This window comes from Parambassis ranga, chromosome 6 (genome assembly GCF_900634625.1).
Source record: "Parambassis ranga chromosome 6, fParRan2.1, whole genome shotgun sequence".
Lineage (NCBI taxonomy): Eukaryota > Metazoa > Chordata > Actinopteri > Ambassidae > Parambassis > Parambassis ranga.
In genome coordinates, this window is record NC_041027.1 from 7666399 (window position 1) to 7738487 (window position 72089).

At 39.8% G+C, this 72089-nt stretch overlaps 1 protein-coding gene across 1 annotated transcript; it reads right to left on the minus strand.

Moving 5' to 3' along the window:
- Positions 1–42587: 42587 nt before the first annotated feature.
- LOC114437491 (leucine-rich repeat-containing protein 4C-like) lies at positions 42588–57074 on the minus strand. Its single transcript, XM_028408234.1, has 2 exons — positions 57057–57074; positions 42588–44585 (listed from the first exon to the last, which is right to left on the minus strand). The coding sequence occupies exon 2, from the start codon at positions 44532–44534 to the stop codon at positions 42588–42590; it is 1947 nt and encodes a 648-aa protein (XP_028264035.1). The 5' UTR covers positions 44535–44585; positions 57057–57074.
- Between the last annotated feature and the right edge of the window lie 15015 nt (positions 57075–72089).

Below are 72089 nucleotides of genomic sequence, written 5' to 3' on the forward strand. Positions count from 1 at the left end.
TAGCCTGTCTGGTTCAACTGCTGACCCCTCACTTCAGTAAAAAGAGATACTGAAATTCAGTCTAGTGATTGCTTTTATTATTGTGTTAATGTTGGCTAAGTTAAGGCTACTGCTGCAAGGTTTTAACATGTGAATATGGAACAGTTGAGAGCATTCATTCAAAATTAAGAAAAGTAATTAAAATGTAATCAACTGTAATTAGTTACATTACTTGAAATTGTTACACTACTATTACACTTTAACAGGGTTACTTGTAATTGTAACCAATTACATTTCTAAAGTAATCTTCCCAACACTGCTAACCACCATGCAGCCGCTGTCGTAAGATTTTTTTTTTTTTTTTTTTTTTTTTTTTTTTTTTTTTTTTTTTTTTTTTTTTGCTGGAACTTTGGCAATGAGCAGACTATTGTTTTGTTTATTAAGTCAAAATGCCTCTGCTTGCCTCTTTAAAGCCCAGAGGAGCAGGAACATTTAAAGTGTTGCAATCTGTAATTAATGCACTCATGTAACAATGTTCACATGATTTGAAGATGCTCTTGGTAACCAGTCCCACCCACAGAGGTTTGTATTTGTTGATGTAGGAGGGTCTCCTCTCCTCTCTTCTCTCTCTCTCTCTCTCTATCTCTCTGCAACTTAATTACTCATTTATTGTGAACTATTGTCTTGCTCCTTAGTCTCCCTAAAAAAGGCAAGCATAGTAATTACAGGTAAATCAATAGACCTAATCACTGTGGTGTACAATATTATGAGATTGTGTCTGCATTCATAAGGCTTATTTTCAAAAAGGTATATACAATCTCAGTATTTATTGATTTGAATATTAAGTAGGCAAGACATTACTGTGTACATGGAAAATTGGTGGAAACAAACAAGAGTTTGAAATGTGTGACTCTGGCAGAATGATCTTTGCAAGCATCTAAACACAGTCTGTACTGATCAGGATATAGAGGTAACGTCTCAGGGTAGGACAGAGTATTTAGAATAATAGCTACTGTGTTGGTGAATAAAAGGAATATGCAGATAAAAATGAAGATAAATAAATAAATAAATATAAATGTAACTGAGAAGTTTGAAGTGCACCTGTGACGATACTTAGTGCAAGTATAGAGTCTGATGGCGGACGGCAGGAATTACTTCCTGTACCGTTCCTTAAAGCAGCAGGGCAGCAGGAGTCTGTTGCTGAAGCTGCTTCTCAGTCTGTCCACAGTGTTGTGGAGAGGGTGGGAGGGATTGTCCATGATTGTTTGCAGTTTAGCCAGCACTCTTTTCCTCGCCACCTCCTCCAGGTTGGAAAGCTTAAAGCCAACAACAGACCCCGCCTTTTTAATGAGTTTGTCCAGTCTGTTGGCGTCCTTTGCTTTAATGCCAGCTCCCCAGCAAACCACAGTAAAGAAGATGGTGCTCGCCATGACAGACTGGTAGAACATGTGGAGCATTCTGCTGCAAACATAGGACCTGAGTCTCCTCAGGGAGTACAGTCTACTCATGTCCTACTTGTACACAGCCTCAGTGTTTGTTGACCACTCCAGTTTATTGTCCAGTTGGACACCCAGGAACTTGTAAGATGAGACTATGTCCATATCCTTCCCACTGATACAGACAGGGGCTTATCCCTGCTGTAGTCCCCCACTATCTCCTTCGTCTTGGTCACGTAAAATCATTCCAGAGCCTCCAAATAGTCAGTGTATCAAAATGCCATTTCTTGCATAGGCATAGGAAACAATTCAGATTTCTGTTCAACATTAAGGCCAAGAGGCAGATTCTCCATTTAAAAATGATCACTCTTTTTTCAATTTTTTTTGATATATTTTTTAATGTCTAGACATTGTTGACAGTATGTGTTCCCAGGCTCATAGGTGACTGAACTGACCAGTTCTACTGCTCCTATGGGTGCTCACTTTTGTTTGGCGCCATCATACTTCACCAAGAAGCTGCACTCTCTTTTCAAACCTGATGAGCAGTGGCGAGTCCACAGATCAAGAAGCATATAGGGACACGCACAGGGACTGGTGAAAATGACCTGAGCTATACCAACATTTTTGCAAAGTTAATGAGCTGAGAGATTAAATCACAAAGCATTAAAGGACATGCAGAGTATTGGCAGGAAGATTTGCCTGAGTAGTCATGATGGATTTTAATTGTGGGTATCATTTTGTCGCTCAGGTATTAAGATGGATATCATGAGCCTAGAGACTGTATTTTATCCTAATCTTCCTTGGAATTGTACCTTTTTTTTTCTATACCAAGTCAGACAGCATTTTTTTTCTTAAAATGTACCTACTCTGCAAGGCCGCTTGATTGTTGCTGAGATTTGTGAGATCAGGTGAAAATCCATCATGTCAGGCTTCAAGCTATGCACTTGTGGGATAACCACAGTGGCTCAGACCACAGATGCTGCCATAGCATCAGTTCTATCAGAACAAGAGATTATTCATTCACCTTCAGAAAAGAGCAAAGAACAGCTATGAAAACTTTTTATGTTGGAAAAGATGTATTCCTTACTTGTCTGATTGACTTGGACTTTTTTCCCTCTCATACTAGGCATGTAGACATGCCAACACTGCTGTTTTTTTGGGGGGAATTCACTTGTACTTTAGGGCAATGCAGTATTGTTGTTACTCCCTACAAAAGTCTTTTTTGTAATGTACTTGATAATAAAAAAAATAAGTGTGCATGATTGACATTACCCCACTAACAGGGCACAACAGGGAAAAAAATAAACCAACTGCTATAAGCCCTGAACAGAACAATATGGCTACTTGACTGTGTCATCTAGAATAGGTTTTGAAAATGTCAACCTGATTTCCAAACGACTCACAGGGTGTGAAGCAACTTAGCGCATCAGTTTAAAAATGCATAGTTGTATAGGCATATGATTAAACTAAACACTGCAATTTGTAGTCTATATAATAACAACATACCTATGAATATATTTCAAATGAAAAATTGCCCAAAGAATCAGCACAAACTGAACAACAAACTATCAAATAAAGCACGAAGAAGCTCAACAATACAATAACAAAGTGTTCAATAATCTCCTCCTGAAAGTAAACCCACAGGCACAACTATGCTGCAGGGATGATATATTTCATTCACAGGCCAGATTGCCAGCATGGGAATGCCAGGGGATCACCCAGGAAGACCTGGATGGAGATGTCTAGGGAGAGGGACACTAGAATAATTTGCTCAGCCTCTAAGCCTGTCCCCAGTTAAAATATGGGATTTCATTTTTGAATTTATTAAAAAACATTTAAACGCTTCTGTAGTAGTGCAACAGTCTCTTTATTATTATCATGTAGCACTAGCACCACAACTTGGCCTAATATGCTGATATTAGGCAGAGGTGGCAGAAGTTTAAAACCATATAAAATACACAACATCTTATACATATGCAGTGCAGTCAACATATCACTGAATATGTTATATTTTGTGGTCTAATATAAACAGCAGCTATTGCTAGAAATCGAGCAGAATGTGTTGGTTTTGATAGGGAAAAAAACAAACACACATTGCTTTAATAAAGAAGTCAGTCAATGATTTTCCCATTATGCCATGAGCAACCTTGATCTGTTTTCATACTGTGCACAGTGTAGATCATTTTCCACACAACAGCAGGGCACAGTAAAGTTGGTTACCGTGCTGAGGTGTGCAGCTTGTTGCCTGCAGCTTTCATCTAACAGTTCAGCAGTGGCTTCTCTCTCTAGTTCCATTACACACTGCTGTATTTAAAACTGATCCACTGTCAAAAGAACCTGAACATGTTTCTTTGTAGATGCTTTCCTCACACCACTGGTCTCTGTGACAAATCATTCCCCTGACTTCCTGGTTGCTTTAGATTAAAAATGTCTGTTTTATTTTTTGTTATAGTTAAATGTTTTTAATAGAAATGGTTTGTTTAGTTTGTTTGGTGAGTGTAATAATAATACATACAGCTTTGATATATAAATAACATTGCAATCAAGAGAGGCAAATACAGACTAACCAAGTTCAATAGAATAGTACAGACATCACATCAACAGGCTTTGCCTTTGAACTTGTAAGGATACAGCTGAGTAAATTTAACATGTGTGTGTTCTGTGTTCTGTTTGGCAACTGTAACACACTTTACAGGTGAAACTGCAAAATCACAAAAGATTACCGTATTTTTTGGACTATAAGACTATTTTTTCATCCTTTGGCTGGGTATGCGACTTGTACTCAGGTGCGACTTATATATTAAAATATACAATTAGTCCTGACGTCCCTTTACAAATATAATAGTAGCTGTTCTGTCCCTCTCCTGACAGTTCTCTTCCACCTCCAGTTTGTCTAAACTTTGTATTCCGAGCATAGGTGACGCACACGGTCATGGAACGTGTTTGCAGCTTAGCCTCAGATCTAACCTGGTAACAAGGAATTCTATTTTCTGATTGGTCGATAGGTCGCTAATCCCAGACAGCTAGATGAGCACACAGTAGTCTGCCTTTTACTCATTTACAGGATATTTATAGGAATTTCTGTACGGTGAAGCTAGTAATTTCTTTGTGTAAGAACTTGTTGAAATGCGTGTCTCACTCTCAATGCCCTGCAGCCATACCACTTAAGTTATAAGGAATTCAAGAGGCAACGTTATGCTAAAAACATAGTGATTTACGCTGGCCCGCTGGTGCGACTTATATACATGTTTTTCTTCTTCATTGTGCATTTTTTGGTTGGTTCGACTTATAGTCCGGAAAATACAGTACTTAGAATGCAGTCATACTGTTATACTATTATAAATCATTACATCAAAATGTAAAATTATGACATGTAAGCAATATATATTGTAGAACTGGACTTATTTTACTCTCTGCACATGAAGATGTGACTGCACTAAATAAAACGATTTCATCAGAGAGTGGTTGTCATCATGAAGCACATATGTGTTGTATACTTGATTTGTTTGACTACAGATCTTGATGTGTATTGCTCATAATCACAACACATCACTAACCATTCTCATTTTGATAAATATCTGCCCTGAACTATAAATCTCCAAATGAGAGCAGTCTAGCAGTACAGTGAAAGTAAAACAAAGACAATCTGTGCAGTGTTTCTATAAGACAGAGAGCTTATCTATAATACAGGGCTCTTCTTTGTGCATTAATGTAAGCAGAAGACAGGTTGACACATCTGATTGTAGACAATGTGTAGATGCTACAACATTTATAACTTGCAGAATGCATAAATCATCTGCTTAGGTTGTAATTTTGTGCAGTGTAAGTGTAGAAGTGTAGCTCCGCTGCCACATTTTTCTCTCTAATTAAACCTACTATACTTACTATATGAATCCCTCTCTCTTCACTAATGGAGGGTATGAGTAAATCAATAATGTAAGTATTTAAGATAATCCAATTCTAGGCACTACTTTGAGCCAGCATCTTCTTTGAGAGGCAGCAAAGCCTGCAACAAAGGCATGAGGGTATTTTCTTTTTATATCACCACTTGGCAGAGTCTTACTGAATGGAGTATGGAGAAGCCAGGAATCTTAAAAGTGACTTAAAGCTTTTATAAAATAAAGTGTTTAATTAGTATGAAATCAACATTTCTTTGCTGCCCATTTATCTGTGTCGATGTCTCGGCAAGTAAGCTGCCCCCCTTGTGTAGAAAAAAATGAAACCTCTATTGATAACATAATGATAACATATGATAACATATGATTCTGTTGTGTGTAATTCGAACAATCTGTCTCTGTTCTCAGCAGCCCACTTTCTAGATGGTCTCTGCTGGCTGGATCCTGCTGCAAAGCATAATTAGCTTCAGCCCAGGCAACTTTCTACTGTTGGTTCCTGTTGGTGTCCCTGTGTTGTGTATTACATGCATTATTAATTCAAGCAAGTGTGTTATTGATGCACACATCTTTCTTTCTTTGCATTCATAAATATTAGAGGCGAGGCCTTGGGGTCAGTGCCTGGTGTCATACACAGCTTTTTAGCAGCTGGGGCATGTGAACCAGAGAACAAAAAAAAAAATGGTGAAAGGTCATGGTTGCCTGTAGATGAGTTTACACAGCACTACCCCCTGTGGCAAGCAGTCAGATCCAAGTCTGTTTGACAGGTCTCCCAAGCCAAAACATTAGATCTCCTCATTTACCATCTCAAAAGAGCTTAGCAGTGAATGCCCAAAGGTTTTCTACTTTAAAACGACTATTATCATATGCAGAGAACCCCTATGAATTGCTGCCTAATTTATATAAAAAAGACAAATCCTGTATGTGGGTCTGGATGTAAATGTGTTCAGGGAGCTGCTCTGAGCACTGATTTTTCCGAGTGCAGGTCGGCTCATTAAAAGCCAGTTCACGACCAGCATAAAAACACGACAACCATGAAATCTCAGCACCATGCCTCCTTATGCATTCTGTGTTGAAGCTTTGTTTGGGTTAGATTACCTTAAAAGGTCACACATATATGAGCACCTGCATCAGCCAGCATGAGTGCACCTCTACAGGAGTGTGTAGACTGGGTTAGTGTTGAAGAAAAAAAAAGAACTCGTGTACAAAATGACAGCTACAAAATTGCAAGGCAGGCATTGCTCTGACCTTCCTGAACCTAAACCCTGTTAATTAGTCCAGTGGCTGAGCACAATAGTGAGCTGATATTTCATTTTGTGATGAAGAAACATGACATGCACAATTACAGAATGCACTGTGATTATGAGGTCTACTAACAGTCTGAAAACAGACACGTAACTCTCCGGCCGCATCTCTATGTGTTCATGCTGCAGAAAATGGCAACTGAACACCAGGCACAGTGTTCTTTGCAAAATATGTTTAATGTTATGAATTTGTGTAATCTTAACCTCACCCCTTATCCTTTTTATAATGCTTAACCTCAACCTCAGTCCTTTTTTGCCATATCAAACCTCAGGGGACTTAAACGTAGGACTGTGTAATTCCACCAAGTTGGATACTCACCCTTTTCCTAAGGAAACGTTGTGGAAATGTGTTTTTTTCTGCATGCATGCTTTCTATGAGTGCCCAAATGAACAAGAGTTTGTGTGTGTTTGTGTATGTGGTCACATATGGCTGTGCTAAGGAATGTATGGGTGAGTCAGCTTGAGAGACCAGTCAGGCATGATTAGATGATGTGAAGCTTGGGTCAAGGTTAACATCTTCTATCAGGCATGGTTTAAATTGCAGTGAAATCCTCCGCCAGTCTCTGCCAACACGGAGAAGACAGTGAGCTCCCTCCCCTAACATGACCTTGGTTTCATCCATTTTTTATGAGACAGAATGGCAGGAGGAGTAGGGTATGCCATTTTTGCAATAATTAGTCAGCAAAATCGAGGTAATTTTTCCCCTTCCTCATATACAGTTCTTCTATTCCTGTCTGAGTCCAGAGTGAATCCTGTAGAGCTACAAGGGGAGGTATGTTTTTTTAATACTGAAGAAGGTCTGTTACAAAATAAGAGAAAATCTGCATAAAAAATTTCAATATATGAGTAATATACTGAATACTTGACACTTATTTTTAACCTTCCAGATTTTTAGCTCTGTGTAAAATTAACAGCAATTTGTGAGGAAAGAGTGGGATGATTTTGAGAGACAGTGAGGAGAGAGAGTGAAAGAGCCGCGTACAAGGTCTTTGCAAAGCAGAAGCTGTCAACCAGGGATTAGCAGAATGAGGAGAAAACCAACAATAGGCAGCAGCTTATATACTTTAGAAGACAGGATTTCAATTTTAATCCACTATAAATGAGGAAAAAAAGAGCATAAAATACAATTGTCACTAGTGGGCCTAAATATCCACACTCGGGAAGCCTATATTATAAGTACACGCGGCCCGAGGACGGGACGGTTCATGTTTTCACTGCAATATCTCCGTCTGGGCGCAGCCATTTTGTGCTCTTTGTTGACAACCTACACCTCGTTGGAAAGCCACTTCCCTACTCTATTGATTGACAGCTCGTTTGACCATACAAAAGGATCGAGGGCCTGTCCCTAGCCAAAAGAATCCAATGAGCGACTATATCGAGCGAAGCACCTCCCCCCACTCTTACGCTTGTATTTTCAGCCCATTATATTTGACGCTGAATCTGATGCAATGGACGTATAGCCAATAAGATTTCCGTCACGGGGATGTCCCACATGAAGGGGTTGTGGAAGGAGGGTGGGCTACAGGCCTAAGCGTAAACATGAACAATGGATGCCGGCTGTCCATGCGTAAATGCGTAATAGTGAGAGTGAGCGTATATCTCCATTCCAGTGGTATTTCCAGTGACCAGAGAGATGGCGAAACGCATGGAAAAGAAGAATTACACTGTTGAAGAAGTTATTGAAGAGTGTACGAGACGGGAAAGCGACTTTTCTGACGAGGATGTGTCGGATGCGCAAAGTTATGTGTCGTCTGTTGACTCGGTGGAGGAGGACATGTTCATTGAAGGAGAAGATATTGTCCATGACAAGTAAGTAACTTTTATACATGTTGCAGTTTTATAAATAGAATGTAGACGTTTCAAAGAATTAGTGAATACAGTGTTGTGTCCTTTGTTTTGTTTACCTGTGTGGGGGAGGTGTGCGCTTTTACTATTCCTCCAAAAGTAGTTGTGGAGGACTGATTTGTGAGGTGAACAATGAATACAGCTACAGTTGTTCTGTGAATGAATATCTGATATATACATACAACCATACATACATCTATAGTTATTTTGTTTTATATATATTTTGTGCATTTTTAGGCAAACACTGTGTTCTATTTCATTTACCTGTGTGGGTCCTTTGTTCTGTTTACCTGTGTGGGGGAGGTGTGTGCTTTTACTATTCCTCCAAAAGTAGTTGTGGAGGACTGATTTGTGAGGTGAACAATGAATACAGCTACAGTTGTTCTGTGAATGAATATCTGATATATACATACAACCATACATACATCTATAGTTATTTTGTTTTATATATATTTTTTGCATTTTAGGCAAACACTGTTCTATTTTGTTTACCTGTGTGGTGTGCACTTTTACTATTGATTTGTGAGGTGAACAATGAATGCAGATACAGTTGTTCTGTGAATGAAAACCTTATTTTTTGCATTTTAGGCAAACTGATTCAGATACAGAGTGGGAGCCAAGCACCAGAGCCAGAGCAGCCTCCTACTCCCAGTGTACAACATCACAAGCCAGTCTGCATCTCTGGTGACAGTAAGACACCCATCAAGCTTTCTAGCTGTGCTTTGTAGCAGCCCGTGACTGTAACAGTGGCATACTGAGAACAACATGTGGCTGTGAAACCTGTGGAATTGTAAACATGTAAACAGTTTGCTGTAAGTAGTTTGGGTATTTGTTTAGATAAAGGTGTTGTTTTTGACCATATCTCTTGTTCTGAGTCTTTTCTTGTGATGCACAATTTCAGTTTCAGTAGAATAATGAGCATTCAATGTGTTTTTGCTTCACTAACATTATTTCAATCATACTAATAGTGAATCTGAATATGGAATGAGGTTCCTCTAAGTGGCACCTTTCATTAGAGCTCTCATTGATGTCTGTATGTTGAAGCATTCCAGAGTTATGCACTTTGGTGCCAAAGTGTCCATTTGGAGACTCCAAATGGCACTTTTTGGAGAGCGCCTGGGAATACCTACAGAAAAACCTGTCCCAAATGGTCATTTCTTGTCCAATTACTATCTACTTTTAACTGGGAATAGGTAAGACTTCAGCCTGTGTCACTATATTGTCATCTAATCAACATCACCATGCTCCAGTTGTCAAGCAGCCTTTTTTTACAAAAAAAATTTAGGCGAGCTACAAAATCTTTTTATTTCTCTGTGTTTAGACTTCTCTCACTGTTAACCATTTGCAATTGCAGTAAATCACACAGCTAAAATAAAAATTTCAGAGTGTTACCTTCACAATGAGACCAAGCTTTTGCACATACTCCTAAGGGGTCACAAACAGCTTGTAGTTTAATTTGGGTATGCCTTTGACAGGCGTTTCATCAACTATTGAGGGTGGTGTTAAAGGGTTAAGATCTACCAAATAGTTGAGAGAAGAAGAAAAAAGAAACAGGAGGTCCAGGAAAGTGATAAAAAAAGAAAAAGAAACAAAAACTTAAGTTAACACTAATGGGTAATTAATTTTGCTAAAATGATGATAATCATTCCAACATGTTCTCAATGCCACCAAATGCCATATTTGGTGGATAATACGTCCTCCAGATACAACTCAGTTATGTTTACACTAACAGAACATGTGATTTTATGGCCAGATGTCATCCAGTCATGGGACCAATACAGCTGCAGGTAGGGTTAGGTGGTAGGGTAGTTTGGATGGAATGACAGTGAGGCGGACCCCCCACTCAGGAGTCTGTGGTTTGATTCCCACTGATACCACGAATCATGGTTGCCATTTTTAGTTCCCATCACATCGTCTCCCCTCCCCCCATAAACATGCACACATTCCATTTTCAAGGACTGAAATATTGAACTCATGTTATGTTCTCCCTGTGAGGACGGCCTGAATCATTCACAACCTATTCTTACATAGATTAGATCTTATAATGTAGCTGACATTTACCTGGATACTTTGATCAGGTCCTGGATATTGACAACCACATGCACAGATGTGTTTGTTTTTCACTTTTTTTCTAGTTAGGTCTATCTCTTTTAGTAGTTTAGTAGCATCAAGATGGCGGCGCAGACACGTGCGGCGGCTTCTCTCTCTCCCGATTCTTCATTGTTTTCGTGTTCTATGTTACACGTGCCGCAGACTTATAGCAAGTCATCGCCGTGTTTGTATGTCAGGAAGCGCACATACAGCCGTGAGCTACTTTTTAACATCAGCAGAACTGTAAATGTTGAGTTAGACCCTGCAATCGCTGAAGAGCTACGGGACTGTGGACTACTCCGCCTGCCGGCACCTCTACCGGCCCCTGCAACACCATCTCGCCCGCAGTGGAAGCGCCACAGGCGGTGTGAAAGGAAGCAGAAGAGGGGCAAGCGCGGAGGGATACGGACCAGGCTAGCGGCTAACCCACATAAGCCGGCCATCCCTAGCATCGTACTGGCCAACGTACGCTCTTTGGACAACAAAATGGACTATATCCGGCTACTTCGCGCCACACAGAGGACTATAAGGGAGTGTTGTGTGTTTGTGTTTACGGAAACATGGCTGAACGACAGCATCCCGGACTCCGCCATTCAGCTCGACCGCCTAGCGTGTTTCAGAGCGGACAGAGCCTTGGTTGAAGGAGGTAAGACCCGCGGCGGCGGGCTCTGTGTTTACATCAATGACTCTTGGTGTCGGGACGCTGCTGTGGTCTCAAAACACTGCTCGCCACTTGCGGAGCTTATTATTATTAAGTGCCGGCCGTTTTACCTGCCACGGGAGTTTACAGCTATACTGCTTGTAGCTGCGTACATCCCGCCGAGCTCCAGCAACAACAACAGGAGCGACGCACTGAATGAGCTCTACCTGCAGGTCAGTGAGCAGCAGACAGCCCACCCGGATGCTTTTCTCATCCTGGCGGGTGATTTCAACCATGCAGACCCCAAGACTGTGTTTCCAAAACTTCAGAAACACATAGACTTTCCAACTCGTGGCAACAACACACTGGACAATGTTTACACCACCCAGAGAGGCGCGTACAAAGCCCTCCCCCTCCCCCACCTCGGAGCTTCTGATCACATCACTGTTATGCTAATGCCAGCTTACAGACCACTGGTAAAAGTTGCCAAACCGGTCCAAAAAGAAGTGAGAGTGTGGCCGGAGGGAGCCACAGGAGCTTTACAGGACTGTTTCAGCACAACAGACTGGGATGTGTTTAAGCAGGCTGCAACCCACAACAACTGCACTGACCTCCAGGAGTACTCAGAGACTGTCACTGCTTACATCACCAAATGCATTGATGATGTAACTGAAACCAGGACTGTCAGCATTCGAGCCAGTCAGAAACCATGGCTGACAGGGGAGGTCTACAGGCTGCTGAGGGCCAGGAACGCTGCCTTCAGAAGAGGCGACGACACCAGCCTAAAGTTAGCCAGAGCCGACCTGTCCCGTGGCATCAGGAAGGCGAAGAGACAGTACTCCAGGAGGGTTGCCCACCACTTCAGCGACAGCAGGGACACCCGGAGCCTGTGGCGGGGGATACAGACCATCACAGACTACAAGCCCCCACCACAGACCTGTGACAGCGACACCTCTCTGCTGAACCAGCTGAATGACTTCTTCGGACGCTTTGAAGCACTCAACAGCACTCCTGCACAAAAGATCACATCCTCTCCCACTGACCAGGTATTTTCCCTGTCCCGAGCCAGCGTGAAGACATCTCTCAGCCAGATCAACGCACGCAAAGCTCCCGGTCCTGACAACATACCTGGCCGTGTGCTCAGAGACTGTGCTGAGGAGCTCGCTGAGGTGTTTACAGACATCTTCAACATCTCACTGAGCCAGGCTGTTGTCCCCACCTGCTTCAAAGCCACCACGATCATCCCTGTGCCGAAGAAGTCCACCCCCGCCTGCTTCAATGACTACCGTCCAGTAGCACTCACACCCATCATCATGAAGTGCTTTGAACGGTTAGTCATGAAACACATCAAGACGGCCCTTCCTCCCTCTCTGGACCCCTTCCAGTTTGCATATCGGCCCAACCGGTCAACCAGTGATGCTGTTTCCACAGCACTCCACACAGCTCTCACCCACCTGGAAAATAAAGACTCATACGTTCGAATGCTGTTCATAGACTTCAGCTCAGCATTCAACACCATCATCCCACAGCAGCTCATCAACAAACTGGACCAGCTGGGGCTGAACTCCTTGCTGTGCAACTGGCTGCTGGACTTCCTCACCGGGAGACCTCAGACAGTGCGGGTCGGCAGAAACACATCCAGCACCATCACAATGAACACCGGGGCTCCCCAAGGATGTGTGCTGAGCCCCCTCCTCTTCACTCTGCTGACCCATGACTGCACGCCAACACACAACACCAACATCTTTGTGAAGTTTGCGGACGACACAACTGTGGTGGGTCTCATCTCCGGTGGAGATGAAACATACTACAGGAATGAGGTGCACCTTCTGGCCGGGTGGTGCAGAGACCACAGCCTCTCCCTGAATGTGGAGAAGACAAAGGAGATGGTTGTGGACTACAGGAGAGCACAGAGTCAGCACACCCCTCTGACCATCGACGGTGCTGCTGTGGAGCAGGTGAGCAGCACCAAGTTCCTGGGTGTGCACATCACTGAGGACCTCTCCTGGACTAACAACACTGCATCCCTGACCAAGAAGGCACAGCAGCGCCTCTACTTCCTCCGCAAGCTCAAAAGAGCCAGAGCCCCTCCCTCCATCCTGTGCACCTTCTACAGAGGGGCTGTTGAGAGCATCCTGTCCAGCTGTATCACTGTGTGGTACGGAGCCTGCACCGCCACCTGCAGGAAGACGCTTCATCGCATAGTGAGAGCAGCTGAGAGGATCACCGGCGTCCCTCTCCCCTCCCTCCAAGACCTCTACGACAGCCGTCTCACCCGAAAGGCCCTCCGCATCACAGGAGACCCCACCCACCCTTCACACCGCTTCTTCAGTCTGCTGCCATCAGGAAAGAGACTGCGCAGCCTCCGGGCCAGGACCAGCAGACTGAGGGACAGCTTCATCCACCAGGCTGTCAGGAAGCTGAACTCTCTCCCTGCTGTGCCCCACTTTCTCCCCCTTCCCTGACACCACCCCCCACCCCCTACCCCTACCACCATCCCCTCACCCCTACCACCACCCAAGATAGGAACTCTTTGTACCAGCCACTTTACCAAAGAAACTCTGTGCACCAGTCACTTTTTACCCTGTCATGTCACACCAGTCTCATATAAGCTGCTATAACTTAAACTATTCCTGGACTGTTACATTATTCCAACTGCACTGACTTGCACCATTGCATCTTTTGCACTCTCATACCAGTCTCAATAAGCTGTTATAAGTTAACCATTCCTGTTTATATTATGCCAACTGCACTGACTTGCACTATACATCTTTTGCACTCTTACTGCATTGTGCCTTCATTATGTGCCTTGTATTTTGTGTGTGCCTCATTGTAGGTACATTTTTTACACTTTATATTTATCTTTAGTTTTTAGTTACATGTTATATGTTGCGGAGTGAAGAGTAACGCAATTTCGATTCTCTGTATGTTCAGCACATATAGCAGAGTTGACAATAAAGCTGACTTGACTTGACTTGACTTGACTTTATTTTTTTTGATAAAGTCTCCAGCAAATCCATTAAAAATATCTCACCCTAATGGCAAAATAAACACCAATATAATTCTTCTGTTGCTTTTGGCTTAGCCTACACATTTTACTCATGTTAGCAATAACATGCAGTGTTTTACATTCACATCATATTTAGGGCAAATTCATCTATACCAAACAAAATAACCTTCAGAAACTCAAGGTCACCTTCATTTATTTATGTTGCCACAGATTGTTCTGAGAGCATTTTACATTCATTTTCTCCACTTATAAATAGCTCTTTGGCTACATGAAGTAAAACATGACCTCAAGTTGCTTCTGTTATGACAGGTTGCAGTGTTGACATGGAAAACCCTGCTTTCAGCACGGACAACCTGGTTTTCTGAGCAGTGCCAGCAGTATCAGGTTCCATTAACGTCACTCTGATTGCTAAACCACTTACTCCTTCTTGTCTATTTGCTGTGGACTTAAAACTAAAAACACTCCAGCTCTGCTTTTAGAATCTCAGTGTGAGAGCATCTCCATCAGAAGCATCTGTCTGTGTGTAGACAGATTGAGTTTGATGGTGATTTTTCTCTCCTCAAATAACATAGTGCTCGGTAGTCTTCAGGATCTGTTAACAAACACTAAACATTCAAGTAAAAATATGGTCCTAACAATTAAATGTCACTTTATTTTTAGACTAGAGGTTATGAATATGTGGCTTTCTTCAAATAACTGTAAATTTCCTTTAAACTTGTTATCATCAGAGGACATTCTACTCTCCCTATATACAGCCAACCAAGTCTACAATATATTTACATACAAAACAAGATGCTTAATACATTTGTAAATAATAAATCTTAAACTTGTAAAAAATATTAGCTACCTTAAAGATATACAGTTATTTTATTCACACCTATACAATCAGTTTCAATACCTAAACCAATTAGCCTAACCAACAGCTCTTTCAGTCTGTGGGAGGCAGCCACCCAGGAAAGAAAACAGAGGTGACAAATATTTAACATCTCTGAGCATTTCACACCTTCTTAATGCAGAACACAAATAATACTTGTATTTTTAGCACAACTGAACAGGTACAGTAAATAGAATCTGCAGCAAATTACATCAGACCAAGAAGTAACTGAAACTAAATAAATGACACTTTAGCCCTTCACTGAATGACTTTAAGTCCTGAACATCACTGAGGGAAAAGAGAGCAAGAAAGAGCACAACATTATTATTAAGTGCTGAGACAGAAGAAGGAGCAGGAAGGTTAATTCCCGTTCAACCCGGCCTGAAGACAGCACACATTACAATGTGCACTTTAAGCACACAGGAGACAAATTGGATTCAAACTCCCATCTTTCAAGAAGTCACCTGGCTGGGCTTTTCACTTGCTAGATAAATCACTCGAGAACACTGGAGGAGAGAAGGCTGAGCAGACACTTATTGTCTGCCTTCAGGTACAAGCAATTGTGGTGTACAAAATAAGTGTACCTAAACCTGCATTCAGAATCTCTGAGAGTGCTGTTGTGTGCAAAGAGTCTCATGAATCTGCCCTTTGACTTTCTCAGTCACTCACAAACTTGTATTGGTTTGTTGTGAGTAGATTTCTTCTGTACCGTATCACTGAACTTTTTGTTCTTTAGGCTCTTTTCTCCTGCTTGGTTTGGCCCATTTTCTGAGGCTAAATCTATAAGGATCATTTAAGAAGCACTGTCTTGCTGTAGTCTGCTCAAACAACAGAGTTTGTTTAGGTTTATGGTTTTTGATTGTTTATCTGAAAAAAAGAAATGCCCACACAGTAGAATAGGTGTAAAGGCACCCTGGGGTGTGCGATAGGAATTGTGAGAGAGTGTGAAAGAAAAGATTTTACTGGATGTTAAGGGCACATTTTGCTGCGAACTACACTTCAAAGTTGCATCTTACAGTTTGATAAGTGGAGTATATCGATCTCTACATTAATCATAGGAAGATGTACATTTGTGTTTAAATGCTGAGTTTTGAAATTAAATGTGTGTATGCATAGATTACCAAAAGTGCCACAAGTGGTGATGAATCCACAAAGAGTTATCACCCCCCAGTATGAGACAGATGACCAGACATACATACAAAATGACAGTTATATGTAAACACTTATAACCGTCAGGGTTCTTATTGGCCGGTCCCTTTAAATCTCATATTCCTAATCAGTGTTACAGTCCACTGTCACTGCATCCTGGCCTTTAGTCTGATCACTGCCATTCTTGAGCAGCAGAACTACTCCATTCAGGAAATATGTCCACAGTGATACAGAAAGCAGTTGATGGTTTCATTAGTCACCGTAGTGCAACCTTTGTTGCAAAGCACACATTCCTCTCATCAAGACTTCTATTAGACATTGACAGCTTAAGTACATTTGCTTTCTCAGCAGCATACAGTATGTCGATATGTCCCATTTTCTTCAGCTGAAATGTGATTCAGCTGGGCTGATTGCTGATAGCCCATGCCCTAAAGCTATGGCTGATGGTCTATTACAAAGAGACAGGCTCCCTGAGGAATCTGCACAACAGCACCAAACACAACCTCACAAGTGCCCAAGGTCTGTCCTCCTGAGAGCGAGAGAGAGGGGGAGTGAGGGGAAGGAAATGCAATGCCAGGCCTTTCTTTTTCTGCCTACAACAGATCTGTTTGCTTCTTCACCATATGTGTCAACAGGAAAAGACATGTCAATAGTACCTGGCACTGCTGGAGGCATTTTATTTCCATTTATTGATTTTCTTTCGATTATAAAGTAAAATAACCTAAGAAAAAACCCAAGTAAACAATAATCCAAAACTTACAAAATACAAGGAACACGGAAGGTGACAAGACGATCTGGCACAGACAAAGCGAAACACAGGATTTAAATAGACAAAGGAACCAGACACAGGTGAAACACATTAGGGCGGTGCAAACCACAAATAACCAAATCATGCCAAAACATGACAAATGTTTAAAGATCTCCAAAAAATATTCTCCAATGCATGCTGCTCCATCTGACCGAAGCTTGAGGCACTGTGGGAAACAAATTGGGAAGTCTCCTGTATTGTGCTGTATACAGCCATGAGTCAAAAGCTGATTATAATATCTACATTTTTAAAAAAGAAGAAAATAAGACATTCTAGCAAGAGCCGTAAAAACATACCCTGACATTTAAAAATGTATCTAGAGATTTGATAATACATACGTAAATATGTAAAGAGATTCAGGGTAAATGTAGCCTAACACTTGAGTCCAGGTGGAGTGCAGGATTACTCAGTTTGACAGGCAGCCTCTGTTTGGTGACTGATCTGTGAAAAGCTACGACTAGTGCAGAAATGCACATACCTCTAAAAAGAGCAGCGCTATAGTCCAAATCCACTGGGGTGTTTATGCATTGCTTACAAGAGGTAATACTCTCTCCTGCTGTTATTCTTTTGTAATTTGTGAAATTCCTCTTGTCATTCTACACTGGTATTCTCACATAAGCACTGTGCATCCATCAACTCACCACCCACTTGTGCTAGGCAGAGCTAAAAACAAACAAACCCTCCTCTGCACTTGAGGCTGGCAAAAGCATTGACTGGTGCATATACTGTGGAGCAGACGGACAGTTTGACAGCACGGATCTCTAGCAATATTTAAAATAATCTGCAATTAATATAACACAGTATGTCATGTAATGAAGGATACTTGTGTTATGTTATAACTTCAGTATGAAGATCCTAAATACATAGAAATGTTGGGAATTAGAGCATTTTTCTGTGGTTCAGTACAACTGCTTCTTTAGTTTTTTCCATTCGTTTTGATGCCAGGTTGACAACTTTAGCTAATCACATTAGCTTACTTCTGCTCTATGCAACATATTGCCACGCTTTACTCCACTCTCACCCCAACAGCTTCCTCACTCACTCACTCACTCACTCACATTTACACTGTTGTTTTCCCTCAACAGTCTACCTCCCACAAGACTTCAGAGTGAGACATCACCTTGAGCGAAACGTTGTTGCAGTACATGTTCAACACACTCCTCTTTCAGAAGGGCTCTGTTGTTGGACTCTGCACAAATACCCACTGTGATTCCGCAACCAGTTTGTGGTTCTATCTTTAAAAAAGATCAATCTGGGCCCAGATTTTAAAATACCATCATTTTGAATTTTTGAACTTGAAACCCTGGAAACAAATCCACAACAAACATTTTTCACCCGGCTACGAGCTTCACTTCACTTCACTAAACTCCAAAAATTTGGTTAATCAGGTTAAGGCATAAACAATACAACCAGTAAACTGTTAATGACTAATGGGACTCAACAGGTTTGATTGCAAGAAAGAAAAAAGTTGCTAGAAAAAAGTCCAGATTGCATTTTGGAAAGACTGCAACAAGTACAGAAAAGGGTTAAAAAACAGCTATACAAAACACACTAAACAGCTTTGTTCTGCTGAATTTCCTTTACAGTGTCAATACATAACTGCAGGGATACTGTAGCATGGATAGATGTAGCATGAGTGCACACAACTTTATATCACTATCTTTATCAATCATTATATATTAGCATGTCTTTCTGCGTAAGTGTATACATCATATATGACATAATGAGTTGATCAGCCAACCAGTTAAGAGCCGGCTCTTGTTTACCTAGACCAACATCTTTTTAGGGTGTTTAGTAGAGCAGACGCTGCATGTCCATGATATTTCTCCTCTGCAGATACAGCTACCACCTCATTACAGCTGGGGCTCCAGCCAGTGTGAAATTCCCCCGAGGAGGGAAGCACTGAAGCAAAGGCTAGACGAGCCCAAGATATTATTGGGTGAATAAAGACCCTGTAGCTCTGGGATCATCACGTAACAACATATTTTATACCCTTGTTACAAAAGAGAGGAAAAAAAAGGAAATCAATCACTAGTTGTTTCTTTGGGTTTATTTAGTTGTTCTGCTATCACTTACAGTATCACTACTCATCAGCTTTGTGTTTTTCTTTTTCATTTTAATAGGGACATTTTCATTCTATATTCTGCAACGCAGTCCGTATAAGCATTTACATACATACATAAGCATTAATTAGGCACCGAATGCTGTGTGGAAACAGACATTCTAAAAACAGATCACTGTTTCACTCAGACCTATAATTTCTTTCAGCCCTTCCTCTCCATGAAAACACAATCTGGTGTTAATACGTGCATGTAAACTCTCCTTGTCATGGGAGCATTTGATATCACAGTAGCTCTGAAAATGGTGGAAAAGCTTGTTGTTGATAAGGCTTGATTTTTATCATGTAAACCTAATAAGGAAAATGTCTTAATGAATGTGACACACCAGTAGTACTGTTGTAGGGCTGTGTCTCACCTCATCCTAATGATAATAGATGTTGTTTTGTAAATCTTTGGCATTTTAACCTTGTAGCTTCTTTATGTATGTGCTTCATTTAATTTCACCTGCTGTAAACATCTCAAACAACTTCCAGTTTAGAGCAGTGTTTACTGTGTAAAGTACTCCTACCATGCTGCTGCTTACATCAGTAAAGACAAAGAAGTTTGACCCCCCCAGGCGGCTGTGTCCTATTTAACAGGCGTAGTGACAGGGCATAAACGGTGACAATTGCTATTTGTTTCTCAGCAGGAGTCTTTAAAGGAACGGTGTTACATCATCACGTTGATCACTATAAAAAAGAACTTGTTTTTAAAAAGGACGATGTCCTTAGAGGATTCCGATCCAGTGTTTTAACTAAAATAACATCATAGATGCTTTCTAAAAATACTCTGGCAGTGCAAAGAAAGGCCAAATTACATATCAGTTTTAGGTGTTTGTGTCTTCTATTTATGCATAAATCTCTAACCAAGGACAAAATAAATACTTACAAGCTAAGTGACTGCTGATATCCATCTTATTTCTGGAGTGTTTGCCCAGCTGAGGATGTCGAGGGCTTTACAAGTCTGTAAAAGTATGGTCGAAGTCTGAGGCTAAGGTGTGTAATAATAATTTATAAGTCTTATAATAACTCTCTATGACTTCACTCATAGAACACCTACATGTTTACAGCAAGTTGTAACAGATTTAATTTGGTGTCCTTGATGGTAAATTGTGAATTTCAAATACAGACAGGCTTTAAGGAGGACTGAAACTCAAAATTCTTTGCTTTGCTCAAGAGCCAAGTGCTTGTAGAACCAACTGGACAGCGCAGCTAGACAAAATGTGCCCCGAGGCTGACCTTAGGCTGGCTGGAAATGATCTGCCGAGGGGAACCAGAGACCTAAATGTCACAGACAGTCATGGGTCATGGGTGCTGTCAAAGCGAGACACAAGGGGTTGCCTCCTTTTCATCTCAGCAACCTTCCCCCTAGGTGTCACTTGGGTGAGACTGTGGGTCCTGCCACGTTTTTTTTTTTTTTTTCCTGTCCCCCTGCAAAGGGATTACAGGGATTAAAAAAAACAACTAAACACAACACAAACTGTTTGACAAACACAAACTGAAAAGTGAAACTGCAGAGGGCACAAATAGTATACCTACATGCTAAATGCTATCTGCTAGCTTTTAAAAGATCTTCAGCAGGCCTGATGCTGTTGCTCTTTGGTGATTCATTGATGTTTCCATCATTGTGTTGATTTAAGTTACCCTGGGATCAGCAGTGACTGCTGCTCCTCCAAACACCTCTATCAGTCTCTGCAACAAATCATCTGGCACATCCTGATACCTCCACTATGATACTCTTAACCGTGCCAGAAACAGAATCAATAATCTGGTGCAATGTGCCAAAAGCTCAAGAGTGTGCTACAGTTAGATCCTGATACTTTGGGCACTTTTCTGCATACATGAAATACAAAAAAATATTTTTATGACATCATATAGACCTTGGATCATTAGTCAATAACAGCATTATGTATGTCTCTCCCTTAAACTTTATTGAACATAAAGAATGGGGCAGTGATGATGTCCCCATTTGTCTTATTACTACATATTTATTTCATGCTGGTTGAATTGCTGTCAAGTCAAAGTCAATATGAAGTGATAATCACTTCATATTTCTAAATTATCTCTAAACCAATGATGACTGATAATGACAATAAAACATTCATCAATGCAAAACATAATTGAGCAGTAAATAGTTCCAACTGGAGGAAGACAAAGTAAAGCCTTGGAGAGAGTCCAGTGAGTTACCTCTCTCACTGTGGCATATTCATCTTCATCAGGTGTTTTAGAGGACTGATGGCATTCAGAAGATCATATTCCATTTCTTTACCCAGATAATTTATAAAATTCACTTTATCTTAATTCTTATTTGTGTGCCGTGAGTTCCATTGGTAGCTGTGATGGTAGCAAGAGTTTTACCAGCTTGCACATTATTTTTCTTTTGTGTAAATAGCAAATACTTTGCGATTTAGAAAATACACTAGACAACAAACCAAATAAGTGGACTCTCAGGTTGTAGCCCACTCCATAATGCTACACTTTTTATTGCCAGGTACACTTACCCGGAGAAACAAAAGGTGGCCAATTGAGATTCTGGATGTTGACGCTTGCTGCCCTGTAGAGACTAAAGTGGAAACTCAAGGTGAGTCAACTTTGTAAGCTAACTTAAGGTAAGTTGTGTATTTGCTAACCCACACAAGACATGTAATGTATGATGCACAAGAGACATGGTTGCAAGTGCCCCTGATTCATGGAATATTTATAAAATAACTGGCACAGACTGGATATAAAAACTTTTGAAAACTACAAACTTGTACATCTATTGACTGCTAACACCAGCGAACCTAAGTTCACACAACAATGCTTAACTTATAAAGCAACTCAATACTCACACCACCTTTGAATATTAATCATGGGGTAATTAGTAATATCTTGTCTACTGTTGTGTGTTGCTGTGTTTTGTCACAGCGGTGCACTAATACCACTTATTAGTAGGATGAGTATACATTATCCAACTGATCAATCAGGAAAGTTGATGTTAGACCTATCAGCCCAAAGGGCAGTCAATACACAGGAAACTGTCAGCTGAGACAAGTATACTAATATCCCTTATCATGCTGTGGGATATTTTAGGGATTTCCTGCCAACTGTGACCCCCCTTGTACTAAAATAAATAAATATTGATAAAATATAGAAGGTTCAGCGCGAACATAAATAAGCTTTATGCAGAGGTCATTGACCTGTAGCTTTACTGCATCGCTACATGTCCACTCATACGTTAACAGGTAATTGTAGAAGTCTGTAAGCATTCAGTACTAATCATCTAATCAACTAATAATCTTCCTTGGATACAAATAGTAATTCAGATGGCATTTCAGTGATATCTATAAGGAAGAAGAATTTTTTTTATGTTGTTATGCAACCACCTGATAGAACACAGGCACCATGTGTGCTCCACAATTACCGGTATCCTAAACAGTCCTCAGGCATGGCATTTGTGAATTTAGTCCATCTTGGCCACTTGGCGTGCCTACTATTGAAATCTCTAGCAGTTCAGTAAAACCCCATGGATGAGCGTCACTGAAGTGTCATAGCAGTGACACTGACTGACCTGTTGTGGTCTCTACTTGACCTCTTGCATACGAAATACTTTATGAACTTACACTTAAATAACAAGCAAACAAATATAATGTTAAAAACAAGATACGCAATATGTTATGTAGTTATTTTGTTTATAATGATAAGTAGCTATCATCATTTTGACATCTTGCTGATAAAAAATAATTTAAGGGTGATAGCCATTTTAAAAGTGGATCCACAAGCAGACTCAAAGGTGAAGAAAGATTTATTATAGGAACCGTTCAGAGAAGTAAACACAGGAAAAATATCTAAAAGCGTTCAGAGTCCAACAAGGTAAAGAGCATGCCAGGGAAGCAGCAGCCACAGAGAGGGAGTCCAGAGTGGAAGTCTGGGAGGGAAAGACAGTAAGTACAAAGATATTTCTACAAAGAATAGAAGTGCTGGTTGTCAATACTAGCACGGGAGGTTTGTAAAAGAACTGTGGAGAGCAGCTCCTTATCGAAATGCATTAAGGTAATCAAAGGTTTAGAAACAGCTGATGCAGGTGGAATCACTCAGCTTGTAGTTGCTCCGCCCCATGGCTGCCACTGAGTCCCCAGCCCGCCTGAAAGAAAAGAAAACCAAACCACAGGCCCAGCGGGCAGAATCCCAACAATTACACTCATAGCTACAACAGAAGTTCCTGAAGTCTTGATCTCAATGTTGTGTTTTAAAGATTAAAGTCATATAATAGTTGCTGTACTTGGTCGCTGCAAAGATATTGTACAACGCCAAGATGTTCTGCTTTGTCCTGACAGCTTGTGTCATTCCCCTCGTGTTTGGTGTTTGTGTGGGTGGATGATGGGAGAAGTGTGTGTTCTGTCACTAATACAATATCTTTGATCAATGCTGAGGATTTACTGCAGTAAAGTGAGCTGTCATCTGAAAAAGCTCTGTCAAGTCAGCGTACTTGATAATTTTAGATGCTTGTCTGTACAACGTGTTACGGTATGCTAAGGGCAGCCAAAAAAGGTCCAGATTTTAGTAAATATTTATTAGCTATGATAAAACATGCTACAATGTACCAAAGGTTGTGTTGTTATAATATAAACATATAAATGTAATCTTAAAAATATCAGATGTTTGTGCTCATATTCAATATTTTGTCATAGCAAGCTCACCTTTTATTTTTTATTTTTTTTCATTTGTAAAATCCTGGCCACAGCCACAGTTCCATTTTGTACTTATAAGTCCCACTTCAGGAAATGGCCCAAAACTTAACTTTTTTTGTTTAAATGTGAAAACCTGCTTACAATGTTTATAGACATTAACACTTGACATTCTTCTTCTTGACATGTTGAGGTTTTCTATCAGAACCTGTTAAAGTACCTAGCATAGCAATGTTGCCATTATGGATCCTCTCTATGAAGAAACTTGACATGGGACAGCACTATTAAAGGGATAAGTCCAAGGTAGGCCTTCAAGATGAGAGGTTGCAGCTGTGACAGAACAAAATCGATGAACATCGAGGGAATAAATAGGCCAATCACTCAGATGGTCAGCCATATTGAGCGAGTGGCAACAGCCCACATGCTCATAACATTTAAGAGATACATGAAAGACTGCTGATAAAATGAAATACGAGACCGTGCCTGCCGCTGTACATTACAGGTGTGGAGCCTGTGCTGCACGCAACATGGCATGCTGTCTATACATGCAGAATAATGGAGGTCACTGTGGAAATGTAGGTGTTGTATTGGATCCAAATTAGTCACTGTCACTTCCTGTCTACCCTAAATACCAGCATGGCTGGATAGGATAAGCACAAGATATTGTAAGCAAAGGGCCACATCTGCACCACTATCCACCTCAGCAGGAATTCACTGATTCCCTCTCTGGGGAGGACGGCATCAATAGCTCTGGGGCTGCATCCTCTGAAGTCCACATTTCTTGTCTGAATATGTCATAAGGGGCTGACAAGGGCTGTCATATTTCAAAGGCTTTTTCAAATGCAGCTGAGAAATACAGCCATCTTACACCACAGAGAGGGGGACACTGTCACAGTAGTGTTGCCACTGTTTATTGCTGAATTCTGAGAATATCCCCCCAAGCATTTTCAACATCTCTATACATTTAGATCTATTGTCAGGAACTTTATTATATAAACTCATCTATATAGTGCTGTACATAATGACCATAGCCAATGTATTTTCACTAATCACTGAAGCAGAATCCAGCTAGGCTGAAAAGTCACTGAGCCGAAAGCACCATGTCCCCAGATATCTAAAGAAGCTACAGCTCAATGGCTAATGTAACTGTACTGCCTCAGTCAGTAAAAAAAAACACCAGTGTACCAAACAAACCCCCTCAGGTTGTTCAGATTGGAGAAAACTACCAGCAAACAAAACACCATCTGACGGGGTTTTTTACTGTATAATGGAAGAGGACAGAGTGTGGTGATGGAACACACGTTCTCCCTGCCAACCAGCACTGTTGGTTCATGCTGCATAAAATCCACTTCCAAGCAAATAATCTGTTTAAGGTCCTAATAAACAAACATTAACAAATTAATAAGAGTGTTTTACACAAAATTTATTGCAGCTGTGTACTATGTTGAATTTCTCTCGGGATTAATAAAATATCTATCTATGTATCTATTTTGCACATGTAGTCAAGCAAACATCAGACTTAGCAGGTTTTAATCTGAATTTAAAAAGTTTTTTAATTTATTTAAAATGTTTTTAAAGGACACTTAACTGATAAATGCAAGATGCTTTGCAGTTATCAGAAAAATTCTGGCAAATTGTCATTGACGAGACCCTGTAATAAGCATGCAGGGCATTCACCAAAAATAAAGGGACAGGGAAGCGATGAGACAGGAAGACAGCAATGGCAGGTAGCAATTAAATAGATCCTCAACCTCACATTAATGATTAAAAGGTCTGGCATATGTTAAAAAAAATGACATGATTTACAAACTGGGCCCACACACTTTAAAGACGTTTGGCATGAAGACTTAAAACTCCCTCTAACCACCACACATCACATTCTAACCCATCAACAGCTGTCGCTGTGGGAGGGAGGCCTTGTTTCTTCTTTTGACCACACCAAGCATCTCATCATTATTAATAAACAGAAGCATGCACACTGAGATGGACACTGATGATCATTTAGAAATGAATGCATTTTTAAGGAATATTGAAAAAGTTACAGGATTGAAACTATTATTTCATGCACATCTTAATAATCATACTTTCCCCCCCTTGTTTCTTTGTTTTTGGAATTTTCACTTTTTTTGTGTACACATACACAATTTTCCCTGGTATCATGGTTGGGACAACTAGTTAGAAACTTGATTTGTTTGTAAGGATTTTATAGATATCAGACATATTATTTAATAATAAAAATATTTATGTCATTATGACATATTGATAATGTTGGAGAGAACTCCCCAACAAAGTGCACAAAGAAACACAGATCCTTTTTACTTGAGCAGCTCAAGCATAGAAAGTACCTGTTAAGCTCATTATGACGGATGGCAGCAGGACAAAATCTGGTGTGTGTGGAGTCTCCCAAAGCTCTCATGATGCATCCATCTGGGATCCACCTGTTTAGTCGATGGCGGTGCCATGATTTTGTCAGTCGGAAGCACTCCTACAGATCCATCACTCAGCTGTATAGATGGGAAAGACAGGGCAGGATCTTCTTGGCAGCACAGTCAGTAGTAGTTAGTGTGGGCCACGCTGCAGCAGGGTTTTTGCGATTCGATTCATACACAGGCAGCACTGGCCATATGGCTGAGGTGCTTTGAGTTGGTTGCTAGGCAATAGCAGAAGGTCAGGTTCACTGCAATCACAAAGTGTTGTGCTGTAACAGAAGGGAAGGAACTAGAGAGCTTCACTACACCACTATTACAGATGTTTCCTTTTTTGAATCATATGAAATATGTCAATTATATATATATATATATATATATATATATATATATATATATATATATATATATATATATATATATATATATATATATATATATATATATATATATATACATATATATATATATATATATATATATATATATATATTTATATATATGATGGTCCTACTTCTGCTGCTGTGATTACATCAATTTCAACAGCATGCAATCTGTTGTGACAATGACAAAAAGCCAAAATACTGCTTCAAGATCCAAACAAAAAGGGCAAGTTAAGATGATCACAATTTAAGGTAACACCACTGCAAACACACACACAGCACACAGCACAAAAAGCACATAAAAACAGCATAATAACAATGTCCTATTTTATAAAATAAATAAGTCCTGTCTAGTCCATTTAGTGACTGTTTTCGTGCTATTAAGATAGTTAAGTGAGGCATGTCATTTGTGATAACCTGGTTACGGCTTATCATGAATTGGTCCAGTAATGCTGCTTAGCTGGAATACTTAATAAGAGGAGGACTCTGTTTCAGTGTTATGGTAGAATTATTTTTTTGCTCCAGATGTTAACACCTAATGAGGCGACAGCACCGTTTCCTGTGTCTTGCTGCTATGCTGCTTTATAACATATCCAGTAAAAGGCTTCAAAATTCTCTGGACCCCTTGACCGAATGTCAGAGTGACTTGACTGGTGGCTGGTTTCAGCTAAAAACTCTCTTACACTCCCTCTTTACGCTTTTCTTTGCTGTAAAATCTCTCCTTCCAGCTTACTCCTTCTGGGCAATGTTGTCTCAAGTTTCTGTTCCACTTCATCTCTTTTCCTAGCATTCCCCTCTACCAGTAATAATTGCCCTAGACAAAATCCCTTTAAATGCATAGATCTGTGAAAAGTGTAGAGATAAAGGCTGGTGGTTCTGGTGCAGTCAAACCCTGCATGTCAAGATGCCTGGAAAAGCCTTTTTTACAGCATTCCTGCAAAAGCTGTGATAACATATCATGCTCAAGCCTATCACCGTGGAGTTTATTTTAAATCTTGCAGTACTACATAGAATTTCGTTTTAAATAAACACATTTCTCCAGTATTGTGGTGCAACCAAGTGCTATGGGGTGACAAAAACAGCAACCAATATTTCACAATACAAAAGAATGGTAAGAAAACAATAACAGATTTAGTAACACTGAGAAAGTTTCAAGCTGTTGTTTGTTTATATTTCACAGATGTTAACAGTTGTGTTAAGAAATACTACACTATGTGTGTTGCATTGTGTACTTAAGTAGTGATCTTTCTTCTGATTCTAGGTAGCTGTCTCTGAACTCACTCTGTCTCTTTGTTCTAAAAACAACCTTCCATGCATGCGGAGACAGTTCTTTATTGTCTCAGTTTAGTAGTGTGGTAGTTTGGGCTGCGGCCATCCTGGCTGTACCCACGTCAAGCTCACTCTAAAAATAGGTGTGCAGTTCAGGTGGTTAGTGATGTAACAACAGTAACTGCCCTAGTTATGCATAACTTTAAGCCATACATGTAACGTTATGTTGGCCTTTATGATGTGGCAGTTGTTGGAGATTAGCTTGCTGTTGGAGTCTGCTAGTATTAGTATACACATTACAGAAACATCCCATGCACAATATTGCACTACACTATGTATCTGCCAAGACAGTCTCATGCCTTGACTGCACTTAGGAGGGTAGCTGATTTTTTTTAACTCTACTTAATGTCTGTACTGCTAAAGGAAGGTATGTTAAATGTGTGTTTTTGGTCACTGTGTGCTTGGGTCTCTGTTTGTCCAAAGCCTTCTGCATACATTACAGATATTCACAGGGGTACATAAATTCATATCAGACAGACTGAAGGGAGCACTGTGACTGATAGCTCTTGTGTAACACAGAATCTCATTCCATTAGCAAAGAAAACAGTACATGTATTGCCATGGCAAAGTACAGTTATTAGGATGGCATACCTTTAAATATATTCTTTATTATATTATTATTCTCTTATTCTTTAAGATGCTTTGGAAACAGTTGCATGCGTCCATACATTTTTGCAAATGAAGAAGCAAAGATTCTTGTGTGTGCATGCAGTGAATGTAGCATATTTCATTCCTTCTGATGCCCGCCCTGGTTTCAGAGTTGGTCTGCTTATTTTCTTTGGAGCATTTAGGTGCTGATGCTGTAACACATGATCAAGACTGGATTACAGTACTAATGAAACAAAGCACGTTTGAGAAGAGGAGCTTTCAAATTAATGATAGCTAAGGCGTTGCTTTCCAATTTCAGAATATACTGCCTGATGCCATAGTTATACTACACAATCTGGTTTCCTTTAAGGCTCATATATACCATCTGTCCTGTTTTTCACCAAGAGGTCTGCATGCCTAAAGAGGAGAGGAGCGGTTCTGCCAGAAAGCATCTATCTCACTTCTTTGATGACATCTGTTGAATGTTTTTGATCCTCCTTACATTAGTCGGCTGCAATTCCTGTAGGGAAGGTGGAAGAGGAACAGAATTAACTCAACATCCTCACGTTGGATGCCATTTATTGAGGCAATTTCAGCCCTTCATCAACCTACTATTCTACTGGGCAATTTAGGTCTATTCATATATGTTCTGAGTGGCTATAATTTTCTGTTCAAGGTTTCTATAAATTGAGAGTATTGTTACAGAGAAGAGTGAATGTAGATTAATGGTTGCCTTAGAATAGAGCTTTAAAACTTTGCCTCCTGGTCGAGGGCTCTCATAGCACACTCTTGGCCCAAATAATAGTTCAAAACATTGTTTAACATGGATATTGGTCTTGGAAAGGCAACGTCTCAGCCCTTCTGTTGGAATGAACCACTGTGACTTGTGATCTCCCACTTAGATGCCGTGGACTTTTCCTATGGTTGCTAAGTGTTCGATTGCCTTGTGTGTTCTCTGGATCATTTGAAGTGTCTTGTTAAAATTACCTTTGCATGCTCACAGGAACAGGGGGGAGGTAAAGCATAGCCCATCCATCTTATTACAAATCTATAGCTTTCAACATTAATAGGCTTAACACTGTATAATCCAGATTTTTCATCTCTGCCTCCTGAAACATGCAAATCCTGTTTTTGAATGAGGAAACATCAGCCAGAATGAAGTGAGCACCAAGACGGATAAACAAGGATTTTTATTTGTATTTTATTTGTATAGCAGTGTGCAGTTGTCACTTTCAATGGCTTTGAGACAGCTGTCACAAGTCGAAGAGATTTTTTTGTTTGTTTTTGATGTTACTTGTGACACCCTCCCATAACATTCACACAGCCATTGTTTTAACGTTTCTCCTTGAGCCCATTGTGCTCGAGTTGCTGGTTCACCGATAATGAGTTGTGAAGAAATAAAATAATAAGTGAATGAAAAGAGTGTATTGTGAGCCAAAGGCTCCTGGGACTTTAATTTACATGAGTAGTGTATTTTGTTTGTCCCCCTGAGTGTGATTGATGGTTCCCCAGACCCTGATGAAATGGAATGCATCAGTTAATTAGTTTTCCTTGGACAATGCCATTGGCTCCACTGTAAGCTATCAGCACAAAGATTCCATCTTTCACACACAATGAGAGAACATCCATACCCAGCACCTGCACACACTGCACAGCCTGATGAATGCATTACCAAAGGTATTTTCATGTCATCTTACCATGTACAGTGTAGTTCTGCATTTTATCAGTCCTTCAGCCAGCCGGCACAGGAGCATCTGGTCTGAATCATGGTTGCCAACTCAGTGTTGTTGGCAGGATCCCAAGCCATTTTTGTTTTGATTTTCTGCATACAATCTACTATACAAACCTGAACACTACAAGTAAACCCTGATCTGTAAATGCACACTGACCCTTAAAGAAAGACTAAGGTGTTTATATGTTATTGGCCTCCGGTACACAAATGTAGGGTTAAATATGTAGATTATTATACAAATATTGACATCCATACATCCATCATCTGAACCTGCTTTGTCCTGCAGTGCAGGGTCACAGGTGGCTGGAGCAGCTATCCCAGCTATCTATGGGTAAGAGGCAGGGTACACCCTGGACACGTCACCAGTCCATCACAGGGCAACATATTGACATGAGACCATGAATTGATTATTTAGCTTGCACTCACTAAACAGTGGCCACACACCACACAAATGGTCATAACCACAGTTTACAAATAGTAGGTCTGTTTTGACAAGCTGTGAGAACAATGCAATATGAGTTCCTGCAGTACTTATAGAACGCTTTGTAAAGAAAATGGCTAACGGTTGCAAAAATGTTGTTTTGTTTTTAATCATCATCATCAATGCCTTTTATGATCTATTCAGTTTGTAAACGCAGAAGCACACTTAACTCACTTCATTACTATTAATGGCTCTTAAGCTGCAAATACATTACAATAATGCATGGTTATTTCCAGTTTATGTGGGAAGCTCATTGTGTTAATGAGTTTGGACAGAAAGTAATGTTTTCTTCATCTTTACTGTGAAAGCTACACTATTATTTTCCAAGCTTACCTTTACTGCAGATCAGGACTTTCCATGTTGGAAGTAACAGTGGTGTGTGATGTCAGCCAAGAAAGGACAATTTCTTGTAATGATACAAAAAGGGGAAGGTAATTGTAGAATGCATTTACCTAATAGTGTTTTGCATTTTAACTGATTAGAGGCAATTCATAACCTGAACCATAACTAATACATTTACTGAAATGCTATACTATTAAAGTCTCAGAAAGCAAAGAGCTAATGGAGAGATGGAGTCTATGATTATACGGTTCCCATGGTATAAAAACTAATACAAAACTAAGTACTCTCTCTTAAGCTGGGCATAGTAACCATGTGTGTGCTCACACTGTACATATATAAAACCTGCAGTCGGCCCCATTTTGTTAGTTGACTTCTGTCAGTAAAGTTTCACAGCTCTGAGCAGCCCAACAGCGGTTTGCAATCATTGCTAACACCAAGTGTCCAATGGCCATTTGCGAGCAATTACTACATAAGTCCTTGCTCCTCCCTGTACATTGCATGGCAAAAGATGCACAATAAGACTCTAAAATCAGAACAGAAACAGCCTCAAATTAAACAAGTCTCTGTTCAGAGTAAACAGTAAACACTTACTCAGACATAAACAGTTTAATAGTTCCTGAGGAGATTGTCAACATTAAAAGTAGTGTATATATAATATATTTGGGAGTTATGATGACATAAATTGTCTCTAAGCTTGTACTGAACATGTCCAAAAAAAGAAAAACTGAAAACATATTCATGTTGGTCATGACTCTGAAAGTCAAAACATACTGTATGATTCACATTGTTGCCACACTCATCCATCTGTAGGACTGACTCAGAGTTACACTGTAACCCATAGATAGTATGTGTGTACTTAACACCACAGAACTTTGATTTGGAAACAACTCTGTAGCCTAAAAGAGAAGAGGTGGAAGATGTGGGCATGGGGAACATCATGTTTAGAGCTGCTTCATTCACTGTGTTGCAGTGATGACCATGGCTATATATTAACTTGAAAACTTTGTAAAGCCTTTATTTTGTAGTTTCCTTCCTGGAATAACAGTTTGACTTATTGATTGATTTTTAAAAAAGTTTTAAGGGTTTTTTTTTATTTAAAAGTTTGTGTTCTCTGTGCTCTCTTTTTTTTCTTGTGTATAACGTTACGCTCTAATGTAGCACCATCCCCTCAGGAGTAATTTCAGTACTCTTTGGCTTATTGTGTCCTTAAGAAAATGGCGTACCAAAAGCATTCTTTAAAGAGATGGAAAAAATAACCTGTTCCAATAGCATACATTAAATCCATAAAAAGAGCTCAAGCTTTACTTTGGTTTAATTTCATGCCTTTGGGGGTGCAAAAGCCTTTGATCTGGACATTCATCATCTAAATACATTTTGTTCCTGCATTGAGCTTTAGATTAATGAATTGGCACAGTTAGGAGGATTTTTCCCTCTTAAGACCTGACCTTCACAGGCACACTTGCCAGTTTCAGCAAGCTCCCTTTATGCAACATTACCTACACTATCCTATACAAGAGTCTTGTTTTAGAGCTAAACGGATGAAAATAGTTTGTTATTGATAGCTTAGCATCCAAATTTTTATTTTATTTGGTATCACTATCACTATATCTATTTTAACCATTCTTCATCAGAGTCACAGTAGCAGGACGGCCCCTCTGAAGTCCTCTACCTTCTCCCTGTGAATTCCCAGTGTCTTTAATGCACATTTACATTTGCAAGTAACAATAAAGAGTAAATGAGTATGGGACTCCCACGCTGAAGACTACCACTCCAGCCCTAGGCACACACAGTATAATGTATTACACACTTAATGAGAAAATGAGAGCATTAAATGTATGGTATGTGAACCTTACAGTGTGGCATGTTATAGAATTATTTTAAAGCTATTTGTAGTGCACATTTAATTCTAAAGGCATTAATCTACTTATTAAATTCCCTAGTTTTGTTTTTAAATGGGTTACATTATTTTGCTAAGAACAATTCACTGTTAGAAATGTAAAACATGTTATATATTTAAGGTGGTGAAGCAGCCAGAAATTTAAAGGAATAGCAATCGGATTTAGCTTCACTTCAATATGTTTAATATCCACCTGACAGAAACAGATGGTTTCTATTTCACGTTATTGATCAGTGCTTCTGGCAATGACCCATTTACTCTACATGAATATCAAGGTTTCCCTCCTTTTCTACACTTCTCAACGGACTGTACAAACCACTGCTTTGATCACTTCTAAACATTTTCTGTCCAAAATATAACTACTTGTTATAAAGAACAAACCCACAGTCAAATTTAAATATTATATATCTATTCATATTTCAATTCTGTAAAGGAGGGCATCTTTATTGTTGTAATGTATCCAGCCTGAGTTGGTCTGAGTGACTGTCTGGTCATGTGTGTTAACAGGTACAGATGGGCTGATTGGATAATAATCTGTCACAAACAATAGACAAGAATGAAACTAAGTCCTTTGGAGGCAGAAATAAGCCCCTGGGCTCACTGTGGGGGCCGCAATTACTTTTACAATACACCCTCGAAACAGAATCGATATTTTACAGGGTGTACTGGCCCTTTAACTGCATTTCTATTGATAAAGTGAAATTTTACAGTTATTACACTACAGCATATATGTAAAATTGAGGAAAGTAAAGCCAACCACAATACATTTTCCCTCACTTTAGTCATAACCACACAAGCAGCTCGTATCATTAACAGCCTCCTTTGCTGCAAATATAAACATGTTATTAGACACAGCAGCCTCAGAAATCCTACAAACTGCAGCCTACGAGCAGGACAAACTGCAGCCTTTCCTGGACACTTGTGACCATTTCCATTTCACAAACTTTATCATGTCACAAAGTCATTCGTCTGCTATAACCGTATAAATGGAGTTACGAGTATGTGTGCACTGCAACAGTATAGATGAGACCAAACAGCCATACAAGCTACAGACACTCGGCGATGCAGCCTTAAGGCTCCGTGCATGCTCCTGCGATAGAAACCAGCTTTTGGCAAAACACTGGCTCATGCCAATGTCGAGTTTGGGCCTGTCAGATGGGAAAAATAATTGTGACACTTATCTCACTTATCTAGTCTTCTTCTTGCATTCATTCTCCATTTATCTGACAGCACAGAGCCCTACATTGCAGTAGATTAAAGTGTAATATATTAAATCTTTATCTTTAATGTAGTATTTTCTTTCAACTTACCAACATACCTCAACTTGTATCTAATAAAAAGGCATTGTAAGAGCTAGCTGCTGGTTCATTTATTCAAATTGCTCCCGCTCCGGTCCTGATTGACAGAAAGAGCTCTCACTCCAATGACTATTCACCATCATACACATGTACATAACAACACAATGAGACAAGCGATCAAGAGAAAGTCAGACAACTGCTGTAAACAAGATCTTTTTTGCAATGAAGACAATGAAGACAATGATTTTTATGATTTTATGACTTTTTATGACCTATGACTTTTTACATTTTATCCACCAGAGTGAATAAACACCTTTCCCAAAATTGTGCTCATCTGGACTGATGTTTTTCTAAGGATCTGTTGTAGCCTTTCCTCCAGTTTAGGGGTCACAGCTCTGAGTGCCTCGATGACCACAGGTTGCCTTTACTCGCCAGGCTTTCTCATAGATGTCTTTTAGTCTTTGGTATTTCTCTAGCTTCATCCTTCTTCCTGATGTTACCATCGCTTGGGATTGTGGGATTGTATGTGGAAGTCCCACAGGATCTTAGCACACTCATTCTCCGTCAGACTATTCTCCGTCAGACTATCTATAAAATGTAATTTTCCCTGACATGAACTATATATATATATATACATTTTCTGAAAAATATAAAATCAGTGGCTGAAGTGCTGGAGTAAAAGGTGGAAAAATGCAGATTTGAAAGAAAGGGCATCTGTGCATGCTCAACAGGGTCAGTCAGTCAGCGCATCCCACTATTACAGTTTCCACGGGAACACAGACACAGACACACACAGACCGTTGCAGCAGCAGCCAACACTGCCTCCAGTGATCGCCCACACAGAAAGAAGCCCGAGCATTATCACATTTGTTTTGTGCATGTGTGTGGTTTTGTGTATCTTTAATAAAGAGAAAGTGTGTGTACGTATTTATATGGTTGATCACTCACATCTACTGTACTGTGCACTCCTGGATGTTTCGCTTTGCTGCATTGCTGGTCAGTTGAAACACGGTGAGCGCGGTCTCAAGAAGTAGTTCCCCTCATAAGAATTTGTGAGGTTTTATTTTTTTTCTCTTTTGATGTTTTTCTTTTTAATTAAATCATTCAAGGTCAGAATTCAGGAGGTTAACAGTAGCTGCACTGTGACTCTGCTGTCCTGCTTGTAGGACATAAGCACTTGTCAGTCATATTAAGTGCCTACATTGACTTGTCTTAATCTACTAAGAAGTTGTTTGGATCTTTGTTGCGCAGCTGTTTTGCAGAGCACATATATGTTCTTTAACCGTGTAGGAGAAAACTTAACACCATGGTTACATTCACACCTTTTTACTATTTCAGTCAAAAACTCCAGGGTCACATGCAGTAGCTCATAGTTGTCAGTAGTCAGTAGTTGTTGCTAGACCTCTGTAAGTACAGGAAATTTCAAAGCCTCAATAGTTCGGAACACAAATTAATTATAATGTCATGGCCGGACTGTCAAAGGTTAGAATTACCAGGAATTTTGCATGTACTAGTCAGTAAAAACTCAATATATATAGTCATCATAGTAACAGTCATGTTCTTTCAGCAACCTACAGAGAGTGGCAACACACAGAATACTACCTGCACTCCATGAAGCCCCCTCTTTGAAGGTGATGCCCCTTCTAAATCAGAGATTACTCGAGCAGCTAGCAAAACTGCTGCTAGTCTTATCTCATGATGTAGACCTGGAAATAGGAAGTAAGCAGCTTCCCCTCTCTCTTTAAGTGCGAACATGTCTACCATAAGTAACAACCTAATGGCATTATCAACCTATAAAAAGAGAAGTTGCAGCACAGCCTATATCCTGCTATTTTCTGCAAGTAATTGATGAAGGCTGCATCATGTATCCTGTACAAGATGTACTGTAGTGTGTGTTATTATGCCATTATGTCTTGTCTCTGATGATGTAGAATGCACTTATTCATTTGTTTCAGTATATTAAGCTTGTCTGATGTTGGGATGCAGATCTGCCGCAAAGGGCGGCTACTGATCTCAAAAGAGGTCAAAATAGTTGCAATACTAAGTTGGGATCCATGACCACTGGTCTGCACGTGTATATGTAGGAGTGGACTCTGTTGAAAAATAACTCATATTTGCCCATGCGAAACAAGTGAAGTTATTTAAACCCCATTAAGTAATGTGAATAGAGTTTACAGTTGAAAGAATAATGACCATCTATTCCTTAAAGTGTTCTTTCTGTGCCATATTTCTCTACACTGTTCTATCAGAACACATGAAAAAAACACTAGGATACTGAGCAATGCGCTGGCATTAAGCACCCATTAATTTACCCAAGCCTCAGGAGCAGAATAAATAAGAAAATGAGGAGTTTAATGGTGCATTAGAGAGGAGCCAGTGGAACAGGCCCCAGGGTGTGTTTTGAATTGGCACTATTATGAAAACCAACCTGTCACACACTTCAAAGAAGGGATCAGACAGCATAGGATACCCTTTAAAGTTTCTCTAAAAAACATTGTTTCTCAGAATTACACAACATAGACATGTTCTTTAGTGTTTTTAAATAGTGGCTGATGGTTAATGTATCTGATAACAGGTGCATTTGTCATATTGACATTAACAGCCCATGATGCTAGCACAGTTTTTGCTTTTATACATGATTTGACAGCGTTACTGTTGATGGATACATCTAATCAAAACCTCCTCCTGTGAAAAGTAAAGCAACGTTTAATTCGCTTCAATCTTTTGTATGTGACAAAGAACAAAGTGAAGAACGGTGACAATACAGATAATGGTGAGAAGACATCTGGAGGGTCAGATGATTTGCAGCATTTATAATTGAATGATGAATTGATTGAATGATTGATTGATTTGGTTCTTGAACACTAACACACTTGCTGTCATTGCTTGTGTACTGTTTTAGCAGCCTAGTCTCATCTCATAACGTGATATGTTCACATAATTTGTAGTACAATTGAGAGCAGTGCTTTAGTTACAAAGTGCACAATGGCATACGTTTGTTTTTTTCATGATATAAGACACATTTTAAACTAATTCAATTTAAACTTGCTTTAATGTCTGCAGTACATTTTCCCCCAGTGAAACATTGACATAATTTAATGTATTTCCACACTAACTGCTGTTTTCTTAAAGCCTAACCTTAACCAGCTGTGTTTAAGTGCCAAATCATAACTCGGTTGGAAAAGGAGATGGAAAAGACAGCAACAGTCACAAAGAACGTAGTGGCATGGAGACATTTCCAGCTTTATATGTAAAATACTGATTCAAACAGGAGAGATGAAGAGACGAAAACATATACAAGTACAGTTTGAATCATGCTTTGCCGATGTGATGTCATCCAAGAGGAGGGAGGAGATGAAGCTGACAGAAAGAGATTCCCTCGGGGTCTAGACCTGGTAATGGCGAATAGAGGCTGGATGAAGGGAAAGATGAGGACTTAATCTGGCCTGGGCTTCCAACTGGCAATGCTTGTGGTGGAAGGCGGCAGAGAGTTCAATCTGAAAAGAGCGCTGACAGCAGAGAGGAAATGTTTTACATTTACTGCTCAGATGTGATTGGCTGCAATGGCAAAGACAAATTTACTGATTGGTGAGGAAATATAGAAGTCTGAAACTTTATAAGCTCTAGGTGTGCATGACACAAATGACACATGACAGTTTCACTATTTAAGTGGATGAGTCATAATGATGTGCACAGACTGTAGATAAGACTGCTAGTTTTACCAACAGATTTGTTAGCCAGACTAAAGCTCTGTGTAATCATCAACATGTTCTATCAGACTGTCATTGCTAGCATCAATTTCTAAGCTGGTGTGCTGGGGAGGCAGCATTAAGAAGAGGGACGCAATGCAGGCGGTGAGTGAGGCTGATTTGCTAGTGGGTGCTGAACTGGACACCCTGACATCTGTGGGTGAGAGAAGGACCCTTGGCAAGTTACTGTCCATCCAGTACAATGTCCACAAACCTCTGCACACAATCTCCAGGCTGAGGAGCTCCTGCAGTGACAGGCTGCTGTCTCTGGCCTGCTCCACAGGTAGCCTGAGAAAGTTGTTTTTCCCTTAGGCCGTAGGACTCTTATTGACTTGACTTGAGCTGGACCTTCTAGGCTGCCATTGGACTAGGCTATTGCAATCATTGCACATTATGGACACACACATGCACAATAATAGATGTAATGTCACTGGACTCATACCACCTTTATAATATATGACATATTTGCAATTTTTAATACATTTGATGCTGTCACCCAGTAATAAATGCCTGCATTCTCATTGCACTGCTCAATGCTTATCTTGTACATATGCTCATATTTTTTTAGTACTCTATGTCTATGTCTCCACTATCTCTCTATGTCTATGTCTTTTTTTGTCTTTTCTAATGTTGCCACTGGATACCACTTTTGCCACTTTTCTTTCCCATGGTTATAAGCAGACTTACAATGAGCAGACAGAGTTCCTCCTGGGATGTCTATGACACTGGTGGAAAGTCTTATATACATATTACAAATCTCTTTATGGCTTGTTTATTGAATGTGAACAGAACATGAATGAATGGCATGTGTTGTTTCTCTGGCTCCGAGGCGTCTTGTAACTCACTAATCAAAATTCCATGATTTCCAAGTACAACACTGTATTTGCTACTGTTGTTGTCACTCTCGAACCGTTAGCTTGAACTGTGTGATATGACTTGTTTATGGAATAACCAGAATATTTGGCTAATCAGTGAAACAATAGACCACAAATGCTAATGATGTAGGGGAATAATGTTAAATGATTTAATCTTGTTTGCCTAGTGCTGTAATCTGTATACAATCATAAGATGTTTACTGGCGTAGCTGTATGGGTTCTAGATCAGCAAACAAACAAAACTGTCACAAAAGCAGATAATTAGAAAAGTTGTAAAAGTCTGTGAATACACTAAAAAGAAGAAGAAGTACTACATGAAGGGCCTGGGATGAAAGCAAGAATCAGACAGTACAGAAAAACAACAATAGTTTATTTTAACCATATTTTGTGTATGAACTACAAACTCTGGTCTCTATAATCGATCTCCATATCTTTTAAAGGTCATGAAAGAATGCTTACATGAAAATCAATCTCTTATTCTTTTACAGCATGTTTGTCTTTTTTCACTTTTAGAACAGGTTGTTGGCACATGTAAAATCAAAATTTTAAAAAAAATTTGTTTTTGTTTTATTTTATTCTCAAAATGTATTTTATATAAATCTACCACTAGAACAGCATTCCCTCTCAGAAAAAAAAGAAGAGAGCGTGGGAAGAAAAAAAAAAGAATACTGACCAAAAATATTTAGATATCTTACATACATGAGACAGCTTGACTAAAATGCAACAAATTTACCATTGAAATTTTCAGACAATTTTACCTCCAACTAAAGATAAAAAAGGGGAAGATGGTTACAGTTTCCAACATAAACTGAGAGAATTGTGATCCACATTCCACCACTAGCAACTTAAACACAGAGCAATGATACAAACGGCCAGGTCATCCTGCGGTTTACAGACGTCCCCGACTCCACAAGAGTGTAATTAAGAGATGAATAGTGTGGTGAAAAAAATATAATGTGGTATTGGGTAATCAGTTATCTCATTCAGCCTGGGCTAATATTACCTGGCGATCTCATTTTATGTATAAAACCTATTCCTCACATCTGTGTGCAGCACATCCACTCTGAATAACTAAAGCCTCACATTCACAGAATAAATCAGAACTATCTTGTGGGGTCTCCATTCTGAGTAGATACAATAACCACCTGCATTTGCATCCCAAATGGGATATCACAGCTCCCATTAATAATTTCTACTTAAGCCTCTATAATTCTGGCAGAGGAAGAAAGATGTGAGAAGTAAAAGGAAATTATGCTGTTTCCTGCAGAACAAATGTCATTAAATGCCCTTTCTATTAGACAAAACATGGGGGTTAATTTGCTACAGCATTTTGTTTTACATAAAATAATAGACATTGATTATTAACATATACTATAATATAATCTATGCAAATGCACCACTACCCCAGATAATGCTATAGCTGGCTTTAGAATATGATCCTCTTATTACATTTCATTGTTTTCTTTCTTTCTTGTGAAGCAAACTGTCACCACATCCCATTTAATCTCTCTACTTTGAAAAATGCCAAAGCTCTGTGGGGTGCCGAGTCTTTTTGGGTAGAAAACACTCTCTGTAGGCTTCAAAGGCAGTAGTGTAAAAAAGGTTTGGAGTTACATCCATTTTATTGTCCTTATCCTTGAAAGACTAATACTAAAGTCATGTTTAGCCCTGCAACACTCTTTTTTTTGTTTACTAATGCCAGTAAAGTTTGGAGTAGTCTGAACCAATCAAAAGAGGCAGGTCCAGGTGTAGACCTGTGAACATTACCGCCGTACTATGCATAATTACTGAGGAGTTTATGCTACATTTTAAGATCTAGGATTGAAACATGATGACAGTAGATAACAATCTTACTGTGGATTTGTTGATGGATTAGGTTTTTTGCAATTAAAACCATTGCATTCTTTGAAACCACCAAAATCCAGGCTGCATTTAATATCCTTTTCACAGGCATCTGTTAGCTCTACAAAGGAACACAAAAATATAAATTTGGGGTGGAGTACCTGCTTTCAGGTTATGGTGAATCCATAGAATGTTCATGACACCTAGTCTAACAGCAGTTTTTTATGAGGCATTCTGAATAAATCCTTACTGCAACACCTTAATTTAATAAAAACACAAAACCAAGTTAAGCATGACAGTGACCTGACCTTTTAATATATTTCACTGCACTTACTTGCTAAATAAAAAACCTAGTGCCATCTGCCAAATGCCTGCCTAACTACTGCATTTATGGTGCCTGACACCATTTTTCACAGTGGAGACTTTGAAATGGTTTCCAGGGTATGGGCGCCTGTGGAGCTGTGTCCATCCAAAGCCCACAGGCACATCAATTAAAATGTAAATTGTGCTGTCGCTAAGGGAGAGGGAAAGTGGCAGGTGCAACTCAAACATCTGGTTGGTGCCCGATCCCGCACATTTACCCCCAAAAGCCACTCGTACCATAAACCTTGCCATCCAGGGCCAAGTCCTGTGGTTGGCAGGGGCAGGATGTGAAGCTGGGGCTCGCAGGTTCCAGCCCGTGTGGAAATGTGGCACACAGATGACAGGAAATGTGTACAGACAGCTGTATAAAGGGTTTAAGCTCTTTCTTCAGCTCATCAGTCTGCTTCTGATCGCAGTCCTGCAGTAGTGCAGATGAGGTAAAGAGGTACCAGCATGAAAAAGTGGTTTCAAAGCAGTCATCTTCATATGCAACAGTATAAAGCACCGTAAGCTAAATGTGAGGCCATGATACACTGGACGCATATTTGGAGGTGGTGGACTTCTGCCAGAATTTAAGACATCATTTTTATTATACTCATCAATTCTGCTCCTCTATCCTAACCATTAGAATCTCAGTGGTTCTCGATGTAATTAGCAAGTTTTCTATAATAATCATATGATTTCTCAGGTCGACAAGTTGAGTCAAGACAAATTGAGAGCGGTTAAAACAATATTTTGCATATAGATTAGGAACACAAAGACTTACAGATCAATGAAATTTAATTTTTAACAAACATATACCAATAGTGTTCCTCAACGTCTACAAACATGGGACGAATTTTCCCTCAGATATAACTAAACAGTGAATTGAGATCAAATTTTTATCACTGACAGTTCTGCCACTCACTGTAAAATGATGAACAAGTGTTTAATTCATCTCAGTTACAGATGGTCACAAAATATTTCATCACTTAATCCACAGCTGGAGAAAATCACTAATGTGCTCTAGATTTCTTTGATACATGGGGAAAACGAGGTTACTATCTCATCTGATCCATAGTCTGCAGTTATACCAAAAAAAGATTCTTCTTTTTTCTTTTTCAAAAAAAGGAACAGCTTCAAGATTTTTTCATCGATAGATGTCTGCCAACAGAAAGCATATTAGTAAACCGACCGATGTGACATGAGAGGAAGAAATGAGAAACAAAACATGAATTAAGTGCTGAAAAAATAATTGCAGAATACAGTTTTTTTCTTGATTTAACCACAATATTTTTTTTCTTAAATAAATAACTTCTGTTTTGTAAAGACACTTTTTGAAACAGTAGACATACTCTAATTCCCAAAGTCATTGAATTAACACCACCAGCCACTGATTTTCCAAACACACCAGTAAGTTCCTTCGTGTTTGAGCGACAGTCCAAACAACCAAATGTCTGTACTGTCCTGTCAGTAATGTCATCAGCGTAATAATGTCTCACAAAAGTATTAGATTTGGGTCTCTTGTACATTGTCTTTTGAGCTGGCCCGGATTAACAAAGGTTCGTGCGCTGAGCTGTGTATGGAATTGATAGTGGAGGCATGGTTGTATGTAGTCTTATAGGTGTTGTAGTGGTTGAGGTGCTCGTGCTCCAGAGGAGGCAGAGTTAGGTGTCCCTCCATTCCCGGGCCTCCTGTTACACAGTCCTCATCCACGTTGATGATCTCGATGGTGCGTGTGGGTGCGTGGTGGTTCTGCTGGTGGTGCTGTTTGCGCATCTTGTAGAAGATTATTAACATGACAGCTGCCATGAGTGTGATTGCAACAAAGCAGCCAATGATGATCTTGGTTGTCTTCATTACCTCATCCAGGCCATTGAGTGAGCCCTCTCCAATCTGCTCTGTGACGGGGATTGTATAGGTCTTCTCTGTGGCGCGGGTAGAGACGGAGGTCCGGACTGTAGTGGTCGTTGTGGAGGTGGGTGAAATAGACTCCCACGTTCCAGCAGAGGAAGTGGGGCCCACCTTTTGTTGCACAGTAGTGGTGAAGCCTTCATTGTGTGGTGTTTCTATTGTCTCCACTGTCACTGTGGTGAAGTAGCTGAAACTGCTGTTCTCAGTAGAGGACACATTGAGTGTGGCAGATGCTGTTGTATTACCTGCAGAATTACTGACCATACATGTATATGTTCCTGTGTCCTGCATGGTAACATTGGTAAAGTTCAGTGTACCATCATTCAGCACAGAGATTCTGACCTTGTATGCACCGTGTGTCATGATGGAACCATTGGGTGTAATCCAGCTTACTGAGGTCAAGGAGCTGGCTCTGCATTTCAGCTCTGCAGCGCTTCCTTCTGTCACATTTAGATCTGCGGGAGGCTCCACAATAACTGGAGCATAACAGTGAAAGTAATTCTGGTCCAGCTCGCCAATGTATCGTCCCTTATGGTGGGCAGGTGAGCTGCAACGGGCACAGCAGCTGGTGTTTGCTGGTACCATTTCCTTAAGCCACCAGCTTAGCCAGAGGATGTCACAGTTACAATTCCATGGGTTGTGGTGCAGGTGCACCCTCTCCAGGTGATGTAAAGGAGTGAAGAGATCATGGGGCAGGAGGGTAAGGTTATTGTGGGCTAGATTGAGCTCCACAAGTGACTGCAGGTCATCAAAGGAGTTCCTTTCTATGGTCTGGATCTGGGCATGCATCATCCATAGCTTTTGCAGGTGGATGAGCCCTTTGAATGAACCAGGCCGGATGACAGATAGCTGGTTTCCTGACAACTCCAGTTCATCCAGCTTCACCAGGGGAATAAGATTGGGAAGTTCCTTCAAATTGCACATTCCCAGATTTAAGTAGCGCAGATTGCTCAGCCCTTCAAAAGCTCCCTCTGATATGTAGGAGAGCCGTTTGAGCTCCCCAAGGTCCAACCTCCGTAATGAGGGCACTCTATTGAAAGCATAGGAGGGAATACTCTCTATGGGATTATTCCTTAGCCAAAGCTCCTTTAGTTTGGACAGGTACTCAAATGCCCCGTTTGGGATGGTGGTGAGGCGGTTATCAAAAAGCTCCAAGGTATTGAGGCTAGCCAGTCCATTGAAGGCCCCGAGTTCAATTTTGCGTATGTGGTTTTTGCTCAGCTGCAGTATCTCCAGATGTCTTAGGTGCTTAAAGCTGTCCACCTTTATCACCTGGATGAGATTTTCTTGCAAATTCAGGTAGCGTGTGTTGGTAGAGATGCCATCAGGAACCTCCCGCAGGCCTCTACGGGTGCAGATGACTTTGCTGAACTGGTTGCTACAGGAGCAGGCAGAGGGACAGGTCTGAGCACGTACCAGTCCTGCCACCACCAACAGCTGGAGGGCCAGGAGCAGCACAAACAAGGGGTCGGACAAGGCCCGGTTCCACCTAGGACCTCGCATAATCTGCTGCTGCTGAGAGGAGGTCATCTTGTTTAACATTCATAATTCATTGACTGGTCATCCACTCTTTGGGAAGAGGATTTGGGCCCACTGGAATAAAATGGAAGAAAGAGGAAGGAAAAAACCATTAGATAATTGAGTGCATACATGTACTGCCAGTTTAAATTTTTACCACCAAAGTATTCTGAACAAAAGTTTACATTTAAAGGCTTCTAACCTTATGATATTTGTTAGGATTGCACATGTACTAATCATACACACACCTATACACAAATGTGCACCCGGGACAATGGAGCACTTTATATCAGTTTTTGTTTCTAGGTGCACCGTCCTCGCACTCTCCATCTCCGTCACATAAAACAAAATGAAGCTGCCGACTTCTGCACTGTGTCTGCAGCAGAGGAAAGGAGGGGAGAAAAGCAGCTATGACTGCTATGTTGTGTGATTTATATTTGAGACTGGGGGGACATAAATAATAAGGAAGCTCGCCACCCACCCAGTCCTTCAATCGAGTCGAGATATCTGGAAATGTCTGATTACAACTCACAGTTCCTCAAAGGCATGTGTGCGACTGGAATGTCAAACAAGCAAGCCAAAATGGAACCAGGGAATTTATTTGTATAACTCTATGAATCACAGCAGCAGAATCTGTGGTAACACAAACAATGTAGTCAATGAAAGAAAGATGATGATGTAACAATTTTAACGATTGTATGATACAAGTATAAAAGATACAACAAAGACTACAAATCACCTTTGATTACAAGTCAATATCAGATTAAATGATTTATTGTAAATAAAGAAGCATGTTCAGCCATTTCAAACAAATTGTATTTATTTTAGATACTTAATAATCTCAGAGAGAAATTGCTTAAGGCTGCTGCCACACCAGTGAGTGCACTGGAGGCAGTGTGGGGAAAGTCCCTTGTCCAAGGACACACAACAATGACTAGGGAGGAGTTGGGATTGAACCACCAACCTTCCAGTTATTGGACAACCCTGCTATACCACTGAGCCACTGCTGTCCTAATGACATTATATTCTAAAGAAAATGCCAAGAACTACCAGCAGCATTTATAATTATTGTATAATTAATGTTACAGGTTTTATCTAAAAGCCAAACACATAGAGCTGGCATTCAGTCATTTGCCAGCGCTGGCCATCAGGTCTAGGTACAACATCCCTGAGAAACTTCCTCAATTAATTAAGCCTAAACACTAGCTTATTTGTGTACTAGTGTATGAGTGGTACAGTACATTTAAACCTTATCATACAGTTGTTAGAATTCATTTTCATCCTCACACACAGCTGGATATTTTTCTCCTCACTACTTGCTATGTGAAAGACAGGAAACCGCTCTGGTCAGGTCGGAAGTAAATCACAGAGCTAACACAGATAAAGTGAAACATTTATAGAGTCTAATCTACCTGACCTGAATGTTTTTGAATGTGGGAGGAAAGTGGAGCACATTCAGAAAATCAATGTGAACATGAAGAGAAAGATGTAAACTCCAAACAGAGAGCAGTAGAGTTAAGACCTCCAGTGAAAGGCCAGTGATAAATACTGATCTGCTGTGGAACATGTGTTGTTAAGCTACAAATAGAAACTGAGTCACAAAGAGAACTCTGGTTGTTGACGCTGTCGAGTTTTAATGTATAAACGGAGTCGAGATGAGAGTTCTCTTGGGGTGCATTTGATGAATAAAATAAAACAGCTGTCACATTTAAATAGAAGAATCACAAATATAAATATTTCTATGTATTGTTCCTGAGTGAACTATCACTGCCAGGTGTGATTTAAGAACATTAGCAAAATATAAAGTAAGAAAATAGTGCATAAAAGAAAGGATAATTTTTTCTGCAATATGAAACCACTCAAATATGTATTAGAAACACTCAACAAGTAATAGGTTTGCCGACACACACACAACAGATCTGACATCACTTTGAAGTGTTTTTGCACTATTAGTGCGACATCTGATTTTACATGAATAGTGTTGTCAGATTGCAGCACTCTCTGCTTGGCTACAGTATGGCCAACACACAGGCTAATCTGCAACAGAAAGCTCTTCACTTAAGAACGGGCAGGCTATTACTGTAACTACTGATTAATTGCTTGATTACTGACTCCATTAATTCTTCAATTACAAAATTCAAATTCCAAGCAGCCAAAGCCCGGGGGTTGAGAAAAAGGGAGACCAGGCAAATGTGTCAGGGATCACACACCAGGCTGCAAATCACATTCCATTATAAAGGCTTAAATTTGTTAGGAATTAAAACCTGACACAAAATGAGTGACTGTGGCACAATTCAGGGTACAATATGAGGTTTCTGCCGGCCTGCTCTATTGTAGTAAAAGTATTAAGGCAAAAAAAGGAATATTTATGGTTCACACTTATTATTTAGGCATGAACAAAGCTTTTTCAAGGTGAAATTCTACCAATAACATGAGTAACTAAAAAAAAGATGCTGCAGTTTTGGATTCATGAATACGTCTCTCTCAATCCTGGTATCACACACACCACTCTTTACCCGTCCTCTTTTTCATCAGATCAAACCTTGATAAGAGGTAAACAATGAATCAGCAGAACAGAATCCAAATTATGGCCGCGGAAAAGATGAAGTTGATTCACAAAGCAAAACAATATGTCTGCACGCTGACAATGAAAGCAACAAAATTGGATTTACATAGCGCAGTGATAGAATTAGATGAAAAGAGATAAGGAAAATGAGATTAAGAAAAGAATGCATTTTAAACTTTTGTCCTTACAGATTATGAACTACCCGCTGTCTCTTTGTCTTGCAGAGAGAGTTCTAAAGAATGACCCAGATTAGCAGGAGTGCAACACAATTGAAGAGCAAGATCTGCAACATTTGTGAATTCATTTCTGGTTCATTAAAGGGAAAACAGTTCTCCCACCAGAGTTAACCACACAAAGAGAACTGGCTGTTTAGCTGCTATCAGACAAAAGCAGCACAAAATCTCTAAAAGTGATACACCAAGTGATGCTGCCATGGAAATTCATAATCTAATACTTCCTAGTGCTCCTTGCAGGTTATGACGAGCAGGAAAATAATGACCAATTCACAGATTTCTTCTTATGACTATGAACATAGTTCAGATTTAACTAAAATGTAACAATTCAAGATTCAAAGCATTTATTGTCATATGCTCAGTAAGGAAACAGGCTTCCCTGTACAATGAAATTGTTACTTTGCTACCTACTAACATTTGAGGTGTATAAAAAATTGTATAGATTAACAACAACATCTTCAGCATGAACATGAAAAGAAATCAATCAAAACATCCTCATGCTTAAACAACAAAATACGTTGGCTGCAAAAATACCATTTATCATAGTTTAGCTACAGAATAAAAGAACAGTGTAACATCAGGCAAATTTCAGTATAGCTGCACAAAGGTGACCTGGAAAAGACTGTGGAGTCGGCTGGCACCTGATTATAAAATGAAATTATTTTCTTCTCTTCATGGACGTTAAAGTAAAGCCAAACTAACCAAAGAGGTCCTTGTTTGAGGATGAAAAAATACAAAATGACCAAGCAAGAGCCCAAACTAAAGTGACATTAGACCAGCTTACACTCAATGGCAGTAGCTAAAGTAGAAAAGGACTGAAAGACTAATGGTTATATGGTCTTGTTGCTAGTTTGAAATTCTATAACATACTATTTATCTGTGGACATTGTTGGTCCAAGACACACTATCATTGTGTAAATAAATATACATGTATTAAACCATTCATCTCCCCTGGTAGGAAAGCATAATTGCACACGTGGAGGACATTATTCAGTGAGATATGAATATGTATATTTGAGATATAGATGAGATAGCTTTCAGTGCACACATTATGCTGCACAGCAATTTCCACTGGGTTGTATAGTCTAAGCTCTTTTTATAAGTACTGTAATTCTGGAGACTGTATCTGTTCTATCTATCTGTTTTGCATTATAAATCAGCCAGAAAAGATTGAATTATTTAGCAGGGCCACAGGAAATTCAAGTGGGGCTAAAGCCCCTCTAAAATAGGCCTGGTGACGCCACTGCTTGGCACGAAGCACAGAGTGAATTTTGTTCTGCTTTCTTTCCATGGTCAACAAGCGTTCTCTGTATTCGGTCTTTACAAATGCATCCATGGCTTCATTTGAAAGGTGAGGAAAGTCAGAAAAGGCACGCTTGAGGCTCTTTTATTTTCACTCAGTCGATGCTCGAGTGCCTGCTGATTATGAACTTTTCAGTGAAGAGTGACAGACAGAAGCTTTGGTTTTCACACTGCATGGCATGGAGGATGATGAAAGACTGTAGAGTGAGAGACACTTGTGACAGAGGAAGGTCGCCATGTGATAAAAAGAGAGAGAGAAAGAGGGAGATTAATGAGATATAAATCAAATCAGGTCACTTCTTGATAATGCCAGCAATCTTCTAACATCTCCAAATATAAACCGGAATCCTTAAGGACTTCAGTGTTGGAGGGATACCCACCACAGGCACCTTCTGTTCTCTTTCTCTTTTCCATCATACATGCATCATGATCAGTGCAATCAATACATTAGATTATACATTATGGTACACACATCCATTGACACACTATCCTCTCGTCAAGCAAGCTGCTGCTGTGACAGTAAATATTTTAACTAATGATTACAATTTTAAATATAACAATTTATTTTATTTTTTCTATTTAATATTACATTTATTTTAACATTTATGTTAATAATTGTGTTTCATCTGCAGACACTGAGGAAATCCAGCCCTGGACATATCTGCTGGGACTTGCTGGCAGAAACTACATATGTACGCTGGCACATATACATACCTACAGCATGAGATGGGCCACTGGGTAAATTCCATGATCCATATTATCACCATAATGTTTTCATAAATTCTTCACACATGGTTAAAATTCAGTAATATATGCAAATGCAATACAATGCAAACTGTTGTCAGATCAGATATATTTTTTTTAATAGAACCCTTCCTGAAGCCTGCAGGGACTTTCAGAGTGGTTGCTTCCTGCACGTGAAAGCCTTTTGAACATTTGGCTTATGCAAAGCTGCGCTGCATTATAATTTATAATTCATTTCTATTTTCTTCAGTGTATTTTGTTCACTGGATGTCAATGAAGGTTCATGGGTAAAATAGTTAGTGTGGACCCATTCGGTGTAAACAATGATATAGCACTATAAACATGCAGAGCATCCACCATCTTGTTGTAGCTTTGAACATGTTTTAATTGTTACATTTGTACATGTAATGTGCTGAACACAGAGATGTATACATTTATTATAAGGCACCATACAGTAATGTGTTCAGCCATGTTAAGAGAAAATGGCGACACTGCAGCTCTTTTTCAGCATGCTTTGTTTTAACCAGCCAAGTGAAAGAGATAAGCCGAGTACTTTGAATTGGTGCTAACTGGCCAAGTGAGACAAACTGACAGCTGCTCGCCTGCCCACAGCCTGACACCCTTCCACTCACAGCTTGTCTGTCTCATCCATAACAAGATGGTGGAATGAATTTCATGCATCTAACAAATATTGATTTAACCAGGATACCCTTACAAATCTGAAGAACGTTTTATTGACAGAGTACACTTAGGTTAAACCATTTAATTAAAGATGAGTCCTCTCTTTTTAATATACAAGGAGGAAGTGGTTAATAAAAGTGCACTTGATTCAGAGGTAAAGAGATTTTTACTAAATACATTAATGAAGTCCACTTCAGTAGCAGATTTCTGTTCAGAGTAGGCTGAGAAATTTCAATCATACCCTTTAATTATTTGTCGTTTTAGTTCACTTCCAATGTGTGTAACTTAAAATAAAATGTACTCCACACATTGACATTTATCTCATACTATATAACAGAGAAGATTTCTTTTTTTTTGCCAGCTTGATAACTGCACTGTATGTCTAAAATTAAAAAAAAATGTTTACAGTAAGAAGAAAAGAAGATACATATATACTGTAACTCATCAGGATGGTCTCCTCCTGTAGAGCAGTTTTGGAAGTTTGGTTTAAGTTTAGCTTGTTTGAGTTTCCTGTGAAAGAACAGTTTTTGTTAACTTTTAACCTTTTCCCTCCAAATATAAGTAAATATAAACACAAATGACACTCAAATCAGATGTGCGACCAGAGCTGGGTAAAGCACAGTAAAGTACTTAGAACTGAACTCTTATTTGAGTTTAGCTCCAAGAAGAGTGGGAAAAAAAACACAAAAAAAGCACTAAATGTATTTCACTCACATACTGCTGACAAAAAAACTAAATTGAAAATACTTTCTTTCCAGTTCATGGAGTGAGCTTAGAGGGTAAAAAGCAACTTTTTTCTTGCTTTTAAGTGAAGGGTTATCTGTCAGTTTATATCTTACAGAGCCCCTGAAAGAGCAATAATGTTTGCATTTCCTCTGAAGCAGCAACACGCTGCCTGGCCACAGCAGAGACAGACTGTAGCCACGATTATGAGTGCAGCTATGGGATGATATAGCTGCTGCTGTGACTGTTACAATTATGGCTGTGGCACATTTGTTGTTAATGCTGTAACACTACACACAAGTAGTTTGTTTGTGTGTATGTGTAGTGATTGATATGTTGGTTGAGTACTTTATTCCTCATGTGGTGTGTTGGTAACATATTGGTTATAGACACACTATAAGTTTAGATGGCTACATATATCATAACTCTGCAAAATGAAGCAACAGAAGTCTGAACAGTGGCCATATCCAGCCACAGCTTCATCTGTCACAGCCAGATCTAACAAGAACCCACAGCCGGGCAGAGCAGCTGCAGCAGCAATATACTGTCAGAGATCAGCCTTTTAACCTAAATTATGCATCATGTGTAGTTTTATGTAGTCTCCCCTCTGCAGTACATTGTGCCATCCCTGAGCTAGAGTGTCAAACTTTTGTCTCCTCCTTCAGGCAATGATAGTAATTACAGTTACAGGGCTTGCATGTGATAGGTCACAGAATATGGAGCATCAGAGACTTCGTTCTTCTGGTGTCCTTGTTTCACCAAGAGCTCTGCCTATTTTTAGGTAATGTAAATGAGTCTTAATAGTTACAGTTGCTCACCTAAAGTGCATCATCACCAGTGTGCAGCACAGGAATGTCTTCACAAACACCACATTTAAAACTTCTATCAATCTACTACAAAATACTTACACAGGCCTGAATGTAACAAATGGTAATCCCTGCTCTAAGTGGACTGGTCCAACACACAAGCTATTCTGAGGTACTGTAAAAGTAATCCAGATCCTGTTTGTGAAAACATCCGCTATCTTTATACACTGACGCATCTCTGTATTTCTGAAAGAGGCTATTGTTGGTGATGATGCTCCTCTGAGTCACTGTCCTGTTATCTGCTAGAGAGTGGTGTGTCACCACAGCACAATGAGGATGGTATACCATTACTCCAGGGCATCAAGCTTGTCACTCAGGTGTAGGCATGTTCTGCATACAGAGGCAAAGCAATTGACCTCAAATTGAGTTAGAGAATGACCCCCAGAGGGGGGTCTTTGTTGATGAATGAACCACATGGATTTCGATTGGCCTCTTTGGACAGAAGGAGCCGACCTGGTGCTTGTTCTTGGCTGCTGCTCTTAAAAAACACATGTGAGGACAGGTGTATTTGCATTAACTGCCACACATACTGATGGAGATTGTGAAGCTAAATATGTCCACATACAATGATAAACTCCATCCAAAACAGTTTAGCCAGTGTCTAACAGAAATCATTACCAATAACCATGGTGATTATAATTTTTAAATAAAAAAGAGCCTTCCTACACAACATTCTGACCCTTGTGAAGCCATCATGGCATAGATTTCCAACAGAAGTTGTGTATACATGTGAGAACATCCCATCAGTGTGTGTGCTTTAAGCAAATTTTCACAAGCTGTGTACGTGACAGACTTCTTGTTTCACAGCGAGCAGTGCGTTGGCGGTGGGGGCTGGTGGGTGACAAGAGATATTGATAAAATCATTCTTCACCCTGTGAACATTTCAGAGAGGCTGTGGGCAGAAAATGGCTGCTAAATACCCTTCAAGGATGTCGGATGAAGGGGTCTCTTTAATACTGCTGTCAGTCCAGTGTCTGGTTGAGGTCAGGGTTTGTGTGCATCACTTTGAGCCTGTCCATGCCGTGCAGGGGTCATTCTGAGGCTGTGAACCCGGATGTCCAGGCAGTATAAGGTCTAACTGTGATTGAGTTTGGGCTTGAGAGAACATGTGAGACAAGAGGGAGGCCAGACTGATGGTGTCTACAGACCAGAGACAAAACTACAGGCTATGGTGTCAGAAAATATAAAAATAAAGATAGCATGTGTGAATGAACTAAATAAGCTTTCAGATTAATTCTTGTACACTTATAATCCCTTTGGCCTGATTAACAAATTAAGAACTGCTTTGGATTTAAGATGTAGACCAGAATTATATCACTGCAATGAGTCAGTGAGCTAAAAGAGCCGCACTGGGTGTGTGGGCAAACACTAAACCTTTGTTCTCCTTCTATGAACATATGACTGATTTTAAGATCTATTCAGTGTTGACATGTTCAAGGGCACAATCTTATAATGTCGCCCTGATTGATGTGTCGGTATAGCTTTTTAACATCACTCGATTTGAAGGTCAGTTCTATAGACAATCTGCTTAGAGCAGGTTAAGGCATTAACAGCCAGAAAAGCATTAAGTAGCTCCAAATGTCAAATAAAATGTGTTTGATTATCTTATTATGGTAACAATGAGGATTGGGGGACCTCTGCTGGTTTGGAAATTACTTAAAAGTGTTATTTACAACAAATAGAGGTGATTCCAATAACTTTAGCTTAATTTACATTGATGCTTGAGGGGGATTGATGGTTTTATTGTTACTGTATTTAATAATTTAGGTAACATGAAAAGTACATAAAATTGATTTTCAGCTTTGGCATTTTAGGCTTGCTTGGCTATGGTGCGTGTGTGTGTGAGCAGGACTGTATTTTGTTCTGAAGGACAACACTTTGGTTAAAATGTTCCTCATGCAGGGACTGCACCCAAAAATAATTACAACTGCAATACTGTTAATGCGTCTAGATGGTGTTGGTTGTTTATTTTTGAAGCTATCAGAGATACATTGTTCTGATTTGGAAATGCTCAAAACCGGGCTCACATTATTTTTTGCTTAAGCATTAAAGGAACATACATGATAAGTTAAAGAAAACGAGTCAGTATCTCCTGTCACATTCACTTGCTGTTTGCCCCTTTAAATCATTATGCAGAAAGCTTCTTTTTAAGTTATTATCAGCCATAAGAAATGCACTATTCAATATAACCCTCTTCAAATGAACTAGCACTGTAAGACTACAAGGTTTACTCAAGATAAAAAAGGAGCTCAGCTGTCGTCATTTTGACTTGAAGATATGCAACTGTGCTTTTAGCAGGTCCAAGACGCCTATGTGTTAATGTAGGAAGGAACTTGAAAAATGTATGTGTTACAACTCCATTTGCTATACCACAGGTCAAGGACTAATCAATCACTCTTTCTGGGATAAACTAATTCAACCCCCAGAGGCACATACGTCACATTGGACCTCCGAAAAATAAAACTAAACATGTTTTTTCTCTTTCAAACCACATTAACATTACTAATGGGTTCTATTGTTCGGGTTTACAATGTAGTTGGATGATAGATTGTGTAAATAGGTATAGTTACATAGCCATGAACTTATACAAGAAGTTCAGCACCATGGTTTTTGCGACTGTATAAAACAAGACTAGAGTAAGTAAAGTGCCTGAAATATTTGTTTCTGCAATTATGTTATGTGACCAGGTCATGTAGATATTAAGAAATTGTTGAATTCATTGATAGTTATAGAGTTAGAGCTTGTTAAGTCTATGTTGCATTTTACTATGTTGGGTCAAAGTAGTAGCAGATTTTCCCCTGTCTGCAGCTGCACCTGTTTGATTAGAAATGTTTCTGGTTTTGATCTTCAAATGTCTCCTCTGTTACAATGCTGAGTCTAGATCAAAATGCAATATTTTTATAACAGTACTTATACATGATAAGTTCCAGTCAGATGTACATTATCTATTTGAGGATAGATTAATAGATTTCTGTAGAATTATTTAAACATCTATAGTACAGTCATGTTTTCAGGGTTTTACTTGTTTGCCCAAATATCTCTTCCCTGCTCATAGCATGATAACAGACTGAATAATAGGTCTGTCAGACAGTATTGTTTAACCTCTGGAATATGGGGATTGATGAAGCCACTTGGAGGAGCAGCAAAAGGTCTTCAAGAAAACTCAACATGTCCAGTCCTTACTTTGAATGAAAATGACCTGGATGACTGAGAGGCTTCATCAACATCATATCACTAATGGTGTCTCCAAAAATACAAATGTACACCCAACAAGAGAAGTATGCAAGGACATGATTGGCCATTTCCCATAAAATCTAATAGTACAGACACCATGATAAAGGCTACACCAACATGCTTTGCAGCAGGTGTAATGTCCAGCTCTGCTTGTCAGAGGGACAGAACTGCCCTTAGGAGTGTCATAATTGAATGAGGCTATAAACATGGCAAAAAGTCTCTGGGGGTTAAAGGACATCGATGAAGCTCAGATTGTAAATTACTTGTTGCTGAATAAGAGACATATAAGAGACATACCACATAAAAAGAAGCTTTGATATAAGTGGATCACAAAAGCAGCCATTCATCTCAGTCAGTTGAATGCTATTTAGTTTTTAAAAGAGAGAGATTTCAAAGCATTGTGAGAGTTTTAAAGGGGCCGCATGGTCCAGTGCTATTACTGCAGTCACAGAAAAAACATGACAACATATGGCCAACACACACACACACAGCCTCATCAGCCTAGAGGAACAAAGTTTGCCAGTAAAAGCTCCCTGACACTGCGACAACAGTTCACACCAAAAGCAGAGCAGACATGTAGTGGAAGTTACATGCATGAGTTGCAGCAGGGCTGTTCACACCAGAGGCACATTTCTGTGTGCCTTCTAACAGGGCTCTTAGATGCGAAGTCCCTGACACAAAGGTGAAATGTCTTGTGAAAATAGACTTCTTCTAAGCAAAGGTACCAGCACAGAAACACTGCTGAGAGTCATGAAGTTCTTTTTTTTTTCTACTTCACTAACTTTATATTGTACCTTTCCAACATATCCACGGACTTACTCATGCATCAGGGGCCACATGTCATTTCTCATTTTGCTGTGATTGGTTTAAGTCTACTAGACCTATGAATCTTTTTCTGCCCATGTCTATCAATCAAATTACTTCTGAACACTTAATCCTTCTTTAGAGCTATTCTTTACTTTTAAAAACACAATATTTTAGTGAAATACAGTATGTGCCCTTTTTTCTCTTAGGTTGTTGCAGGTTCATGGTCTGTATGCGCTCTGGATTATGGAGTCCCATATCATATATATATATATATATATATATATATATATATATATATATATATATATATATATATATATATATATATATATATATATAGAGAGAGAGAGAGAGAGAGAAACACCATTTATTCCCGCACTTTAGTCAATCCATGACCACAAGAAGAGATCTTCAGAAAGCTCAGCCTTTGTTATGAAGTGTCTACATAAAGTTGAAAATATTCACCTGAATTCTGCAAAAGCCTACTTTTCCAACAAGAAACCACTGGTGTGTAAAGTGATTTTACAAAAGGCACACATACAGTGTACCAATCATTGCATTATTATGTTCAATAATTGTATAAACATCTATAAGCCCAAGGACCCAATGCATCCTCTCTTGCAAATACTGGTTCCCTGGTTCCCTGTATTGCACACAAACTGTGGCCTCAGCATATCTACAAAAAAATCCAGTCTTTGTGGATTAAATAAAAAAATCAATAATACAGACTTGCAAAGCATTATTAAAAGAACAAGAGTTTTTTCCCCTGTCCATTTACTACCTAATGACATTCCACTGGTCTGCCTCCTCTTTGACTGTAAGACGGTGCTGTTGCTTTGTCAATGTCAAGGTGAGTAACAGAAGTCTTCAGTGGTTCAGTCATGTAATAGCTACAATAAATTGGAATAACAAAACAGTAAATTAGTAGAAGTAGCTGGCAGTTCATTCATTTCTCAACTAAATGCTTTTCATGATCGCAAGTGGCTGGAGGCTAATCCCAGCAAACGTGTGGCAGAGACAGAGAAACACGCTGGTGATTTATAGTTTCCTATCCAACAGAATTAGACACCTTTGTACTGTGTGTTGTAATGTGTTCCCACATTTTAAGATGTGTACCAGCAGCAGCATGCTGATACAATAAGTGTAATTTATTTTGGCTTAAAAGCTTCACTCAGTACTCTCAGAATGGAGCATTTTAGCCAACACCCTCAGAAAATCAGGTGTATTCACAGTGAAATAATGTCTCTATCTGCAGGAATTTATTTCTAAAATGACTGAATACGATTTGCTCAGAGGCTTGCTCAGGGTTTGATTGATCACTCTAAAAGCATGTGGTCTATCCTGCATGTGGTATTATCTGGAAAGTTGGTGATCTTTACTCACTTCTTACCTGCCAATTCAGTCACAGATCCTCTGGCTTCTTGTCATCCTCATGTTATTCCACCACAACACTAGCCCTGCAAACAAACAAGAGATACACTGTAAGAGTACTCAAAAACAGATTTAGAGTGATGTAGATTGTGGACACTCAATGGAATACACCCCATGAATAATGAACTGTTTTGAAAAGATCATGATGTATCTACTCAACTACCGAAAATGCGATTTTTAAACCCCCAGGATAGAGTACACCTAATAGAAAATTCTCTTTACTGTTTCTAAATAATCATTGAGTCATCTTGTTAGTTTTCCTTTCAACTACTTTCTCAGCGCTCTCTGCTGATGCTGATGTTTTTGTGCCTTTGAGAACCTTCATCTAACAAGAGGGACTTTACAGTATGCTACTATATGTCGGAAGATCTCATTCCCCAGGGGCAAGGGGACAGTCAAAGCCATAAAGGCTCACAAACACACACACAGCCTGAACACACAGACATGCACACACACAGAGGACAGACCCTGCTGAATAAATTATGGGGGACAAAAGCAAATGGAGATAAAGCTCTCTGCCTTGTATGCCATCCATTAGTGCGGTGCAGGAACTGTGAGCACAAATAAGTGTGTGTTTGATGCACTAGGATATTACTGTGCAGGCCTATCATAACCCCCAACCTCTGTTTCAAGAACCTTCTCATTTATTGGAGCAATGCTGGTAAGAATAGTCATTAAATCCTGCAGTCGTCTCCTATGCAACTAATAGAAGAGAACAGAATAAACTCACAATTAGTGACCTCAGTTTTCAAGACTTAATTGCCAAGGGACATGAGGAAGTTCATAAAGACAAACATGTTAATCTGTTCAGGGGTTATTTACATACAGTTTGCAATGTTTAAAAAGTCATTTTGTAAAACAGCAGGTCTTTGCAGAAAACATGCATTTGTTGACGCACATAGTTAGTTCCCTAGTAATTTTAGTAGCAGGATGGTGTATGTGGTATTGACTCAAAATAAACTGCAGTGCAAATGTTCATCCAAATGAGGGGGCATGCCACTCTGCACACAGCAGTGTAGCTGCTGATAAGCCTTGCATAGTTTGTGAATAAAAGGCATAGGGCACAGAGAAAAATGCATATGCATTTTTCTCTGTGCCCTATGCCTTTTTTGTGTGTGTGTGTACGTGTGTGCGTACACACTTAAACGAGACATCTTGACATTTAGGAAAACATACAGAATAATCTGTTAGAGGTAATAATTTTTTGTAACATTGTAACACTGGCTGCTGAGTCAATTTCACATCTAGCCTGCCCTCAGTCCATGAAGAAGAAATAACACTTCGAAACCTTAAGGGAACCAGAGTCCATAACTGCTCCAAAAGTTAACCTCAACTTGATGCAGGGCTACGCCTGCAGTCCTCAGCGTTGAAGGATGTCAAGAGCAAGGAAGTGGAAACACAGGAAGAGGCTGGAAATTTGCTCTGCCTGCTCAGTGGACAGTTATGTGGTCCACACTGTACTCCAGAAGGGTTATGCTGTGGAAATAAGTGTTTTATTCACTGAGATATTACTGTGTGGGCCTAACCTACTACAGAGACATAGCTCAACAACAACTCCTATACTGGCTTGGCTTGATTTGTGCTGGCAGAAATGTAAATCTGTGCAGAGGTTGATGGTAATGGCCTGTGCTTTTACCTCGCTATAGTATGATGCAAGAAGTCAAGAAATTTCCAGTTACATCTCATTACTGGTAGTGATACTGCATAAAATCAGGACAAATGTGTACATCATCATACTGAAGCTACCCTCATCATCATTAGAGCAGGTTCATTGTGTTAGGGCTGTTTCACAGAAACGTAGGTTTACAGCTCCAAATAACACACAATGTGTTTCCATGTGCTGTACATGCAAATCAATAAACACCATGATGAGATTTCCTGTATGCAAGTGAAGCAAAAGATAAATATTGTAAAGCAACATAGAATGAACACAATGAGCTGAGGAAGAACTATCCACTGCTGTCTGGTGTAACCTTCACAAAGAATGACAAATTATGCCAACAGAGTAGATGATAGCGATGATGGATATAGACTATATTGTTGTAATCATTATCATTGTTGTTATTATCAACAACATCAATATGTAACCCCCTCCCCTTTCATCAAACACACACACACATACATTAAACCCCCTCTGGCTTTCCTCCTCCTTTGACAAAACTCTGCATCGCTGCATTTTTCTCCAGTCGTCACTTTAAAACACGTCCAGAAGATGAATGTTATTTCTAATTAAGAAGAAAAGCTGTACTCAAACCCTAAACATGCAGACAGTGTGGTCTGTCAGAGACTTTCAGTGGTGGTTGGGTCTTCCAGGGATACAGAAAGAAATGCAACAAAGCGTGATGTGTTTCATTATTGTCAACGTGTAATGTTTTGTCATTTACCGACAAGTGCATAACCCACAGCTCTGACGAGGCACTTCAACAGAACAAAGCGCAAGCGTTGCAGTTAATCCCACAAATTATCCTAATTTAATCTCAACCTCTCTTAAAAAACCCTGGCATGTGCAATAGACTGCCTTCACTTCAACAAAACAGCTGTCAAAAGCATTTAGGTGCCACTGTTACAAGTTCTAAATAAAAAAACAATGCAGAGCAGCAGCAAATTACTCCATACTACCCACTATATGGTGCAGATTGTGGTGGACTTCCTCCAAATCCCAGGTCAACGTAGTTAATACGAATATAAATAATGACAGTTTAGCACCAAGGTCACAGAAATGGCATGTCCATTTTATGGCCACCTCATATTTTGGATAAACTGCAGAGCTTCGTTTATTATCCCATCACATATTCAGTCCAATTCCAGTTGTCACTTTAAGGTTCTATCAAAGAATTACCCAGCCATACTTCTACTTTTTTTTTGTATCTCCCATGAACTCACAGAGATAAAAATCCCTCTCTAAAATAGTAGTAGTCCAACAAATCAAGACTAATGTCACGCTCTTCTGCTTCAGATCTCAGCATATTTTGACCTGCAGGTCACACTGCATCACCCGCCAGAAATTACGAGAAATGCATGTCAGGCTGAATCAATTGGCCGCACAGCCACTCGTTCAATTAAGGTCTTGGGAGGGGTTGGGCAGTGGTGGTTTGCAGTGTGGTGAGTACTGGCTCCCAGAGGAGCAGTAAGTGCTGAAATCAGCTCAGCTGCGCCTGCCATTTACATTCACATCTAATGGCAAATCCATCTGTGTCCAGCAGGGCTCAAACCAAATATCTGCTTCTTTTACTATCACAAGTGACAAAACACTACATATGTGTATATATATACATATATATATATATATATGTATATATATATATATATATATATGTGTATGTATGTATATGTATGTATGTATATGAATAGTCTTGCATGTTTTCATTCTGATTTTGCAGCAGAGATCATATCAAAACATTTAAAAACATCCATAAAATCTCTGAGGTTTGTTTCGACATGATACAAGTGCATACAGGGATTCCAAGCTTTATTAAAAAAACAAGCAACAAGAAAGACGATGGGGATGAGATAAAACAAATTAACGGACTTTAAAGCAGGCATTACGATGGAATACAATTATCTGGAACAAAGAAAGCATTTTTTGTAATTCTCTCAATTACATGATCTGGGACTTAATTAAATTAGAATGCAGCTAAATCTGCACTTTAATATGATATTAATTAATACAGCTATGTGCACCATTTGTCAGTAGACATTACGAGAGCTTACAGGCTTTTCTGGCATATTCTGTTTATTTCTGTGTGTAGTCATTGGCTCCCGCAACCAGACTTGCCTGAAATATGGACAAATACTGTATGGTGCCATAATGTGTGGTGCTGTTGCCAGATTTTCTTATTTGTAACTGTGCCGACGAGGTCTGCCTTGCTTCATGCACAGCTTTTTAGATTGACACAGAACATGGCTATCAACAAGTCCAATGGAATGAAAATGGCCGTAGGGTTACACAACATGATACAATACAGACTACAGCATGTAGCTTTATCTCTGCCATACTGTACATTTGCTGTCAACACATTTTAATTTGCTGTTCAGAAGGAATGCTTGTACAGAGCCTGGTTAGCACAGAGGTTTAAAACTCGCTGCACCAAAGGGATGCCGCAGAGAAACTCATTGCAGAGTGGAATTAGTGCAATCAGGGGAGATATGGAATTAATATGTCTGATTAAGTGCCTGACTGAATTAGCATTTGGAGTCCAAAGAGATTTCGAGCAGGAGGGGAGGGATGAGATATGCTCTGAGAGGAAGAAGGCCGACAGATTGGGCTAAAGAGGAAAACGGAGTAACAAGACAACAAGGGGAGGAGAAAAGATGGCTCTTGGTTTCACTCAGGCCAGTCCTGTCTTGATGAAATGATTTTTGACAGGGAAATATTGCTTGCTACTCATCCGTGTGGAAGGGATATCTGGGGTTTTCACCAGCGTAGCTGTCAGTTGTTCATGATATGAGAGGTAATTGGTGTGGTCCCCTCAAAAAGTCTTCCAAGTCATGCACTGTGATCTGTTTTCATGTAGACTCATTATGGTTGAGAGAACTACATGACGATGCTTCTACTTAGAGAAGAAGACCATTAAGGATGAAAAAAAGTGTGAAGTATTCAGAGGGAGGCACAATATCAACACTCTAAAAGGCAGAAGGAGAAGTCAGGGAAAGCACAGAAGATGAAAGACACAGATAGCATGGTTAGCTGCAGAAAGGCAGAGGAGTAAATTACCAAAATGGAATTTCTCCTTCCAAATGTCTGACTCTGATATGAAAGGCTGGCAACAGCAGCTAAAGAAAGCTGCATGAGAACGGATGCAATGCCATGAGCAATACAGGAGGTATAAGCCAATAAGCATATGCATATGCATATGCTTATTCATACTGAAACTCAATTTAACTCTGTGTACAGTTTTTGTTAATTAACAGGAATGAGAAGGGGAAAGAGGGGGTAAAAGAGGACATAATCACTCTTTAAAAAAGTATAAGAAAAGGATCAAGGTAAGAGCAGCAGCTAAAGAATGAAACTCAAGGTAGGGCTGAGAAATGAAAACCTTGGAGTGGGAGGAAAGGGGAATACAAATTAAGAAGAAAAAGTGAAGTGGTATATCGAATTCTTGGGACAAATGAGTGTGATGTTTGAGCAAAGAAGGTGAGAGACGCATAAAGGGAAAGGAGAAGAGAAGTGAGAAGAGCAGTGGGGTTTTTATTATTGTTATCATTATAAGTCATTTCATATCCTGATGTGACGGACATCATGGTGAGTCACTGGGCGTGCAGGTCTCCATGAACAGATAGGAGCTCCTGTGCCCTGCTGTCACAACGAACATGGCCAGCTGACAAACTAAGTGACAATTTACCCCTTTTGTTCTTTCTTTCTGATGTTAGTCATTTGGATTAAAGACAAGGTTTCACTCGTGACCCATTTGGGGGAAAAAACTCACATTCTGGTGCAGGTTCATGAAGATGTTATAGTGCTGAATTTAATTATTACTAAAGGTAATTGCAGTTTTCTCATCATTTGGGTTGATAGCATGGGACTGCTCTAGAACTGAGTGGATGATGCTACAAAAGGCAACTTCAAAATGGCCACAGTGCAATCAGCATCAACTAAAAGGCACAGACGTCCTATAGACATTAGCTCAGTGTGTAACTGAAGCCTTGTTCAGGAGTCTAGCAAGAAATGAGCTATTATAGAGGGATGTAGTGTAAAGTGAGCAATAGAGAACTATCCAAGATTAAACAAAGTAACAAGCTTCTGAAATGAATGCAGCTACAAACAGATAACAACGTGTGCCATTGGAGTGACAAGTTTCTAAAGACAACATATTCAGAAATGCTAACTGGAGATGAAATCCTTCAGTGGCACAACATCAAAAACTATTAGTGGACAGTGTATGTGGCTGTGACACTAAGTGACACTAAGTCAGGGACATAAAATAACAAAAATATAGAGCTGAAACTGAAGCCAAAGACCGACATTTCAAAACACATTACAATGCAAAACAAGTTTAAGAATAATAGGATCAAAGTTTTTAATGTCAGAGTTTACTGCCACTGCTCTATACCTGTACTCAATGTGAATACAGAGCAGCTGTTTTGTATCTGGTGTTTATAAAGTTCCCCCTTTTCCACTAATTTAATTCCAGTTTGTCCTGTTTTAAATGAGAAAAATGGGAAAATGGAGTTATCCTTTGAGTGTTTTGATGGTATGAGTATGCAGACTTTACGGCATAGCCTGGAATCACCAGGCTCAGTCTCTTGACAATGACTGAATTCAGCATCACACGTTTTTTTTTTTTCCCTAATGAAATGGATTTTTCTTTTTCTTTTGCAGACAATTTACAAAAATATACATTATAAAACTTTCCATCAGTCCCCACATGCATTGACTTTTTATCTAATCTAATCTGCTTTGGATAATTAAGGTCCCTAGAGTGCGTGTCCTCTTTTCAGGTTTCTTTAATATTCTGATCTCACTGCAATTTATTAAGTAAATAAAATGTAACTATGTTTGTTTTCTGCTGCTATCTGCAAAAATATTTCTACCTCCATGCGAATTCAAATGAGCCCATCGAAACAACAATTAGTCAGCATATTTTCAATCCCCAGAGGATAGACTTTCTGTTTTAATTTTAGGGAGTCTCTGTCCTCTCTTTGTGCAAGTCTTTGCACAAATTCATGGAGTAAATATGTTTCCATGGAGAAAAGCCCATTTGATTTGTATGACCCCGATGACCTTTTCTAGCAAGCCACCCTCAGGATAAAGTTAACATCACATTACTTTAACATAGCACAGTGTAATGAACTTTAAAGTCTGTAGACACAGCTGCAGGGTGTAAGACTTATTGTTTGTTTCATGTCTGCATGTGTGTGCTCCTTCAGGTCTCTTCTATTGTCTGCATTCATGCATGTTTGCGTGTAGATGAGCAATGTGGCATGATTTTTAATATTTTTAAGTTTGTTAAATTAGCAGTAAATGTTAAAATGTTGACTCCATGTCTTAACCTCACAGAGAAAAATGTAGCACACGATCCAGTATAACACACTCTGATTGCATGCATGCCTGTTTCTACTTAGATTCTCACTCAGCTCCATGAGAATCTATGTTTCAGCATGATGTGCAAAATCATGCAAAAGTCTCACATCAGGCTGCTGCTATGAACCATGCAAAAGAGTGAGCATACAGGAGCGTAGCTATCCTATTCCCCTGTTGGGCTGAAAGCTGGGGATCCTAAGCGGATTTACAGTACGGTATCAGCACTAAGCAGAGCGTTCATTACAGGTATCAGGAGTTTAAGTTGATAGAGTTAAGTAAAGGAAATGCTGACATGCTTTTACAGAAAGGGTGTTATGAAGGCCAGATTATAATGCTGAACATTATCGTGCTAAATAGAGGCAGTAGAAGATAGAAAAAGAGGAGATCGGTGAGCACCTGTACATTCAAATATGTGTTCATCTTTTTCTTCCCAGTGCTAAGCTGCAAAACTGTTGTGACCTACATTATGTAACACGCGTGAATAACCAGAGCACAGCGTTAGCTGTTTTGTGTAGTGTGTATGAGTAGCAAGAAAGTGGACAATCAAATCCAGACCTGCACACGAGAGACTTCTATCCTCTGCTCAGCCTTTTGCATGAAATCCCAGAGAGGCATCAGATAGCAGAGAGCACTTGTCATGTACATGTCTCTCTTTCTGTCTTGACAAGGCCATCAGCCTTACAGTGCTTTCCAGAACAATCTTGCACCAGACCTAGTCTTTAGCTACAATGCCTGGCAGCACCTGCTGCCATGCTCTGCCAGCCATGCTTGCACGGGAAGCAAATGCGGACGAGATAAGTATATGTTACTTATTCCATGTACGAAGGCAGTATTGTGTTCTGTACAAAGAAGTAGACAGCACTCAGGAGGCAGAAGTTGACTGATACTGGAAATACAAACAAGATTCAGAAAATTGATCCATTTATTTGCTTCCTTAACCTTTGGTTGGCAGCACAATATCATTGTGAAGGTGTTCAGGCACAATATCGTTCTGTGGGTCATCCACTGTTTGTAGACCCGCCGTGGTTGTTAGAGTACGAGCATAAAGCACAGACAAATAGACTTCTGGTCATGTTTATGGGAGGAGAGTGTGAGTAAATATTAGTAGTATTTGTCCAGTGTAGACACCTGAACTGAGGAGTAAATATTTATATAAAATAAATTAAAGCAACTCTCTGCTCACAGCACTGTAAACATGCATTATACATGATGGTGTTAAAGTAATATTTGAAATATTAATCTTTCCTTATGCAACAAGAACATGCTCTGGTCATCTACATATACACTAGACAGAGTGTCCATCTGATGGTGTGTGAAAAAAGAATGAGTTAAAGAGGGGAGACAGAGCGATAACTACATGGAAAGTGAACACTGCTCTTGGGAAAGCTCTCTTTCTCTCTCAGAGGAGAGGGAGGCCGTCTGAAGAGGTTATTTATTTTTCATCTGGAGATGGAAACTGAAGAGCAGTGGGGAGAACCCCAGTGGAATTACTTACTGGAAATGTACCCTCCCGGGGCTACTGTCTCTCTCTTCTCCCTCTTTCACCCACTCCCACTCACTTTCCATCTCCCACCTTTCTGATCTTCACCAGAGAGCTGCCACTGTCTCTCTGGGAGAAGGAGGAAGAGGAGAAAAAAAGAGGGGAGCTGCTCAGTCTTCATGCCATCTTTGCCTGCCTCACAGTCAAACTCTATTCATCCCACACTCCCGTGGTCTGCAGAGCTCTGCTCGACTGTAAATGCACAGAACAAGCGGAGCTGTTCTTCAAGCTCCTCCCAGGCTTGTCTGTCTCTACGTGGGATGCATAGCTTCTTATCCCAACCCTCCTCATTAACAGCATTCCCATCACACTCCAGAATCATTAAAAGAGCCACTTGTCCTCCTCCATCCCCACTGGTGTTTTCCTTTCATCGTTCTATTTCTCTTTTCGGATAAACTTGTGGTGTGAATGTCTTGGCTGACACCTTTACTCCACCAGGACCAGAGTGAATTATTGGGAGGCAGAGAAGTGGGGCTACATAAGCTTTGTAAAGCTGCCTCTCCATGGCCTGTTCCAGGCATCCTGGTGTTGTCATGGGAGCTAATGAAAGGCTGCCTCTCTGTTCCCTATTTCTCTTAATGAACAAAGGTGTCAAACACATTCTTACATTTAGGTCATTTGGGAGGTTCCCCATAGCTGCAAAAAGTCAAGATACTAAAAATAAGAGTGGCGCAGAAGGTATGCGAGGGAGCTCATACTTCCAGACCCTCGTAAGGCAATCCCTTCCCCTTTTCTAGCATCTAGGGAGGGTTGCAGGCCTTGTGTCAGTGCAGGTTTTCAGTAAGTACATGATTAAGATGACATTGTTGCTCCAGTAAAGTGTTCCTCAGCAGCAAAGCTCCCTTGTAAGAAATCTCACCTGGCGAGAGCGTTGGAACCCATTTCCACATGAGGGCTTCTCTCACTGTAATGCCACAACACAAACCCTCTCCACTATCTGATTCTATAAGGTGGATCAAACGGAACCATCACATTTGTCTTTTTTATTAGCCTAATAAGAGACCTGCTGCAAGAGTATAGCGGGGTTTGTATAGAGACACTCTTTTCATTATCGTTCAAATAGAAACGAGCCCAAGTCTCTGCTAATCTTCCTCACAACAGTAACGAGAAAATGGACTCTGCTTTCACAGCCTCTCAAAGCCACAAGCTAACAATGGATGTAGAAGAAATCAAATTTGCACCCCCACCCTCCTCCCATTCGATAACCTCCTTAGTTTTTTCCTCTTCCCTTGTCTGTCCCACCCTTTCTGCCTTCCTCCCTCCTCTCCATCTCCCTCAGCACTCCATCCCCCGCCTAGTTAACTTCATTGGTTGGAGAGGAAGAATGCTGAGGATGCAGGACTAAGGAGAAACCAGCATCAATTAGACTCTAAAGTGCACTTTATTTTTTGTCCCCGTATGCCAAATTAAATTACGCTATAAATAAAAAAAAAGCGCAATGGAAAAGCAATGAACTTTAATTATCAGAGCAGAACCTCAGCATGGGTCATTGCTCACTACACCGTGGTTCACCATGCGCTCTTACACTGCTCGTGTGCTTGCTTGGGGCCACAGTTTTGATCTCCTTAGAGATGTAAATTTCACAAAACAAGTCTCATGTGTAATGATCAAACCTCCTTGGTCAGATATCACAGTTAAAGCATCTCCTGCTCCCTAGGAAATGCATTAAAAGGTCCACTTATATTCACATATACAGTCTGAATTTGGCTGCCTCACTTCAAACAGTGTCATCACATTAAGCATAATGAAAATCATAACTGAAAGATGTAGACATTATTTGATGCAGTGCGTTATAACAAAAAGCAGGTCAAGTCTTCTTACTGCTGCTTTTCATGTTCTGTTCTTATTGTTCTTGTTCTGACTTGGTTAGCATGCATACTGAATGTAACAAAAGAGATCAAACCACTTTGATAATTCAGCTGAGAACACCAGAGACACAGTGGGAAACAAATTAAACATGATAACTGAGACTTTGCATCCTCCCATGTGGATTGGATAGATGGGGTAACGCTTGTGTTGGAAAGCGAGTGAGGCACTGAGAGGGGGGGGAGAAAGTGCGAGACAGCAGCTGTGATTCCCCTCTATTTCTTTTCTGGGAGACCTGCCAGGTCAGATGGCATGGCACAATATGACCTGAGTAAAAATGTTCCTGCCATTTGCAAGTGCTTTATCTTTTTTGTGTGTGTGTGCATTGTATATTTTGACCCGCACTGAAGAACGTGTGAGGGGTCTGAATAAAATTCCAGCATTAACCTTCCATTTAAATCACATTTGCTGCCACAGTGAAGGGTCAATAGAAAGGAGAGGTTCGCATTAATCCCTTTCATACACGTGTTCTGTGTTAAACCGTTTGTTGCATTACATATTGCAACAAACTTTTCCACCATTTAGCTTGTTACCATGGTGATGACTTTCACCCCAGCTGCGAGATCTTACGTCTACTTTTTTTTTCACAACCACAGGAGAGTGAAACACTGCAGGTAAATAAATAATAAAATTGCCTTTTATAAATGACAAGATAAAAAAAAAATCTTCCAGTTTTCCTTTTTTTACGTTGCTACCTCTATGTTTTCTTTATTACAGCACAGTTCTGCTCAATAAATCCACATCTTTACCCAGACTGTACAACAGATTGTCAGGATACATGCATTGATGTGGGGTTCTAGATTATTAATGCAGATACTCTATGATTAAAGTCATTTGGCTTCATCAACGTGCAGAGGATATCAAGGACATCAAGCAAAATAAGAGCAAGCGAATGAAAGGAAGGGATAAAATCAGTATTACAAGTCAACTGATAAGCTTGCAGAAATATCCTTGTTTACACACTGCTACATTGGATTTGATTTTATTTTTGACTGAACACCGCACTTATTACTCATGCAGCTTGCTGACACCAGAGTTAACAGCTATGGTTTGGTCATATAGTGCAGATGAATACATCTAAAATAAAAGCGACACATGCTTTTGCCTCATCTTAATGAAAACATTTATTTGGCACTAGGAGGAACTGTGTATTTTGTTCTGTAGTTCAATATGGGTTAATATTGAAAGACTCTATTTTACAATGAAGTAAAATCAAGAGAATGAACATAACATAGAGGTAACATGGAGCCTGGATCTGAAGGACATTAGGACAAGGTTACAAACACATGCTTCTGTGAGTCATCAGCAATTTCAGCTGAGTCTTTTTTTATTACAATAGCATGCTTTTCCATAACAACATGGGATACTAGCCACCTTGTCATTGTATTTGATAAATGTTGCTGCCCCAAATTCAGAAAACACATTGTTATTGTATGGGGGGTAAACCTGGACACCCTCTCTCCCTTGATACCTGAATGGCACTGCTGGTCACGCTTCTTTACCCTCAAATGCATGGATCATTTTTCAAACACTATCATCTCAGGTTGATAGTGACCCAGATTAAACCATAACCATAAGCTCTTGATCTTTGCAGAGTAGTATTAAATACAAAAAATGTATTGCAAACCTACAATTTACAGATTTTGTTTATGTTTATGCTTACTTTTCACACAGCCTGCCGTTATACGTGAGGTTTTTGTACATGCTGTGCCTGTGCTGTTGGTTTGTGATGCTTCTATTTCTTCTATAGAAGCTGAGAAAACTGCATGTTTGTTGCAAATTGAAGAAAAAAATAACCACTACTCTAGTTTGACTGGATAATTGACTATCAATTCTAATGCTTTTCTTCAGAGTAACCAAGAGAATCTGTTTAGCCTGTTTCACAATAGTCCAGTCCTTATCCAGTAAAGTGCTGTAGCGCAGGAGTGGGACTTTAACTTTTCATTTTGTAGGATAATAGATGTTCTTTATCTGTTAAAAGTCAAAACGTTAAATATATTCCGGCTTTGAAATAAAGCAGCAATGCTATTTTACAACTTGAACTTGAAATTCATTTTGGTCAAAGGATGCCAAGATGACTCAATTTTTAAACTTATACTATATTGTAGACCCTTACAGTTCCATCATCAAAGACTTACAGGCACTTGGCAATGTTACCATTGAAGATTACAGTCACCAAAGAAACTATTTCAATGAACAGGAAATGAATCAAACGATGCAGTCCTCTCATTGCACATTCTTGCTCATACACACACACACACCACCTCCAATTTCCTTGTTGAAATAGGCCTGTTATACAATTGAATTATGGTGAATCACACACTAATGCACAGTGTCATCTCCTGGTGGTTTACATAACCAGGATTTAATAATAAATCATGTACGCCAATGCTCTCCCACAATACTACTGGTGCTCCCTGACCAAGAAACTGCACGTTGGTTTGTAGATCTATTTTGGGAATGAGTCAGACAGAGAGACCTAGAGAAATACAACAGAAGAGAGAGAGAGAGAGAGAAAGAGAGAGAGAGGAGAGAAATGAAATGAACCGAAGAAGTACATCTCCCCTGCCACATGCCTGCCGTTTACCCTGCAGAGTCATGGGCGTCTTGGCCACTGAGATTTTTACAGATGCAGAAATGTCTCGAGGGCTTGTGCATTTAATTTGGCATCAAAAAAGCATGGATCAAAACAAGAGATTACACAGCTTTGTTCAGAAGACAGGGCAAACTTGAATGCATATTCCATTACAGCTGATGAAGGAGCACTCAGTGCTACAAGCTGTATGCAGCACACAGAACCTCTGCAGCAGAGTGTCACCAGAGAGTGTGGCCTCAGCCTGTAATGAATTCATACATACAGCATGTGTGAAAAGACACACACAGACACACAACTGTGCTTTTATTTATCTAAAGAGGAAATGTTCACTTGCCTGTTTGACAAGTCATGAATATGTTAATGTGCTCTCTTACAACATACAGTATTTATTCCCATTAGAAAATATAATCTTGCAGTCAATCCAGGATTATCAAAGTATTTTTATGCTAACGCTTAGACACTTGTAGGCCTGAGGTAAAACGTATAAGCCTAATCCCTTAAACAAAACTTCTTCACTGCCTAAACCTAACCACAGGTGGCAGCCTGAATGTGAACCCCAGTGTCTGGTCTAACATTTTTTCAACTTTAACCACCAAAATACGTGCTTGTGAGTATATCCCAGCCCACAACTATCTTACTGCACACAGACACACACATTATTTGCGTTGCTGTTAGATGCAGCAAGTGTGACATGATTAAAAAAAAATTGTGTTCTTACACATATCTTCTGACAAATTTGGCATCACAAAACCCTCATTCCTGACAAATTACTGGCGGACAAATTACAGAGCTTCAGCTGGAGACAAACAAAAGCCCAACTGAGGGACACGCTCAGCTGGCAGACATTTAACTTTAGCTGGAGACCCCTGGAGTGTGTGTGTGCATATGTGTGTATGAGTGTGTGTGTGAAGAGGAGAGAGAGCGAGACAGAGCGAGAGAGACTTCATGTTAGCAGTCACATCACATCACAGTTTGCAACCACACTGATTAGGAGAGTCACCATGCAGACTAATTTGGACATGGAGCAGACTAAACGATTACTGGCAACTGCTGACTTCATGTGAGAATATTAGAGGACATTCTGGTTATTACACTTAGTATATATATATATATATATATATATATATACCTATATACTGCAGGTTTAATTACTTTATTTATATCTTGGATTTGTAATTACTGGTGAAAACATATGAATATTTGTATGTGGCACCAGTGTGTGCATTGTTAGTAGTGAATTGTGTGTCAGTATGCTGTATGTACTGTATGTGTGTGCGTGGGTGTTTTATTTATTTCTCTCTATTTGAGGATGCAGCCCTTTGAGAGACTCAAAGCAAATTCTATTGTAAACCTGGAGCTACTGAGGGACCGTGAGAGCCAAAGCCATCCATCAGAGCCGGACACATCCCCCATATGCAAACAAATGAATTAGAACACTCGCCTCCCATCGGATCCAAGAACAAAACAGGGTGCGAGGATGTTAGGAGAGGTGAAGGAATGTCATATAATAAGATGAAGATTAGAAAAACCTCTTGTGGCGCCAAAGTGAAAGGACAGTCAAATAGAAGTATAAATGAGGAATAAGGTCAAGTGAATTGGTTCTGTGAAAATGAGACAAAGCCTAGACTCATCACCTTTTCTTCTGAAGTGTACAACGCTGATGCCAGTGTGGCTGTAAGATCTGTGGTTATCCCTTAAAGGGTCTGTAATCACTGGAAGTGGTTGCACAAGAAGCCGCTTCCACGCAGCTGTGTCACTTTTTTTTTTTTTGCAGTGCTGTGGTGGCTGTCGTCCTCTAGGAATGATTAACCCAGAAGAGCTTAATATAGAAAGAGAGGAAGAAATAGATGGAAGAGAAGGATAGGAGGGAAAAGACTAAGGGAGGGAGCAGGGCATAGAGGACATTATTGAATTCCATTGAGAGTCTGCTCTTTACCTCTGCACATCAAACTATGTTCACCACCGTTTA

Bases quoted from the DNA above. Each gene is read 5' to 3' on its own strand.
- LOC114437491 (XM_028408234.1), bottom strand. From the start codon at position 44,534: ATGTTAAACAAGATGACCTCCTCTCAGCAGCAGCAGATTATGCGAGGT.